General features: G+C 38.3%; 1 protein-coding gene and 1 pseudogene across 1 annotated transcript; one reads left to right on the plus strand and one right to left on the minus strand.

Annotated features, from left to right (window-relative positions):
• The first annotated feature begins 10,256 nt into the window (after positions 1-10,256).
• Positions 10,257-41,440, plus strand: LOC105872455 (cytochrome P450 2C18-like). The gene is made up of 9 exons (XM_012766449.3): positions 10,257-10,537; positions 13,735-13,897; positions 14,058-14,207; positions 21,750-21,910; positions 22,887-23,063; positions 31,430-31,571; positions 33,194-33,381; positions 39,079-39,220; positions 40,899-41,440. The coding sequence occupies exons 1-9, from the start codon at positions 10,370-10,372 to the stop codon at positions 41,078-41,080; spliced, it is 1,473 nt and encodes a 490-aa protein (XP_012621903.1). The 5' UTR covers positions 10,257-10,369; the 3' UTR covers positions 41,081-41,440.
• LOC105872465 (5-formyltetrahydrofolate cyclo-ligase pseudogene) lies at positions 26,387-26,986 on the minus strand (annotated as a pseudogene).
• Positions 41,441-72,089: the final 30,649 nt, after the last annotated feature.

Here is a 72,089-nt window from a genome sequence, read left to right on the forward strand (position 1 = left end):
CTCCCATTTTGTTTTTGTTGCCTAGAATTGCCTTTGAAATTTGGGGTCTTCTTTGGTTCCATACGAAGCGTAAAATTATTTTTTCTATATCTGTGAAGAATGCTGATGGGATTTTAATAGGTGTTGCATTGAATCTGTAGATCAGTTTGGGTAGTATAGACATTTTGATGATGTTGAGTCTGCCGATCCACGAGCATGGTATGGATTTCCATCTGTTTACATTCTCTGCTATTTCCTTCCTTAGTGTTTCATAGTTCTCCCTTTAGAGATATTTTACCTCCTTGGTTAAGTATATTCCTAGGTACTTTAATTTTTTTGTTGCTATGGTGAAGGGAATTGAGTCTTTGATTTGGTTCTCAATTTGATTGTTGTTGGCGTATATGAATGCCTCTGATTTCTGTGTATTGATTTTGTATCCTGAGATTTTACTAAATTCATTTATCAGTTCCAGCACTATGTTGAACAGAAGTGGAGATAGTGGGCAGCCTTGTCTGGTTCCAGTTCTAAGTGGGAATGATTTCAATTTTTCCCCATTCAGTATGATGTTGGCTATGGGTCTGTCATATATTGCTTGTATCATTTTTAGGTATATTCCTTCTATGCCTATTTTAGTAAGTGTTGGTATCACGAAAGGCTGTTGAATTTTGTCAAAACCTTTTTTTGCATCTATTGAAGGCATCATGTGGTCTTTGTTTTTGCTTCTGTTTATGTGATGAATTGCATTTATAGATTTACGTATGTTGAACCATCCCTGCATCCCTGGGATGAAGCCCACTTGGTCGTGGTGGATTATTTTTTTGATAAGTGTCTGGATTCGGTTAGTTAAGATTTTGTTGAAAATTTTTGCATCTATATTCATTAGGGATATTAATCTGTAGTGTTCTTTTCTTGTTGCATCCTTTCCTGGTATATTCCTTTCCAGAGTAATATTTGCTTCATAAAAGGTGTCGGGGAGGTTTCCGTTCTTCTCGATGTTGTGGAATAGTTTCTGCAAGATAGGTACTAGTTCTTCTTTGTAAGTGTGTCAAAATTTGGGTGTGAAACCATCTGGACCGGGACTTTTCTTTTTAGGGAGATTTTTAATTGCTGTTTCTATTTCAGCTCTTGAGATTGGTCAGTTCAGGAGATCTATTTCTTCCTGTTGAGCCTAGGGCGGCTGTGTGTTTCCAGAAATTTGTCCATTTCCTCCACGTTTTTCAGTTTGTGTGCATAAAGATTTTTGTAGTTTTCATAAATTGTATCTTGTATCTCTTTGGGATCAGTTGTGATATCTCCTTTTTTGTTCCTGATGGAGCTTATTAGAGATTTCTCTTTTCTGCTTTTCGTTAGCTTAGCCAATGGCATGTCAATTTTGTTTATTTTTTCAAAGAACCAACTTTTTGTTTTATTAATATCCTGAATAGCTTCCCTGTTTTCAATTTTGTATAGTTCTGATTTGATCTTGTTGATTTCACTTTTTCTGCTGGGTTTCAGGTTGGTCTGTTCTTCTTTTTCCAGCTCTTTGAGTCATTTCATTAGATTGTCTATTTGTGATCTTTTTGTCTTTTGGTTATAGGCATTTATGGAGATAAACTTTCCTCTCAGAACTGCTTTAGCTGTGTCCTAGAGGATTTGATAACTTGTCTCTCCATTATCATTTTGTTCATAGAATTTTTTTTATCCATCTTGATTTCTTCATTACTTCTTATGAAGTAATAATTTAGTAGGATGTTGTTTAATTTCCACGTTTTTGTGTAGAAGTGTCAGTTTCTGTTAGGGTTGATTTCTACTTTTATTCCGCTGTGATCTGAGAAGATACATGGTATGATTTCTCTTTTTTAAAATTTCTTGAGATTTACTTTGTGTCCTAGGATATGGTCAATCTTAGAGAATGTCCCTTGAGCTGATGAGAAGAACTTATATTCCGTGGATTTTGGGTGGAATGTCCTGTAAATGTCAGTCAGACCCAATTGTTCTAGAGTTTTGTTTAAGTCCATTACTTCTTTATTGATTTTCTGTTTAGAAGATCTGTCTTGTGCCATCAGTGGGGTGTTGAAATCTCGGGTGATTATGGAGTTGCTATTGATCAATTTGCTTATATCCAGTAAGGTTTTCTTTATGAATCTGGGTGAAGCTAAGTTGGGTGCATATAAATTTAAAATTGTTACCTCTTCTTGTTGATCTGTGTCCTTCACCATTATATAATGACCCTCTTTGTCTTTCACTACCTTTGTTGGTTTCAAAACTAAATCTTCTGAAATTAGAACTGCCACGCCAGCCTTCTTTTGGCTTCCACTTGTTTGGAATACTGATCTTCACCCTTTTAGTTTTAGTCTGTATGCATCCTTGCAGGTTAGATGTGTTTCCTGAAGACAGCATATACTTGGCCTGTATTTTCTTATCCATTCAGCCAGCCTACGTCTCTTGAGTGGAGAGTTTAAGCCATTCACATTTATTGAGAGAACTGATAGGTAAGGTAGATTACTGTTCATTGTGTTGGGTTGGATGTTGTTGCTTTGATTTCTGTCTTGAGTCATTGTACTATCCGGCCTTTAATCTTTGGGGTTTGGTAGTTTTTATATTCATGAGTTTTTATTATGTCGTTCCATGCGTAACACTGTTTTGAGTACTTCTTGTAGGGCTGGTCTTGTCTTGGTGAATTCTCTGAGACTTTGCTTGTCTGAGAATGTCTTTATTTCTCCTTCATATATGAAGCTTAGTTTTGCAGGGAATAAGATTCTAGGCTAGGCATTGTTTTCTTTCAGAAGAGTGAGAACGGGGCCCTATCTCTTTGCTTGTAAAGTCTCATTAGAGAAGTCTGGTCTTATTCGATTTGACTTTCCCTTGTATGTTACTTGCTTCTTTCATCTTATAGCTCTTAGCAGGGACTCTTTAGTTGATATTTTGGTCAGTCTGAGGACTGGATGTTGTGACGTCTTCCTGTTTGAATTGAATCTCCCAGGGGTCGTCTGAGCTTCTTGAACTTGTATATTGAGATTTTGAGCAAGGCCTGGGCAATTTTCCTCTATTATATCTTCAAATAGCTTGTCCAACCCTTGAGTGTTGTCTTCCTCCTCTTCTGGTAACCCTATGACCCTCACGTTAGGTTTCTTCACATAATCCCACATCTCTTGTAGGCTTTGCTCTTTTCTCTTGTTTCTCTGCTCTATCTCTGGGACTGTTTTATTTAATTGGAGGGTGTTACCTTCAATATCTGAGATTCTTTTGTCTGTTTGATCTACCCTGTTCTTGAGACTTTCCACTGTATTTTGTAGTTTCCTGAATTGATTCTTCATTTCCAGGAGTTCGGTTAAACTTTTCTTCATTGTGTCTATTTCTTTAGTGAACTTTTCTTCTAGGTCCTGGAGGCTCTTTGTGGTTTCTCTGTGTTGGTTAATGAGTTGTTCTTGCAGGTCGGTGAGTGTTCTTATGATCCTCATACGAAATTCCTCTTCTGTCATTTTGGTTGCCTGATTTTGATTGGTGTCCATTTCTAGGGGGCTGGTGCTCCTCTTTGGGGGTGTGTTTTCTGTTTGGTTCTTCATATTTCCTGAGTTCCTTCACTGGTTTCTTCCTATGTCGATCACTTGTTGTTTCTGTCCTTTAGGTTTTTGTTTTGGTATTCACATGCCTTGTTTAGTTTCTGAGCCGGTAGGTGGTGTCTGTGGGTGAGATTCGACCACTCCCTGTATAATGAATCAGTAGGTTCCGTGAAAAGGCTGTTCAGGAAGTCCTCCCTGTAAGTAGATGGCACTTGCTTGGAGGAACAGGCTACGCTTTTGTTTTTTGTGTCCTGTTATCAGCTCTTGTTTCTGAAGGAGGCAGTCTAGTGTCTCACTTGGTCGATGGGGCCCTGGGACTTTCAGGTGTGTCCTTTTTTCCCCCTCAGTGAGGGCTGGCCTAGGACAGAGTCTGGGAAGAGCTAGGTTGGGGAAGCCTGCTCTCAGACACCACCAATGTTATTAGCAGGGTTCATAGTTCTGTTCTCTGCTTTCAGGAAAACCTGTTAAGGAGGGGCTAGAATGGCCCTGCTCAGTCAGAAAGTCTATATGTGGGGTGGGGCTGTCTGAGACCCACACTCTGGAGCCAGCCTGTATCTTTCCACCCTCCCCTACTCCGCGGCTACTCCTGGGCCTCTGCCAGCAGGCCAGATCACAGTCCATCAGGCCTCCCCTGACTGTGATGCCAGCGGGGAGATTCCCTGTGCAGGAACGCCACCTGGGCTGGGCTCACGGCCTCCCTTTGGGAGGAGTGTGGCCCTCTAGCATGCTGATCTGCCCCTGAAGGCACACACACCTCAGTGGGCTGTTCACGTATATCCCTTCTGTGTCCCGGGCAATGCGAGACCTCTGTGCATAGGATCTGGTCTGCAGGTCTGACATCTGGGCCCCAGAGTTCAAACTCTATTGTTACCAGGTAGAGGAGTGCCAGTCTCAATTCACCCACGGTGAGCCCAAGCTGGGTCTATGTCTCTCAGTCTCAGGGTTTGCCCCGTTTTCCTGGGATCACCATGCCAGCAGCACCTGGGAGGGCTGGCCTGTAGGGAGCTCATGGTCTGAGTTCCCCTCAGTCAGCTCTAGGGCCCCAAATGGGAAGGTCCTGTTCCCTGTAGGTGCCTCCGACTGGTGGCTATATTGTCTCTCTGGGCAGCCGCAGGTAGGGTCGGCGGAGGGGAGAAGTAGGCATTATGGTGCCTTCCACGCGGCTTGCGTCTGTGCAAATGGTGGTTCCCCAAGGGATTTGGGAGCCTGGTGCCACGTCCGCTACTGGCTTACCACTCACTGGCGGCGGCTGTCTCTGGGCTGGTGGCCGCAGGTGTCTCCACCCGCTGGGGAGCCCACCAGCAGTCCCAGATGCAGGGAAGGGGAAAGTTTACTGAGTTACCTACGCTTCCCACTGTTCTCTGTCCTGCTCTTGCGGTCTCAGCTTCCAGTTCTCCTCCACAACCTCCTCCCGTGGATCTCCCGTGGTCTCAGGTACCCCTCCTTCCGACCCTGGTCTGCTGTATGCTCATCTTCTTGCTTCTTTCTTCTAATTTCTGCTAGAATCTTTCTTTTCTGCAGAGACACTCTGTCTGGTGGTGTTTCTTGGCCGCCATCTTGATTCCAACCCCCTACATGATCACTTTTATAATGCTTGAGTCATAGCCACAGGTGTACTCATTGCCCAAATAGTGTTAATTTTACCCATTAGGGAGGTTTTTGATCCTTCCTTTCCCCCCTCTTTTTCCCTGATTGATATCCATTGAGTTTTATTTCCCTCAGTGCAAATCTGTGCTTGTTACTTTATTTCAGTTTAATAATGAGTACATGTGGTGTTTGTTTTTCCTATCTTGCGATACTTCACCAAGGACAATTATCTCTGGTTCCATTCTACTTGACTTTAAGTACTACTGTAAGATATAGTAACCAAAACAACATGGTACTGGTATAAAAGTAGAGACACACAACAATGGAAAAGAATAGAGAACTCCAATATAAAACCATCTACCTACAACCACTTGTTCTTGGAAAAAGAAGACAACAACAAACATGGGGGAAGGGAAGTCCTATTCAATAAATGCTTATAGGAAAACTAGACAGCCACACACAGAAGAATGAAATAGGAGGCTTATCTTTTGACTTATACAATAATTAATTAGAGATGGATAAAAGATTTGAATAAAGGCATGGAGCCATAAAAATTCTGGAATAAAATGTGGGGAAAACTCTTCTAGATATTGTCCTAGGTAAGGTATATATGACTAATATCCCAAAAGCAAATATAGCAACAACACAAATGAACAAGTGAAAATTAATTAAATTAAAAATCTTCCATATAACAAAGGAAATAATCAAAGGGTAAGCAGACAACTTATACAATGGTAGAAAATATTCACAAACTATATTTGATAAAGGGCTAGTAACCAGAATCTACAAGTAACTGAAGCAAATTAGCAAGAAGAAAACAAACAACCGCATTTAATAGTGGTAAAAATACATGAACAGAAGTTTTTAAAAAGAAGACAACAAATGGCCAACAAAAATAATGAAGAAATGCTCAATATCACTAAACATCAGGAAAATACAAATAAAACCACAATGAGTTGTCACCTTTTCTCTGTCAGAATGGCCATTACTGAGAAGTCAAAAAACAGTAGATGCTGGCATGGACACAGAGAGAAAGGAATGCTTATACATTGCTGTTGGGACTGCAAAGAAGTCAGACCTCTGTATAAAATAATATTGACATTCCTAAAGAAATAAATGTAGCTTTATCATTCAATCCAGCAATCCCACTATTGGGTATCTATCCAAAGGAAAAGAGGTCATTTTATCAAGAAGAACCAGCATTTGATTGTTTATTGCAGTACAATTTACAATCACAAAGACTGTGCCTAACTTAAGTGCCCATCAATTCATGAGTTCATTTACAATATGTGTTTTATATATACCATGGAGTACCACACAGCCATGAAAAGAAATGAAATAATGTTTTTTGTGGCAACTTGGATGAAACTAGAGACCATTATCCTATGTGAAGTATCTCAGGAAAGGAAAAACAATAATTGGAAACTAATCGGTGGGTATGCATTGGCACAGAAAGATGTAAAGGTAATTGGAAATCAAAAAGGAAGGAAGGGGGAAGAGGGAAGGGGTAAAAACCTACCTATCGGGTATAATGAATAGTACTTGGGTGTTGGGCATGCTAAAAGCCCTGACTTAAACGTTATACAAGGTATCCATGTAACAAAAACATTTGTACCCACTTAATATTTTCATATTAAGAAATAGAACTTTTCAAAATTTGTGGAATACAGTGAAAATAGTTCTTACAGGGAAACTTATTGCACTGATTACAAATATTAGAAAAGAAGTAAGACATAGAATCAGCATTGCAACAATCCACCTTAGGAAACTAGAAAAGGAATAACCAATTAGATACAAATAAACCGAATAAAGACACAATAAAAATCAGAGTAGAAATGGCTGAAATTGAAAATAGGAAATGAATAAAGAATATCAATGAAATCAAAAGCTGGTTCTTTGAAAATAAATTCATTATGCACAACTCTATATCGTCAAATATAATAACTTAGACGAAGTCAATTAGTCTTTAAAGACAAAATCTGCTAAATTTCACACAAGAAGAATTGGTAATTTAAATAGACCTTTATCTATCAAATTAATTCAATCATTAATTAATAACCTCCAAAGTAGAATGCACCAGGCCCATATAGGTTCACTGGTGAATTACAAACACTAAACATTTAAGAAAGAAATTACAACAGTTGTCTACAATCTCTTCCAGAAGGTAGTAGAAGGAATTCTTTCTAACACATCCTATGAGGCCAGCATTATCCTAATACCAAAACCAGAGAAGGACATTATAAAAAAGAACTAGTAGAAACCAATATATCTAAGGAATATAGATACAAGTCTCCTCAACAAAGTATTATCAAATTGTATTTAGCAGTATATTAAAAGAATAATATATACCAGTACCAAGTGGGATTCATTGTAGGTGTGCAAGACTGGTTCAATATTTGAAAATCCCCTAATGTATTCCATTACTTCAACTTGCTAAAGAAGAGAATATCGCTTGATGATCTTAACGATGTGGAAATGTATTTCACAAAATTCAACACAACTTCATGATAAAAACTCTCAGCAAACTAGAATTGAAGAGGAACTCTCTCAATTTGATACATAGCATCTATAATGAAGGGTACATGTCATTATACTTTAGTAAAAACCCATGGAATGTACAACACAAAGAGCAAAGCTTATGTAAACTATAAACTTTGACAATTATGTGTAACTGTTGGATAATTGATTGTAACTAATAAACCACACTGATTAGGATAGTTTATTGTGGGAGAGCATATGGGTGGGTGCTGGGAGAGGGTATATGGTCACCTGTGTACTTCTTATGTAGTTTTTCTGGGAACCTGAAACTCCTCTAAAAAATAAATTCTATAATTAAAAAAAAATCCTCTCTAACCCACAACTCCAGTGAAGCTAAAGCTCACTTTACCCTTCAGCTGTGGTGGGCTTAATGCTGATCTTCTCCTGATGAAGGGGGCCAAGATGAGAATTCTGCGAGATGGGATATGAGATGTCCCTGAACTGGGAGTTGGACTAGCAATGAACACTGCCATGTTGGAGTTGAACTAGCGAAGTATGATATCTTGTGCTGATGCCTTGGTGACACTTTATCTCACTGAGTCGCCAATTTTGCTCATTCCTAAAAAGCAAAACAAAGCTTAGAACTGTTGATTTCAGAGATCCCTCTAAATTGTCTATGAGTCTTTCATTCTGTAAAAAGAAAGGTCCATGCAGGAGCCTCAGCTCAGCAGAAGGGAGGAAGAGCAGAGCAGGGACACCTACGTCTCAAGGAAGGAAATGATTGGTCCCCAGGGAGCAACTGAGCTTATTTTATCCAAAGAAGCCAGTGTGGTTCTTTTAGACCAATGTGAGTCAGGTAGAAAATTTCTCCCCTTTGCTCTGGTTAAAGTGTTTAACATGCCTGTGCCGACTCAAGTTTTAAAGGTTGTAAAACCGAAGTCTTTTGACCCCCAGTTTAGTCAACCGGTGCTGTAATATCTAACTAAATTAATGTTCAAGTTGAAAGTCACTGACTAGGTTGAATAATGAAATACTGAATCTTAGTACACAATATGTAAATTTGGAGGAACCCGGTTGAACTGAATGTTTTTCTTGCAGTAGGGTCCAAATGCCGGGTTATTGATTCCAGACTCAGCATTTCCACCCTCAGTCTGTGTGTCCTTGGCCAAAGTACCGATCTCCAAGGCCCAGCATTCCCTTCCCCAAAATGAGAATAATTTTACCTCAGGCAAAGGTACCTGAGAGAATCAAAAGGTATATGGTGTGTGTGGAAACTCTCTGTAAATTGTCAGAATCTCTCTAAACATGACCTCTAAACCATTGTGACCTAAACTAGGTCTTAATACAACTAAAATTTTCTTAATAAAAGAACTGGAAATAACTGAACTAGTTAATTTAGAACAAATATGACATCTTTACAGAGCACACCTTTGCACAGGCAGTGTCATCAGTGATCTGTAGCATATGTCATTCTGGTTGTCATCAGTGATCTGTAACATATGTCATTCTGGTCATGACCACTGACCGTCAGTCAGGTCCTGTTCATGTCTGCACATTGTGGTGCTTCTGTGTGTGGGTCTGGTTAATGATTTCCCTATCTCCCATCCTCTACTTCACCCTCGACTTTTCTTCTATAATTTCCCTCCCTTGTTGTATATTGTTACATTCTGTCATTTCTGAACCATGGCAGACGAAATCCAACAGAAGCAGCTGTGTCTGGAGGTGACTGGGAGGTGGAGAAGCCATAGTTTCTCAAACTCTCCCCACTAAATCTCTGAGTTTGGCTCGTGCCTCAGTTGTGCTGAGCAACGCCCACCTCTGCAGTGACGGAAAGTGGAGAACTCTGTCTTTTACTTCTTCTCTTGGGCACCTCTGGTGCTATTATCCTTGGAGTCAAATAAGGGGCTTTTCTTTAATGAGAAGCCTGTTACTCCAAGCAGTGCCAATGTGTGGTACATGCAGAGTAACTAATGTTTAGGGGTTTGTTTGTTTTGCCCAATGTGTTGTCAAGGCAGCCCTGGTGTAAGTGATAACGCACCACGGTGGGCATCAGAAGGTTTCAGCTCAAATCCCAGTTCAGCCTCCCATGAGCTGTGAGGCACTGACAGGACTCCTGTTCTCCCAGCCTCCACTTCCCCATTTGAAAAATAAGAAATGATAATTTCTGCCTTCTGAGGTTGTTTTTCATCTAACTGAAATTCATATCAATTCATTGTTTAATAACTTGATTTACCTTTTCTCGTTGTAGATGTATGTATTGTGTCTGCTATTTCATGTTTAGGCACCGATATTAAGTATTTGAAAGGATTCTGTTATCAAGGACAACCTCTGCTAATGTTAGATATAGCATCCAAACGTACACATTTTATATGCAAACCATAGAATACACTGATCTTCCTCAAAGTAATAAATTCTGAGCTGGCCGTTCTGGATTCTGAGAATCCAGAATTTTTGGTGATTTTCTTTCATCAATTATTTGCTTCAGTTCTTCCATCATGAGAGCTCACTGAAACCACAAGGGCCTTAGGAAAATTACCAACACATGGGCTGCGATCCCGTATAATTAAACCAGAATGTGCAGGGCGGGTACTGGAAAGAAGGCTAGAGTACATTTTATTTTTCTCTCTCTCAGTGGGCCAAAGTCCACTCAGCAGAGAATATCAAGTGGGCCTATGTGCTCAGCCACTATGCAGGTCACAGAGCAGACACTACTTTAGCAGGGAGTGTTATAAAAGCCTTGGAGTGCAAGCTCACAGTTGTCTTAGTAAGAAGAGAAGGCTGCAATGGACCCATCTGTGGTTCTGGTGCTCTGTCTCTCTTGTTTGTTTCTCCTCTTCCTCTGGAGACAGAGCCCTGGGAGAGGGAAGCTCCCTCCTGGCCCCACTCCTCTCCCAATTATTGGAAATATCTTACAGATTGATGTTAAGAACATGAAGAAAACTATCAGCAATGTAAGTATGCTTTGTACTCCTTCAGTGGCTTACAAAGGGGAAGTTATTAGACTTCCCATTTTAGATAGAATGCACTCTTGGAAGCATATTGGTATAACAGATCATCGTAAAGCAAAATGATCCCTATCAACTTGGGTGCTTCTGTTGCATTTTAGAGTCTGCCATCGACAGAAATAGTGGAATCAGGTAAAGAATTTTGTAAGTAGGGAAACATTTAGGTTGCTGTATTGTAGAATCAAAATAATATAGTGGCAGTGGTTCAGAGTATTGTGTTCTTTCTTTGTATTATAGCCATTTGCTGTGATTTTTAACTCAGAGTAAATGGTACGAAAAGTGTGTGTGATTAGATATTTTATTCATTAAGTCATAATAGCCATATGTTTTATTCAGAATAGCCATGAGAACTGAACTTTTCCAAATAGTGAGTTTATGTCTGACACCAAGGAAATGCCGGTAGCTACGGGTTCAGGATGACCATAAGTGAATGAAAGAAACAAGTGATCAGTCAGGACACAATTGGTGGTATCAGAATTCTTTTGGATTCTGCAGAAAGCTATTATCTGTAGCACAAAATGCTGGTGGATGGAAAATGTTCTGCCAGGAGATGTTACAAGTCCTGGCGCTGCCTCTGTGATGCTCACTCTTTCAGCATTGGTAATAACAGCAGATCCCAACAAGTTCTGGGCGTTAGAATCATCTGTTGTGACTTTTAGAAATATCAGTTTTGAGTGTTCATCCAGGGGTACTGAGTCAGTATCCCGATGACAAGACCTTCTCACGTGATCCTGAGGTAGTCAGCCGGGTACTGGTCTCAAGGTGAATATGAGGGACTGATAAATCGCTCAAGCATCAGAGTTTGAATAAGCAGGGATTCAAATTTGGATGTTCTGTATGTCACCTGTGAAACACTGAAAATGAATTGTAATTCTCTGCCCTCAGTTTCTTTATTTGTAAAATAGGGATAATATACATGATAAGTGGCTTGTTTTTCAATGGCAAAGCATTAAAGGATACAGGTGTTTTTGCTACATGGATGAATTGTGTCATGCTGAAGTCAAGGCGTTAGGGTGCCTGTCGCCAGAGTAGCGTTCATTGTACCAGATACGTAAGTTTTTACCCCTCACTGCCCTCCTAGCCTCTCCCTTCCTGGTTTTTAGTATCCTTACATCTCTTTGTGGCAGTGTGTACCCATCCTCTGTGTCCACTTACTAGTGAGAACATATGGTGTTTGTTTTTAAATACCTGAGATATTTCATTTAGGATAGTGGTCTCCAGTTCCATCCAAGTTGCTGCAAAAGACATTCTTTCACTCCTTTATATGGTTGAGTACCACTCCATGGTGTATATACACACCACACTTTCCTTTTTGTTCAATTAGGGATATTATGAGAGTACAAACATTTTGCTTACATATAACATTATCGCCTCGCCCAAGCCAGAGATTGAGCCCATCCTTTGAAGTGAGGAATCGCAAGGTTGGAAAAACATGCGCCACATGTATTCGCCATCAAATTGGTACTAACTGATTAACACTAAGGTATTCACATGGTGGTTATACCACACTTTCTTTATGCACTCATCACTTGATGGGCAGTTAGGTTGGTTCCATATCTTTGAAATTATAAATTGTGTTGTGATGAACATTTTGACACAGGTGTCCTTTTGCAGTTATGACTTCTTTACCGTTGAGTAGATAACCAGTTGTGGGATTGTTGGATTGAATGGTAGATCTACTTTTAGTTCTTTAAGGAGTCTCCATACTGTTTTCCATACAGATTTCACCAGTATACTGTCTCATCAACAGTGTATAATCATTCCTTTTTCAGTGCATCCATGCCAGCATCTATTGATTTTAGACTTTTCAATGATGGCCATTCTGAGAGAGATAATGTGAAATCTCATTGTGGTTTTATTTGCATTTCCCTAATGTTGAGTGATGTGGAGCATCTTTTCATGTGTTTCTTGGCCATTTGTCTGTCTTCTTTTGAGAAAACTCTGTTCATGCTTATTGGCCACTCTTTAAGGGGGTAACTAGTGTTTTCTTGTGGTTTTGTTGAGTTCTTTGTAGATTCTGGATATTAGTCCTTTGTTGGGTGTGTACTTGGCAAATATTTTCTCTCGTTCTGTAGACTGTCGGTTTATGCTCTTGATTATTTTCCTTCCTGTTCAGAAACTTGTTAATTGAATCATCCTATTTATTTATTTGATATCATTTCTGTCTTGGACATTTGGGTCTTATTCATAAATTCTTTGTTTCTCAACTTTTAAAAGTATTTATTAAGCTTTGTCTCTTGGTAAAGCTTTTTTTGTTAAAATTTAGGATAATGGTGGTACAAACATTTTGGCTGCATGTGATGGATTTGCCTTGCCTAAGCCAGGGCTACAGTTGTGTCCTTCCCCCATACAGTGTGCTCTGCTTCCATTAGTTGTGGGCTTACCCCTAAATTCTTTGCCTAAGCCAATGTCTAGAAGAGTTTTTCCTACATTTTTCTTCTAGAACTTTTGTGGTTTTAGGTCTTACATTTTAGTACTTAATCCATCTTGAATTAATTTTGTGTATATCACAAGAGATAGAAGGGATCCTGCTCCATTCTTCTGCATGTGGCTATCTAATTTTCCCAGCACAATTTATTGATTAGGGCATCCTTTCCAGTGTATGTTTTTGACTGCTTTGTGAAAATTCAGTTCATCATAGCTATATGGTTTTATATCTGAAGTCTCTATTGCGTTCCATTGGACTATGTCTCCATGTTTATGTCAGTGCTATGCTCTTCAGGTTATTACAGCCTTACAATATAATTTCAGGTAAGGTGATATCCCCAGATTTGCTCTTTTTGCATAAGCTGGCTTTGGCTATTTGTACTCTTTTTTGGTTCCACATGAAGATTAGTATTAATTTATCTAGATCTGTGAAAAGTGACATTGGTATTTTAATGGGATTGGCAATGTGAGTATTAATTGTAATTTGTGTACCAATTGGCTGGGCCATTTCAGGGCACACAGGAGTTCATTGATAAATGGAAGTTATTACTATTACCATCACATTTATGCATAGAATTCAGACATATTTGAATCTATGTGTGGCAGAATTAAAACATTAAATAATACAGTGATACTATCAGTCTGAATTAGGCACCAAGTAGGGACCAAATAGTGACTTCTTTTGCTGTTATTTGCATCTTGCTTCCATTTCCCAGTTCTCAAAAGTCTATGGCCCTGTGTTCACTGTGTACTTTGGCATGAAGCCCGCTGTGGTGTTACATGGATATGAAGCAGTGAAGGAAGCCCTGATTGATCATGGAGAGGAGTTTTCTGGAAGAGCCCTTTTCCCACTCTCTGAAAGAATTAGTAAAGGACTTGGTAAGTGTACATGTGCCTGAGACAGCAATGGTAAAGGGGGTTGGGAGGATGGAAATAGCTTGGGTGGGCAGAGCTTGGCCCACTCACGTCCCTGTGGAGTGTCAGCTCCCTCCTCCTCGCCTGGGATTTCTTTCCTAGTTTCTGTTTCCCATTCTGATAGGAATCATTTTCAGCAACGGAAATAGGTGGAAGGAGATCCGGCGCTTCACCCTCATGACCCTGCGGAATTTTGGGATGGGGAAGAGGAGCATTGAGGAACGTGTCCAAGAGGAGGCCCGCTACCTTGTGGAGGAATTGAGAAAAACCAAGGGTGGGTGACTCTCTACTCTGCATCACTGACCACTGCAGACTGCTGTCATCGCTAATGACATCCTTGGACACATTCAAGGGTGGCCAGATCTTTCATTTGGGTCTTGGTTGTCAGCCCTGCAGTGGAGGAGGGAGGTTTGAAACAGAGCTCAGGGAGCTTGTGTGCATCTGGGCTGTGTGTACAGGCAAGATTGTGCAGACAGTGTGGACATAACAGGTCATTTAATTTGATTTTCTCCTTAACATTTTTCTTTGTTTTCAAATCAGAAATCGTGAGTATAGGTTTTGAGTTCATTTTGGTAAGAGTGAGTGATGCTTTTTCCATAGCATAAATATAAGTTACCTGTTTCAGAATATTTTATGAGAGAAAACATGAAAAATGGTCATGGTGGGAATGACCCCATCACACACTTACAGAGCACCTACTACGTGACCTATGCTTTCATTTAATTGGACCATGTTTGCATGGTCAGACTCACTGACGTGTGGGTGCTTCTGCCAGGCCCTGCTACAGTTCTGGCTAGTGATGATGGTTTTACTTGCTTAGTTATATCTCAGTGCAATTTTTTTTGAAGTGTGCTGGGTTTTAAATTTTTTTATTTCAAGAAAATCTGAGAGTACAAACATTTTGGTTGCATTTAATACCTTTGCCTCTCCCTAGCAAGGGTTAGAGATATGCCCTTCCCCTCCACAATGCTCACCAAATCCCTCAGATGTGGGTCTACCCCCTAAAGGCCTGAATCCCTGGTGAACAGCACCACCCTTTGAGCACCATAGTGTTAATCAGCCAGTACCAATTTGATGGTGAGTACATGGGGAGCCCATTTTTCTGATCTCGTGTTACCTCATTTTGGATAATGGGCTTAATCTCAATCGGGATAATATAAGCAGTGTTAGCTCCCTGTTATTTCTTATAATTGAGTAATATTCCTTTATAAACATATGCCAAATTTTAATAATCCAGTCATGAATTGATGGACACTTGGGTTGTTTCCATGTCCTTGCAATAGTGAATTGTGCAGCCATAAACTTTCAGGTGTAGATGTCTTTATAATAGAATGTCTTATGCTCTTTGGGGTAGATGCCTAACAATGCTATTGCTGGATCAAATGGTATTTGTATTTTTAGCTCTTTGAGGTATCTCCAAATTCTTTTCCACAAAGGTTGCACTAATTTTCAGTCCCACCAGCAGTGTAAGAGTGTTCCTGTCTCTCCACATCCTCATCAGCATTTGTTTTGGGATTTTTTGATTCAGGCCAATCTCACTGGGGTTAGGTGATACCTTATTGTGGTTTTAATTTGCGTTTCTCTAATGATTAGAGATGTTGAGCAGTTTTTAATATGTTTGCTGTCCATTATTCTGTCTTCTTTGGAGAAGTTTCTGTTCATCTCTTTTGCCCATTTCTTGATGGGGTTGTTTGATTTTTTCTTGTTAATTCTTTTGAGTTCTACATAAATTCTTGTTATCAGACCTTTATCGGAAGTGCAGAGAGCAAATATTTTCTGTCATTGTGTAGGTTGTCTATTTGCTCTAATGACAATTTCCTTGGCTGTGCAGAAGCTTTTTGATTTGATCAGATCCCATTTATTTATTTTTGTTGCTGCGATGATTGCTTTCAAGGTCTTCTTCAAGAATCCTTTGCCTAGGCCGATGTCTGAAAGGGAGTTCTCAACATCTTCTTCTAGGATTCTTAAGGTTTTAGGTCTTAGGTTTAAGTCTATCCATCTTGAGTGGATTTTTGTGAGAGGTGAAGGCAGAGATCCGTATTTATTGTTCTGCATGTCGCTATCTAGTTTTCCCAGCACCATTTATTGAAAAGAGATTCTTTTCCCCAATGTATATTTTTGTCTGCTTTATCAAAGATTAAGTTACCATATGCAGATGGTTTCATCTCTGGAATCTCAGTCCTGTTCCAAAGATCGATGCCTCTACTCTTGTGCCAGTGCATGCTGATTTAATTATTATTGCTTTGTAGTACATCTTGAACCTGGAATTATGATGCCTCCCAGTTTGTTATTTTTACTTAAGATTGCTTTGGCTATATGAGGTCTATTCTGGTTCCATGCAAAGTGAAGAATTATTTTTTCTATATCTGTAAAGAATGATGATGGTACTTTGATGGGGATGGCATTTATTCTGTAGATAACTTTAGGTAATATTGACATTTTAATGATATTGATTCTACCAATCCATGAACAATGTACATTTTCCTTCCATTTGCATCTTCTATAATATCTCAGTGCAATGCTTATCAATTATTATTTCTCTATAAACACAGTAGTATTCAAAAAAATCAGCATTAATTATTTATTTACTATTTCTTACTGTGTTGATTTCTCTTTTTTGAGCAAATATATTTTGTAGTACAATCTGAAGAACACACAAATACCAATTCATAAATTATTTGTTTAACTACATTTTAACTATTATCAATAACATTTACCTTTTCTTTCCTAAGAGAACTTTGGCTCTATTTTCAGTTTTTCTTATCTAGCTTCCCTATGTTGAATTTAGCTTAGATATTTATGATAATTATTTTCCTCCTCCTGCCAATTCTACCAACCCATATAGTACCTGTTACAGTGAATCTGATTATCAGCTTGGATTCTAAATTATCTGTATAAAAATTCTCTGTTTCAAATGAATTGAAAGATTGGAAATCAGTTTTTATTTGTGCAGATGTACAGACACACAGACAGGCACACACACACACACACACACACACACACACACACAGATACAATTCCAAGTCTTTGCAAATTACCTTCCTTCTCCTAGGCTAAAATAAAACTTTTTCTGAAAGCTTAGAGACCTGTAATGTTGAAAGGAGCCTGGTATAGAAGCAGCTGTCTCAACAGGTTTCAAGTTGTTCAATGCCCTACCATTTATTCAGAACACTTTCGATTCAGGTCATTCTTATTTAGGATCTTCAGATGTGTGTTTGGGAGATGTTTACATATAAAAGTTACTGATCACTTAATTACAACATTTTCATTTTAGAGATTCCCTACCAAAAAAACTGACAACCTTTCATATAATTTAATTTCTTTTTTTGTAGTTTTCTTTTTATTTCAGCATATTACAGGGGGTACAAATGTTTAGGATACATATATTGCCTTTGGCCCACCCAAGTCAGTGTTTCAAGTGTGTCCATCCCCCAGACAGTGTGCACCACACCCTAGGTATGTATACACCCATCCCTTCCTCCCCACTCCCATCTTCCCAACACTCAATGAATGTTAAGTGTTGATTGGTTAATACTGATTTGATGGTGATTACGTGTGATGCTTGTTTTTCCATTCTTGTGATACTTCACTTAGTAGAATGGGGTTCCAGCTCTATCCAGGATAATACAGGATCTGCTAGATCACCATTTTTTTGTGTGTGTATGGCTGAGTAGAACTCCATGGTATACATATAGCACATTTTATTAATCCACTCATGTATTGATGGGCACTTGGTTTGTTTCCACATCTTTGCAATTGTGAATTGTGCTGCTACATTCTAATGCAGATGTCTTTTTCATAGAATGTCTTTAATTATAAAATGACAGTGTTGGCTTAACTTATGGTCAAATGTTAAAATTTATTAAAACATACTGGTGTTGATGTCTATGGAGAACATTGTCCCAGAATCCACAAAGAGTGGCTTTTCCCAAATGAATTAAATTTTGAGAATGAAAGTAAATTACAAAGGTTTATTTCCTAGGGAAGGAAGTTTTAAAAAAATCAATGAAATGAGAAATGAAAAGACTTCATTTATCAATACTTTGTTGGCTTTCCTAACTTGCATTTATACTTGAAATAAAAATTACTCATTTTATTTTATGAGATACACAAATCCATCTTACATTTAGTGTTCATTTGTATTACTTTTTCATCTCCGTAACATGGCTATATTGTACTTTTCACATTTGTTCTTTACGGTGCATGAATTCACTCACAATCTCTGTCTCTCTTTAGTTCCTTTCTACTGTTTCAACACAGGATTCTTTCAGCTATTCGTTATATATCACGTCCAAAATATTCACTCCTTTTCTATCTCTGTGCTTTAATAGTCACAGGATTTGAAGACAGATGTGATTCTGCTCTACAAACTTGGATCATTAGCTTTTTTTTTTTTTTTTTTTTTTTTTTTTTTTGAGACAGAGTCTCGCTTTCTTGCCTAGGCTAGAGTGAGTGCCATGGCGTCAGCCTAGCTCACAGCAACCTCAAACTCCTGGGCTCAAGTAATCCTACTGCCTCAGCCTCCCAAGTTGCTGGGACTACAGGCACGAGCCACCATGCCCGGCTAATTTTATATATATATATATTAGTTGGCCAATTAATTTCTTTCTATTTTTATAGTAGAGACGGGGTCTCGCTCAGGCTGGTTTTGAACTCCTGACCTTGAGCAATCTGCCCGCCTCGGCCTCCCAGAGTGCTAGGATTACAAGCGTGAGCCACCGCGCCCGGCCGGATCATTAGCTTTTAAAAAATGTTTTCTCTTTCATTCCAAAATAATATACGCTTTGGCTTAAAAGGGTGTAATATGCGGCAACCTAATATTTGATAAAGAAGACAAAAATATCCAATGGGGAAAAGAATTCCTCTTCAATAAATGGTGCTGGAAAAACTGGTTAGCTACATGCAGAAGATTGAAACAAGATCCATATCTCTCACCTCTTACAAAAATTCACTCAAGATGGATAACAGACTTAAACCTAAGACATGAAACCTTAAGAATCCTAGAAGAAGACATTGGGAAAACCCTATCAGACATTGGTCTAGGCAAAGAATTTTTATTTTTCGGCATATTATGGGGGTACAGATTTTAAGGTTTCAATAAATGCCCTTTCCCCCCTCCCCCCACAAGTCTGAGTTTCCAGCATGACCATCCCCCAGATGGTGCACATCTCACTCATTATGTATGTATATACCCGACCCCGACCCCCTCCCCCCTACCCCCTCCCCAATACCCTATTACTGTAGTACCTATGTGTCCACTTAGTGCTACTCAGTTAATACAAGTTTGCTGGTGAGTATATGTGGTGCTTGTTTTTCCATTCTTGGGATACTTCACTTAGTAGTATGGGTTCCAGCTCTAACCAGGAAAATATAAGATGTGCTATATCACCATTGTTTCTTAGAGCTGAATAGTACTCCATGGTATACATATACCACATTTTATTAATCCATTCTTGGATTGATGGGCACTTGGGCTGTTTCCACAGCCTTGCAATTATGAATTGTGCTGCTATAAACATTCGAGTGCAGGTGTCTTTTTTGTAGAGTGTCATTGGATCATTTGGGTACATGCCCAGCAATGGGATTGCTGGATCAAATGGTAGATTCACTTGTATCGCTTTAAGGTATCTCCATATTGCTTTCCACAGAGGTTGAACTAGTTTGCAGTCCCACCAGCAGTGTAGGAGTGTTCCTCTCTCTCCATATCCACACCAGCATTTGTTATTTGGAGACTTTTTGATAAAGGCCTTTCTCACTGGAGTTAAGTGATATCTCATTGTGGTTTTGATTTGCATTTCCCTGATGATTAGAGATGATGAGCATTTTTTCATATGTTTGTTGGCCATTCTTCTGTCTTCTTTAGAAAAGTTTCTGTTCAAGTCCTTTGCCCACTTTTTAATAGGGTTATTTGATTTTTTCTTGTTGATTTTCATGAATTCTAAGTATATTCTAGTTATCAGCCCTTTATCAGATATGTAGGATGCAAAAATTTTCTCCCATTATGTAGGTTGTCTGTTTACTTTCATGACTGTTTCTTTGGCTGTGCAAAAGCTTTTTAGTTTCATCATGTCCCATTTATTTATTTTTGTTGCTGCTTTGATTTAGGCAAAGAATTTTTAAGAAGAGCCCCAAGGCAATCACCGCTACATGAAAAATAAACAAATGGGATCTCATCAAATTAAAAAGTTTCTGCACTGCCAAGGAAACGATCATTAGAGCAAATAGACAACCCACAGAGTGGGAGAAAATATTTGCTCTCTACACCTCTGATAAAGGCCTAATAACAAGGATCTATCTAGAACTTAAAAGAATAAACAAGAAAAAAACAAACAACCCCATCAAGAAATCGGCAATGGAAATGAACAGAAATTTCTCCAAAGAAGACAGAATAATGGCCTGCAAACATATAAAAAAATGCTCAACTTCTCTAATCACTAGAGACATGCAAATCAAAGCCACAATGAGAAACTATCTAACACCAGTGAGAATGGCTTGTATTAAGAAATCCCAAAACAACAAATGCTGGCGAGGATGTGGAGAGACAGGAACACTCCTACACTGCTGGTGGGACTGCAAATTAGTGCAACCTCTGTGGAAAAGAATATGGAGATACCTCAAACAGTTAGATAAAGAAATACCATTTGACACTGCAATAGCATTGTTGAGCATATACCCGAAAGAGCATAAAACATTCTACTATAAAGACATCTGCACCCGAATGTTTATGGCAGCACAATTCACTATTGCAAGATCATGGAAACAACCCAAGTGTCCATCAATTCATGAGTGGATAACTAAAATTTGGTATATGCACACAATGGAATACTATTCAATTCTAAGAAATGACAGTGAATTAGCACCGTTTATGCTATCCTGCATTAAGCTTAAACCTGTTATCCAAAGTGAGGTGACACAAGATCAAGAAAACGGGCTCCACATCTACTTGCCATCAAATTGGTACTGACTGATTAAAACTATGATGCTCAAATGGGGATAGTGCCCACTAGGGTTTGGGGGAGGGGGAGATACACATCTTAGGGTTGTGGTGAGCATAGTGTGGGGGGGAGAGGGAATACATCTAAACCTTCCAAGGGAAAGGCTAAGGTATACAATGTAACCCAAAGGTCAAAAAAAGGGAACAAACAAACAAACAAACTTTTATCAGGTGGTGGGCAAATGGGAGGGGGGAGGAGGGGAAGAATTTACACTTACAAAATAGGTGCAATGCGCACCACCTGAGAGTAGGACATGCTTGATGTTTTGGTAAGGCGGGGGTGGGGGGCATGGGGAGGAATGGCAGGGGCAATATATGTAACCCTAACAATACTTGTACCCCCATAATATGAAAAAATAAAAAATTAAAAAAAATAAAAGGGTGTAAATAAAGGCATTGGATGTGAATTGCCACACATGAAATTCCATTATTTAACCAGTGAGGTTGTAATGTTCAACACAGATTTAAAGTAAAAGTGAAGTGTTTTGATTTTATGCATCCTGAATTTATTTTTCCAGTTTTTATTTTTTTATTTGAGTATATTACGGGGGTACAAATGTTTAGGTTACATATATTATATTGCCTTTGCCCCACCCAAAACAGAGCTTCAAGTGTGTCCATTCCCCAGATGGTGCGCACTGCACGTGATAGGTGTGAGTATACCCATCCCCTCCTTCTCCCTCACACCTGTGAATTATTTTTTGATGTTAGGGAAATTTATTGGTCAGATATTTCTTAAAAGTTCAAAATTACCTTTACCTGTTACAAAGGCAAAGTTTTTAAAATTTTAATGGCATTTAAAAATTGTTTTGAATTCATTAGCTTCATCCTGTGATCCCACATTTATCCTGGATTGTGCTCCCTGCAATGTGATCTGCTCCATCGTTTTCCAGAATCGTTTTGATTACAAAGATCAGAATTTTCTTACCTTGATGGAGAAGTTCAATGAAAACTTCAAAATTCTAAGCTCCCCATGGATCCAGGTGAGTTTAGGATTTCTTCTTCCTGAGAAAGCACTTATGCTCTTTTCTCTGACAAATTCAAAATTCTATATGGACCAAGCTGTCGGGTGCATGTTTGAATACTGCTGTCTTTCCCAGAGCTTTATGAAGTGATCATCTGGGATATATGGCTGAGTCCTTGATTTTATACACGGGATGTGAATGCATAAATGTAGGGCTGGATTTTGAGCTTGTTAGCTCTCTGGCTGGATTTTTTTTTTCCAGTCACCTGCAAAGCCCTACTTCTATAAGGTATGTGGGTGGCAGCCCCAAATATGCCTATATTATTTGATGCACATCCAGGCTCTTTTTGAAGATTTCCGTTACCCACATGACTTGTCCTCAACACTTAGAGACCTCTTCATCATACTTGGCAAAAGTATCCTAATTTAAGAAGAGAATATCTCCTGCAAGGACTGCAACTATTTGGGATCATAGAAGCTGTCAGGAAACACTGCCTAGTGCAGGGGTGTTTGATGCCTGAGATGGGAGCCTAGCTGACAACTGGGTTGCTGAAATGAATGGTTTTGTGGTGTATGAACTAGAAACAAGCATCACAATGTTACCCTGTGGTGAATTGGCATGATGTACACCGTGCTTAAGAATAATTGTTAGGTCTTAGAGAAATTATTGAACTACTCTGATGTGCTGTTGGCTTTCAAGAGAAGAATTGGTGTGAAAATTGAGAGAATTGATGGAAAAGTGTTTTATGCAATAAAAATGATGTATGAGTCTAGGAAATAATTAACATTTTTGATTCTCAGGTCAGAATTTTCTCCTTCAAATCTTTTTATAAGCATAGAGAATTACTATACACGCACAATAAAAATATCTTTGTCAATATGGACACCATATTTTACTCGTAGTTATACCTATAATTTCTTATCACAGCTTGGTGTATGATATATATATATAGTTACATGTTTTTTCTTAAAGAAATTATTGTGTTTTGTTTTAGCTCTGCAATAATTTTCCTGTTCTCATTGATTATTTCCCTGGAATCCATAACAAATTACTTGAGAATGTTGCTTTTATAAAAAGTTACATTTTGGAGAAAGCAAAAGAACACCAAGACTCATTGGATGTTAACAACCCTAGAGACTTTATTGATTGTTTCCTGATCAAAATGGAGCAGGTAAAACATTAGCAACAGTACAGTCATTTGATTGTTTGTGCATTGTGTGGTTCACTGAGTAGTTCTTTAATGTACTAGGAATGTTTAAATGGTCACGCCTCACTGCTTGACAAGCCCTTAACATATATATTGTATTTATGAATCTGCACTAAGCATCATAGAAAATGTACTATTAAAGTTTCTCATAGCTAGAATGCATTGAGTTTATTTAAATAAAAATAATCTGGTAACCAAAATGCCAAAAAAAAAAAAAAATTATCGGGTGGTGGGCAGGGGAAGGGGGAAGGGAAGGGTGTATACTTACATAATGTGTGTGGTGTGTACCACCTGGGGTTGGACACACTTGAAGCTCTGGCATGGTGGGGGGAGGGATGGCAGGGGCAATATATGTAACCCTAACAATATCTGTACCCCCATAATATAATGAAATAAAAGAAAAAAAATAAGAAAAAAAAAGAACAAAGAAAGAAAGCTGGCACTTTTCTGTATAAGTTATCTATAGATTTTGTTCTCAATATTTATTTTTCCATAAATATAGAACATATATTTTCATAATGAATATGCAACTTAATAGAGTGTTAGATACTTTTAATACTAAAAAGAAGAATGTAGGACTTTAATACATATGGAATTAAAGGACTTAGAACACTCCAAAAAAAAATCTACCTGAGGAGAATAGAATGCACTTCTCATATGAAATGGAAATAATTGCAAAGTAGTTATAAAATATAAAATATTATTCCATTAGATGAACATGGGCATGCTGTTTATTTGCACAAATGATATTCTACTCCTTAGCTCACATTTTAATTGTTTTGTGTCTTGTTGTTGAGCTGTAAGAATTGTTTACATATTCTTGACATTAAACCCATTAAGGTGTTTAACCAACCCATATTAAATAAATGATATGAAAATACTTTCTCCCATTCTGTAGGTTGTCATCTTATATTTTCATTATGTCCTTTGATGTTCAAATATTTTAATTTTGATGAAGTCCAGTATGTCTATTTTTTCTTTCATCATTAGTGTGAAATCTATGAATACATCGGCAAATCTAAGGGCATTAAATTTACCCCTGTATTTTTGTATTTTTAGTTCCTATCCTTTAATTTTCATCCACTTTCAGAATTATTTTTAGTAAGGAGAATAGAATGCACTTCTCATACAAAATGGGAACAATTACAGAAGTTAGAAAATATAAAATATGACACCATTAGATGAAGATGGGCATGCTGTTTCTTTGCACACATGATATTCAAGTCCTTTGCTCATTTTTTAATTCAGTTTTATGTTTTCTTTTTGTTGAGCTGTGGAATTGTTTATGTTTCTTGACAGTAAACCCATTACAGTGTTTAATCAACTCATATTAAATAAGTAATATGAAAATACTTTCTTCCATTCTGTGGGTTGTCATCTTATGTTTTCATTATGTCCTTTGATGTGCAAATATTTTAATTTTGAAGTCCAGTGTATCTATTTTTTCCTTTTATCATTTAGTACAAAATCTATGAATCCACTGGTAAATCTGAAGGCATTAAGATTTATTCCTACATTTTTATAGTTTTAGTTCCTATCCATAAATTTTCATCCACTTTCAGAATTGTTTTCAATTGGAGTGAGGTATGGGACCAGCTTCATTCAATTACATGTGATTATCAGATGTCCCACTATCATTTGTTGAATAAACGCTTCTTTTGGATTGAATAGTCTTGTCATACATGTTGAAAATGGATTGATGATACATATTAAGGTTTATTTCCACATTTCAATTCTACTTTATTGTTTTCAATGTCTCACTTTTTAAATTTCAGCATATTACAGAGGTACAAATGTTTAGGTTACATATATTGCCTTTGCCCCAACTCAATCAGAGCTTCAAGTATGTTCATCCCCCAGATGGTGCACACTGCACCCATTAGGTGGTGAATATACCCATTTCCTCCTCCCTATCCTACCACCCAACACCTGATTAATGTTACTACTATTTGTGCACGTAAGTGTTGATCAGTTAATACCAATTTGATGGTGAGCACATGTGGTGCTTGTTTTTCCATTTTTGTAACACTTCAATGGGGATACCTCAAAGAGCTACAAAGAGTACTATTTGATCCAGCAATGCCATTACTGGGCATCTACCTACAGAAAAAAAAACATTCTGTGTAAAAGACATCTGCTCTATTTTTCCCCATTCAGTATGTTGGCTGTAGGTTTCTTGTATATGGTTTTTATCATCTTGAGGCAAGTCCCATCAATGCTTATTTTGTTAAGCATTGTTATCATAAAATGGTGCTCAATTTTGTGCAATGCTTTTTCTGCATCTATTGAGAGGATCTTATGATCTTGTTTTTACTTCTGCTTATGTGGTGAATTACATTTATACATTTTCATATGTTGACCTATCCCTGCATCTCTGGGAAGAAACCCAGTTGGTCATGGTAAATTATTATTATTATTATTATTATTTTTGAGGAGCAGCTGATTTTAGTTTGCTAGAATTTTGTTGAGAATTTTTGAATCTATATTCATAAGGGAGATTGGTCTGTAGTTTTTTTCTTGTTGAGTCCCTCTGTGGCTTTGGTTTCAAGGTGATGTTGGCTTCATAAAATGTGTTGGGGAGCATTCCTTCTTTCTTGATGTTCTGGAATAATTTCTTTTTAGGATAGTTACCAGTTCTTCTTGTAGGTCTGGAAAAATTTGGGTGGGAAGACATTTTTTGGGGGGTGGGTACTTTTTTTGCTGCTTCAATTTGGCACTTGACATTAGTCTGTTCTGGAACTCTGTCTCTTCCATACTGAGCCTAGAGAGACTGTGTGTTTCTAAGAATTGGTCCATTTCCTCTACATTTTTGAGTTTATGTGCATGAAGATGTTTATGGTTTTCAGAGATCGCATTTTGTATTTCTGTGGAATCAGTTATGATTTCTCCTTTTTCATTCCTGATTGAGTTATTAGAGCCCTTTGTTTTCCTCATTCTAGTTAATCTAGATAGAGATCTATCAATATTGTTTGTATTTTTTAAAAATGCTTCCATAATGTGTGTGATGCACACCACCGGGGGATTGGACACATTGGGGGGAGGGAGAGGGGCAGGGGCAATATTTGTAACCCTAACAATATTTGTACCTCCATAATATGATGAAATAAAAGAAAAACACAAAAACAAACAAAAAATTTTTAAATAGCTTCATTACTATGTTAGGTATTTTATGACCAAATTTTTAATATACAGTCCATTTAATGTGCAATTTAAAGTAATTTTTGACAAAGGGAAAGTACATACGTTCTGTTTACTCTTATATAAAATAATAATTATTTGATGTGAATTTAACATATTGAGGAGTCTTCATAAAGGACTTCACCTACCTTCATGTCATTTTAATCCACTGGGAACCAGTGGCAAAATTGTTCTTTGAAAGCCAGGGCAAGGCTGTAGAGCTTCATTTCTTGATGCTGCACACCGTGCCTCAAGTAGGCTTTATAGTAGACCCTCCCCAGTTGGCTGTCATGTTGTCAAACAGAAGACCTGGCACGAAGATAAGATCAAGGCCTGTAGACAAGGCCTACTCCCAAACATCACCCTCACTAGGTTGATGAATATTCCAGGACATTTGGGGAAGTGAAGAAATTTGCTCTGGTGATGCTAATTTCACATATCCTTATGATTGCTCTGGAATTGGTAGTGAGGGATAAAGCAGGTTTTGCCTTGTTGAAAATCATCCCTGGTTATCACTTCTGTCTCAGTTTCATCTTGCATACTCAGAAAGATGAAAATTCTTTTGAACTTTTGATACTCACTGTGGGCAATCACCTCTGGGTCAGTGCATGGGACTGATGTAGCTGCTCCTCAAGGCTCATCACCTGCAAACGCTGTTTCAGGTTGTCCCTCAGGCTCCAATTCATGCTGTTCAGAGCTGCTGCCGCCATCTCATAATAAAGCCAAGTACAATTCTGCCTCGGTTTTGGCCCTCACCCCTGGCTGTTGCCTGCTGAATTTATTGTCCTGGTGAAGGAATTTCATTTATTTTTTCAAAGAACCAATTTTTTTCTATCATTAATCTGTATAGTTCTTTTGTTATCAATTTCATTTAGTTCTGCTCTGATCTTGACTATTTCTTTTCTCCCTCTTACTTTGGGATTGGTTTGCTCATCATTTTCCAGTATATTGAGAACTTTCATTAGTTTGTTGATTTGTGATATTTTTGTCTTTTGGATACAGACATTTATGGCTATGAATTTTACTCTCAGAATTGCTTCAGCTGTATTTCACAGATTTTGATAACTTGTTTCTCTTTTATTATTTAGTTCAAAAACTTTTTTGATTTCCATCTTAATTTCCTCCTTTACCTGAGTATCATTCATCAGTAGGTTGTTTTTTAATCATGATTTTGTGTAGAGATGAGTGTTTCTGTTAAAGTTGAGTTCTAGTTTTATTCCACTGTGGTCTGAGCGGATGCATGGCATAATTCATATTTTTAAAATTTGTCAGGAAATGTTTTGTGGCCTAGGACATGATCAATCTTAGAGAATGTCCCATGAGCTGAGAAGAAGAATGTATATTCAATGATTTGTGAGTACAATGTTCTATAAATGTCTTATAGGACCATTAGTTCTAGAGTTCTGTTTAAGTCTATGGGTTTTTGTTTATTGTTTATGTGGAGGATATGTCCTGTTCTGTCAGAGGGGTGTTGACAACCCCAGTTATTACTGTGTTGCTGTTTATCATTTTGTTCAGATGAACTTGGATTGGGTTTATGAATTTGGATGCACCCTTTTTAGGTGTGTAAGTATTTAGAATTGTTAAGACTTCTTGTTGAATTGCTCCATTACCATTATGTGATGCACCATTATATGATGCACATCTTTGTGTTTCATGACTTTTGTTAATTTGAAGACTATGTTATCTGATATGAGAACTGCTACACCAGCTTTCTTTTGGTTGCCATTTGCATGGAATATTGTTTTTCACCCCTTCAGTTTGAGTCTGAATGAGCCCTTATGGGTAGATGTGTTTCCTGAAGACAGGATATAATTAGGTTGTATTTCCTTATCTCTTCAGCCAGCCTATGTCTCTTGAGTCGGGAGTTCAAACCATTCACATTTATCAAAAGAATTTAGAAGTGGGGTGAATTTCTGTTCATCTTGTTAGGTAGAACTCTATTGCTTTGTTTTATCTCCTGAGCCATTATGGTATCTTGGCTTTGACCTTTACCTTTTGGGTGATTTTACACTGATGAGTGTCTATTCTGTTGAACTATATAGTGTTATACTAAATATTTCTTGCAGGCTGGTCTCCTGTTAGAAGGTCTTTATTTCTCCCTCCTGTAAGAAACTTTGTTTTGCAGGATACAAACCTACTCTGGCCATTATTCTGTTTGAGAAGACTGAGAATGGAGCCCCAATCCCTTCTGGCTTGTAAGGCCTCAGTTGAGAAGTCTGCAGTTAGTCTGATGGGTTTTCCTTCATAAGTTACCTGATGCTTTCATCTTGCAGCTCACAGGAATGCCCCTTTTGTGTTTATTTTGGCCAGTCTAATGACCATGTGTTGTGGTGTTTGGCCCTTTGCAATGAATCTCCCAGGAGTCCTTTGAGTTTCTTGTACCTAGATATCTCAATTTGTAGCAAGGCCAGGAAAACTTTTCTCATTATTTCCTCAAATAGGTTTTTCAACCGTTGTGTATTTTCTTCTTCCCCCTCAAGGATGCCTGATTTTTATATTACACCTCTTTACATAATCTCATATTTGTTGTAGGCTTTGCCCATTCCCCTTATTTCTCTGCTTTGCTTCTTCAACTGATGTATTTAATTCAAGTCGTTGTCTTCAAGCTCTGAAATTTTTTCTTTTGCCCATTCTATTCTATTTTTGAAGTTTCCACAGCATTTTATAATTACTTGAAATAATCTTTCATTTCTAGAAGTTCTGTTTGACTTTCCTTTAATAATTAAATTTCTCTAATGAATTTTTCATTCATTTTCTGCATTATTTTTGTGGTTTCTTTGTGTTGGGTTTCTACTTTCTCTTGTGTTTCATTGCACTTCCTTACAATTCATGTTGGTATGCTTCATCTGTCATTTCAATATTCTGCTTTTGGTTGTATGCATTGCTAGAGGACTGGTGTCTCCTTTTTGGAGTGTCCCTTTCACTCTGATTCTTCATATTTTCAGAGTTCTTTCACTGATTCTTTCTCATCTAGAGCAGCTGTTGCTTCTTACTTTTGCATTTTCTTCTGTTTATATAATGTCATGGCAGGTTAATCTCTGAGGCAGTAGGTGGTTCACCCACACCCTGTATCATTGAGTCAGTTAATGGTCTAAGAAGATTGCAAATTGGCCTTCCTGTCAGTAGGTGCCACTTGCCAGAACGAACAAGCTATAATGTTGTTTTGGGGTTCTGTGACTAGTTCTACTTCCTCAGCATATACACTTGAATACCCCAGGTGGTGATTGGGGCCTTGGACCTTCCAGGTGAGTCTTTTATTCTTCACCACAGCAGAGGTGGGTTGGGGAGTGAGGCTGGGAGGTGCTGGGTTGGTTGAGTCTACCCTGAATCTCCACAAATGCTGTTAGCAGAAGTCAAAGTTCTATTCTCCACCTCTGGGCAAAGCTGTCAAGAGCTGAGGGGCAAAGCTGTCAAGAGCTGAGGTGACCCCATACAACCAGAAAGTCTGCATGTGGAGGTAGACCTTTAATCCATCAGTCTGTAACAGGCCTTACTCCTTTTATCCCTCCCCTATTCTGTAGGTTTTCCTGAGCCTCTTCTGACAGGCAGTACCTCAGACAAGCTGAGCTCTCCTACAACTGTGATGCAGGCCAGGAGTTTCCCATCCCTGGATCCCTGCCTGAGCTGGATGTGCAGCCCTCTCATGAGAGGAGTGGTGCCCCACAAACACTCCACAGCTAGGACTCACATTGCATCCTCCTACCTGATCTGCCCTTCAGGCTTACACACCTACCAAAACTAATTCACAAATATGCCCTCCATGCTGCTGGGTAATACCATTGAGACCTGGGAATATGGGATCTGGTCTGTGGGCCCCAAAGATCAATATCTGACCATGCCAGAGAGATGCATTCTGCTCCTCAGTCACACACAGGGTACCCAAGATGGTTCAATGTCCCACTGCTTTTAGCCATGTTTTACTCAGATTGGGCCACCAGGCAAACAGTACAAGGGAGGGCCAGCAAGCAGGGAGCTCTCAGTCTAAGCACACTTCAGTTTGCTGCAAGACCCCAAAAGGAATGGTCTCAGCCCCACTGCCAGTGGAAGCCTCTGTGTGGTGGTTCAATTGTGTCTCTCAGCAGACTCCATTGCGGTAGAGGAAGTGGTGAGAAAGAATCTGACTGGAATAAAGTCTGCACTCTAGATGTGTCTGGCCCTTTCTCCTGGAGGCAGTACACCTAGAATAGCCAGGCCCTAGAGTCAAGCAGATCACTTGGAACACACTGGACCCCTGTGGCTCCTGCAGTCTGGGTCAGAGATGAGAAATGTCTAGGTGGAGATGAGCAAGACAAAACTTGGGGAGTGGAAGCCCCGTGGGGAGGACAAAGGCACATGGCAGGTCATGAAGTAATATGGAGCTTGCCATCCAGTGGGTGTGTGTGGTGGGAGGCCTTGTCTGTAAGACTCATAAGACTGAGAGCTTAGGGCTCTGTCTGTAAGAAGCTCCCCACTCACTGGCAGCAGCAGTCTCTGGGCTTGTGTGGGCAGACGGTCTCTCCAGCACCTTGGAAGCCCACCAACTGACTGAGATGTGAGGGAGGGAGAAACTATCTATGTTACCTATCCTTCTCACTGGTCTCCAAGCTTCTCAAGGGTTAATATCTGCCAATACCTTTCTCCTTCCAGTTTCTGCTCTGCAGCCTCTTCCTGCGGAACCTCTTATAGTTTCTTGCACCCTTCTTTCAGACTCTCATCTGATCTATGTTTGTCCATTTGTTTTTACTCTTTCATCTAAAATTTCCCCTTCTTACTGAGATGCCCTGGCTGCTGGTGTCTCTGGTTCACCATCTTGGACCAACAACTGCTTGTTGTATTCCTTTAGACAGCACAGAATGGACTAAAAAAGGGCACCAATGCTCTTTGGATTAGATTTCTTGGGGAAAGAAATACACTGCATAGCTCACCTAGATGCAAATAGTCTCAATAAAATTTATAAGCAAGCCAAGGTGAGGGAGTAGGAAATGAAATTTAGGTCAACTGATCTACAGTTTATGCCCTACCATATACTAGTTTTGTCTATTAATGAATATTAATGAATGCTTCAGGTTATGTGTTGAATAAAATTATAATGATGTGAGTTATTTTAAATTTACTGTAAATAAATATTCTGGCAAATTATTGGTCAGATAATTGTAACAAATGTTTTCTAGGAAAGGCACAACTCACAGTCTGAGTTCACTATGGAAAACTTGGTAAGCACCATATCTAATATATTTGTTGCTGGGACAGAGACAACAAGCACCACACTGAGATATGGACTTCTGCTCCTGCTGAAGCACCCAGAGGTCACAGGTATGAGCACAGGTGGTGAGTATAGTGAAGTGCAGAAAGGGTGCTCAGTAGATGTTGCTAGGGTTCTCCATCTTTTGTATGTTCCAGAAAGATGAAAGGTCTAGAAAAAGACCTCTGTATTTGCCATCTTTGTAGAATATTCTCTCCAAGTATTCAGTGGAGTGTATGAAATCAAAATTGCATCCCAAGTTACAGGGAAGTGGAATTTTAGAACACCAGGATTAAAAAGAAAAGCATAAAATCTTTCAGAGGGTTCTATTAGGTCATGTATAAAGGATTAGGTGTCAGAAATTATCAGAATTTTCAAGACTAAATATTATTTTGTATATTAATAGAAAAAGGATATGTTCAAACATGGATGATTGCCATGAATTTTACACTCTTTCTCCAATACTAGAAGCTGAGCTGCATCTAAATGTTTTTATTTGCAACTAAGTCAGAGGACGTCATGAGCTACACCTGTCAGGACACCTCATGTAGGAGAAGGAGAGTGTCAGGGAGGCTGCAGCACTTCAGAATGGGCTTGGTGGATAAGGCATGTTGAGGGAGACTCCAAGAACAAGGGAGAAGTGATTGATAATCTGTGGTTTCCCAACAATTGGGAAATTAAGTTGGAGTTTGAAACATCCACCTGAGCATTTGAAAGTAAATCTAACTTGAGCAATAGAAAATTATGAATTCAAGTAAACAGACATTTTTTATGCCCAAGAAAGTACTAAAAATGTAATGTAATTATAGTTGTATTGGCAGGGAAGAATATTAATGTAGTTAGAATGACGTAAACAATGAATAGTGATATCACTGGCCACCTTTGGAAGTGGGAGGTTGAAGAGTGTACTATTCTAGATTTCATACATACGCACACCCTCAGAAAAAACACGTATACATGTATAGATCCATTGCAATGTAGTTTTTTTTGTTTTTTTATTTTTAATTATTTTTTTTATTTTGGCATATTATGGGGGTACAGATTTTAAGGTTTCAATAAATGCCCATTTCCCCCCCTCCTCCCAAAAGTCTGAGTCTCCATCATGACCATCCCCCAGATGGTGCACATCTCACTCACTATGTATGTATATACCCGCCCCCCTCCCCCTCCCACCTGCCCAATACCCTATTACTGTAGCACCTATGTGTCCACTTAGGTGCTACTCAGTTAATACCAGTTTGCTGGAGAATATATCTGGTGCTTGTTTTTCCAATCTGCAATGTAGTTTTAAACCGTATGTATTATTTTGTCAGTAATGTAATATTTGTTTTATGTTTTTCATTTTGCTAGGATTATAATTTCTTGACTTAATTATGTTGTGTTTACTTTTTAAAATATTTGATGTTTATTATGTTATATAAAAAAACTTGGAACAACATAGGTTCTATGTTTATTATGAGTATAAGTTAACTTGTATGCTAATTTATAGGTATTTACTAATGCATTGTGATGCCTAGTTTGTAGAAGGGTCATATGTGTATATTTTACAAGAAACTTCAGTATAAGTCTAGGTATACAAATGTGCACATATTACTATTTAGACACTTTCCTTGTGCTTCATGTAGCCCTAAGTTGCTATAACAAATGTGTCATTTTTCTGTTTTTCTGTCACTTCTTACTTGTGTCTTATCAGCTAAAGTCCAAGAAGAGATTGACCATGTGATTGGCAGACAGCGGATCCCCTGCATGCAGGACAGGAGCCACATGCCCTACACGGATGCTGTGGTGCATGAGGTCCAGAGATACATTGACCTGATTCCCAATAATATGCCCCATGCTGTGACCCGTGACGTTAAATTCAGAAACTACCTGATCCCCAAGGTAAAGTGTTGGTCCTACACTGTACCTAAGTACTCTTGAAATCCCCAAATTCACAGTCTGGTTCCAATCCTCTACCAACACAAGTTGAGAAGTGCAAAACTCATATATGTGGCAGCTTGATAGACTTTGTGCTCTTTTGTTTGGGGTTATACAGCTTTATAGAAGGTCTTGGTTCCTGGCAGTGTGTGTCTTCCAAGTAGGTTCTGCCTCTTTAATATTGTTTTGGCTACTCTTAAGTGTTTACACTTTCAAATAAATGTTAAAAGTATCACTTTGTCAATTTCCCAAAACACTCTTCTGGGATTTTGAATAGGGTAATATCAAATCTATAGTTCAATTTTGAAAGAATTAACATCTTGATGCCTAGCATCTTTCAAATTATGCAAATGGTTATGGTCCCATTCTATTTGGAATTTCTTCTGTTGTCTCAGTAATGTGGTTTCAATGCTGTCATTTGCAAATCCCATAATTTTCCTAACTAATTAGTACTTTGTTGCTGCTATAAATTTTTAAAATGTCCCTTTCCTTTCTTTATACCTGCTCTCTGGAAATATAATTGGTTTCTATCATTCTGATGCCCTCATATGTGGTAGCCTTGTTAAGTTGATTAATCATTGCTAATAATTTGTTGGTAGAGTAATCTGGAATTTCTATGTACATTATCCTTCTGTTTGGGTTATTATTTGTTTTATTTATCCAATTCTGTGTCCTTAATTTCTCTTTATTGTATTATTGAACTGCTCAGGATTGCAGGATAGCGTTGAATAGAATTGGTGATAGTAGGCATCCCTGTTTCATTTCTGATCTGTGGGAAGGGTTGGATATGTAATATCTTATTATGGAGAATGCTCCATTAAGTAGATTTAGTTATACAATCTTTATGAGATTAGAAAATTTTGCTCCCTTCTCTTATTTTCATATAACTTTTTCTCATGAATGTGTGGATAATTTTATCAAATAGTTCTTGGCATCTCTTGGTATGATTATACATTGGCCCCACTTTCCTCACTAAATATGCATAAATCTATACACATAGCTAGATTTGATCTCCTCCACATTATACAAAGACTTTGTATTTTTATTCATAAGGGCTTTTGGTCTCTAATCTTTTCATCACAATTTTTTTTGTCAGAGTTTCGGTATCAAGATTATGGTGGTGTATAAAAGTAGGTGAGAAATATTCCCTAATGTGGGTTTGTTTTTATGAGCTTCTCCTCCCCCTACCCTTCATCTCCTGCTCACTTCAATGTATCATTGAAATGTCTAACAACTTCTGACTAAATACTAGATGTTATATATGAATTTGGGATGATGTTTATCGTCTTCCAGAAAGGGAGCATTCTCCTCCCACGGCAGTCACAAAGCTGCAACCCCTCCTGCCCTCACTCCCAGGTGGACATGTTGTGAACAGAGTCCATAGTTATCCATAGCCATGAACAGAGTGCATAGTTACCTACAGCCATGAGTGTATCTCTCTGATGCTTTCCCAACTCTGGATCTTGAGACCAATTTTTTTTCTCAGTAGCTATACAATGCCTTTTTCACATGGTTTCCGTATTCACCCACTTGTTCTAGTTGCTATGCTGCAGGCTACTCTAATCCACTTGACCCACAAGATATAATTGTTAAAATTTAAAATTAGATAACTGAATATAGTGTTTTCATAGGGCAAAAATAATTGAGATTGCTGCAAATACTAATCTCATTTCCTGGAGGAGACAGAACCGATAACTTTAGCAAGAGGTTATGAGGCTTTCCTTGAGGTCAGTGATTGGGTACAAGGATTAGCATTTCAGCTCATTATGTTTTCCCCAAGGACACAGCTAAGAAATAGTTTGCTTCTCACTATTCAGATTTGAGGGTAATAGTAATGAAATTTGCTCTCCTGTAGCTGTCTACATGGGAAATAGACTGAGAAATCAGACAGGGATTGCCACCTCCCCACCCCCATCCAGTGCATCAGATTGGGGACCCGCCTCTGGGGAGCGATGCATCTGCTGAGATCACCCATTCACCAGGCTGTCAGGTGGCTCATGCTGTGCCTGGTGAGTTTTGAATTTAGAAAGGCCAGAGCCCGAGGAATGACCCATTCATTCCCTTCTGTGCGGAACAGTTTAGTATAGAAATATGCAGCTCTGTGTGGCTAATTCCATCCCCTACAAGTGAGATAAATGGGCTCTTTTGCCACAGGTTGGAGACACTATTGTAGGTGGAGATAATGGTCTAAGATAAGAGTTGGCCAGCTTTTTCTGTGATGGCCACATAGTAAATACTCTAGACATTTTAGGCCATAGGTTTTCTGCTGCACTACTGAGCTCTGCCAGTGTGGCATGGAAGCAGTCACAGACAACGTGTGATAGAATGAGGACGGATATGTGCCAAGTTTTATGGAGAATGAAAATTAAATTTCATACATTTTCCATATGTCAAAAATGTTATTCTTTGGCATTTGTGAAAACATTCTTACTGATGGGCTATGCCAAAACAGGGGGTAGTTGAATTCATGCATGGTCTGCTGTTTGTTTGTGCCCAGTGGAAAACTCTTGTGTTCAGTAGGCATCTATGCAATTGTGTTAGGCTGACTGTGCTTTTGTGCTCTACATTTGAAGAATATTTGCCACCAAATGGCTCAGAGATTTACACTTATCCTTTTATAGATGTCTTATTGTCTTAGCACTTCTATTTAGATATAGACACTTTTCAAGTTAATTTTTATTTACGATGTAGAGTAGTAATGGTTATGTTTCAATATTTTCCTTATGAATTTCCAGGTGTTTGAGTATCATTTGTTGAAACTACATCTGCTTTATAAACATATTTTTTTTTACCACTGATTTTTTAATTTAATTTTTTTATTTCAGCATATTATGGGGGTACACATGCTAAGGTTACCTACATTGCCCTTGCATCTCCTCCCCCCTGGAGTCAGAGCTTCAAGCGTGTCCATCCCCCAGACGGTGTGCATCGCACTCACTATGTATGTAAATACCCATCCCCTCGTGCCCCTGCCACCTGCCTGACACCTGATAAGTGTTTTTCTTTTAACATTTTGGTTACATTTTATATATTTGCCTCTTCCTAGCAAGGGTTAGAGGTATGCCCTTCCCCATTCACAATCTTCACCACATCCCTCAGATGTGGGACTACCCCCTAACCCCTGAATCCATGGAGAACACCACCACGCTTTGAGCACCATAGTGTTAATCAGTCAGTATCAATTTGATGCCGAATATATGTGGAGTCCATTATTCTGATCTTGTGTCAGCTCACTTTTGCTTTTATATTTTTATGAAACATTTTCTTATATTGTTTAAACATTCAGGAAAAGTTTTAAAAATGAAATTATAGGCATTGAATAGTACAAAATTAGGAGATGGGTTTCACCCACATTTGTATTTTTTAAATATTTAAATCTAAATAAAATTAAAACACATATATAGACATATATGAGTATATTTATGAAAATATGCATATATCTACTTTTATATCTTTCTATCCATTTCTCTGCCTATCAACATTTTTATATGTATTCCCCAAGAGCAAATATTTTCACCTACATAATGAAAATATCGTTCACACTCAGGAGTTACTGATACGATAATATGATCTAATATATAGCCTATGTGTAAGTTTTCCCAATTTTACTAGAAGTAATTTACCTTTTTATTCTTTTGCCATTTACCATACAGCCAAGGAACAACCATATAAATTGCTTATCGTGCTTTTTGGTCTCCTCTGATCAAGCACACTGTTGCTTTCCTTCATTTGTTTCCTTCCAGTATGTTGACCTTTCTGTGGAGTCCAGGCTACTAGCCATTCAAAATGTTCCTCAGGTTGTTTTTGTGTGATTGTTTTCTAAAGATTAGATTCCATGGTCATGCTGGAAACTCAGACTTGTGGGGGGAGAGGGGGGATGGTCATTTATTGAAACCTTAAAATCTGTACCCCCATAATATGCCGAAATAATAAAAGAAAAGATTAGATTCCAGTTATGATTTTGGAAGAATAAGGCATGGGTGCTTTGAGTGCCCCACAGAATCACATTGGTGAGGTGGGAGCACGCATGTCACGTGTGCCATTATCGGCTATGCTCATTTCCTCAGTAATAAGGTGGTATCTGCCAGATCTCTGCATTGCAGAGGTTTTGCAATGTAGGTTTATGTATAATTAATACATATCCATGGCATGGTGCTTTAAGGTTTTGTGTAAATCTTGCTTCCCAAATCACACATCCAAAAATTTGAGCTTTAATTGATCATCTTGACCTGAATAGTAACAAAGTGAGGATTTTTCTAATTTCATCATCCCTTCTGTGGTTTTAAATTAGGATCAACCTCTAATGAATATCTCCCCCATGAGTTTATATCAAGACAAAAAACCTGCTTGGCAATGATAAACACTCAATCGTTTTATTCTTGTTACTGTACTTCTTGTTTTCCTATTAGAAGATGTCATTTTATTTTTTTTTTCTTTTAAGGGCTTTATTTGCATTGATTTATTTAGTACTCATTGACCTTATAAGTTAGGTAGTATTAATATCCCCAGCTGGTAGAGGAGGGAACTAAACTAAGAGAAACTGAGAAACTCATTCAAGGTCCTGTAAGTAGTGAGCGTTAGAGTCAAGATTCAAATCCAGAGCACATGACCACAGAGCTCATGATCTTCATGAGTACATATTTCCTCTCAAACATAAGTCCATTTTTGGCAACTGATAAAATAAGACTGACAAAGAACTAAGCTAACTATATCAATGTTTGTAACATTTAAATATATTTTCAAAAGTCCATATCACTCAGAAATAAATGGTCTGTGGAGGAAAGGATGAAACAGCATGTTGGAAACTGTCTACTCCCTGCTAGGGAAGCCAGGAGGAAAGAATGACCCAGAGAACTTTCAAGTAAACATTCCAGCAATTTGAAGCAGATCTGCTAGTAAACATGCTAATGGCTTTTTTTCTTTTTCTTTTTTTCATTTCACGATATTACGGGTGGGGGTACAAACATTTTGGTTACACGTTATGACTTTGCCTCACCCAAGCCAGGATTGCAGTCATGCCCTTCCCCCATACAAAAATCACCATGTTCATTAGTTGTGAGTTTACCGCCCCCCAGCCCCACAACCTCCAGTGAATATTACTACTCTTTGAGCACCTTAGTGTTTATCGGTTAGTGATAATTCAATGGCGAGTACATGTGGTGCCTATTCTTCCATTCTTTTGACATTTCACTTTGGAGGATGTCATTTTCAACGTTACTAGATCATATGACCTAGTTTCAAAAAGTCCTATGTACAGGTACTCTGGATTTTTTAAGAGCCCACAGAGATTTCGATTTTACACCATAGTCTATATATATGATGTGTGAAAACTGAAGTGATGAAATAGAGCAACCTGTGGGGACAGACCCTAGGTTCCAACCTCAATGATAAGGACAACAGATTCAGAAGGTTTATCACCCCAGTGACCAAGTGCTCAAGATTTCGACCTTGGTTGGAGAGCACTTCAGCAAGATCATTGCCACTGGTCTTAAACTCATCCTTGTTGATTACTGGGTCTGTGTGTCTGGAAGTGTTCCTGTTCTTCTTTGGACCTGTGTTTCTTCATCTATAGATCAAAAGCTTTATCTAGGTAATTACTTTTGTTTCTTACAGCTCGATGACTCTTTCATAACTTGGTTTGCCTATGTCTGTTGCTTCCAGGGCACAGCCATATTACCATCCCTGACATCTGTGCTGCACGACGACAAAGAATTCCCCAACCCAGAGAAGTTCGACCCTGGACATTTTCTGGATGAAAGTGGCAACTTCAAAAAAAGCAACTTCTTCATGCCTTTCTCAACAGGTAATAGAAATGTATTTCCCTTTTTATTTCAGGGGACAAGATAACATTTAGGATTAGTCAGAACTTACATGGTTTCTCCTCTGGGGCTGGTATAAATGCTCCTAGCGCATGATCGAGAGCACCACTGCCAACGCCTGTGTATTTCCTTCATCATTATACATCCTCATTTTTGGTTTAGAGTCATAGTGCTTTGAGGAGTTGAACTGGTTCTTCATAATCAGGAAGGCTGAAGTATAGGTAGATTGAATTCTGTCTTGGATACATCACTGACATACTCAAGAACTCCTCCTAGATGCAAAATTCATTTAGACATTTCTCATCTGCCAATGTAAAGGTTCTCACTCTACAGTTTCAGTAAGTGTCTTCCACTTGGTGTCCTCATCACCTATCTGAGCTTTGGGGATTCACATGTCAACAAGCACAGAATGAGCTCTAATGGTCTGCACCTGCAGTTAAGAAAGCAGATGAATAAACAGCCCATTGTAATTCACTAGGGCTGGGCTGTGAGAGTGGAAAGCAAAGCACAGGCTGCTGGGTATAGGGGGCAGAGGGAGAAGCTGCCTGCTTCTTGCTCTCTCATACCCTGCACTGAGCCATAATAAGCTGGAGTAAGCAACATTCTAATAGTAGCTACCTCAACAGAGGTAGAGAAAATGGAAAAGAGAGAAGGCAGGGCATTGTCAAGGAGATAATGAACCACAGGAGCAGGGCATTTGCTCTAATCAAGATGTTGGAACCTTTGCCAACTAACCATGGAGCCAGGGAAACATTGTGACTGAGGCCAGATCCTCTGCAATGATTCCAGAGCACGCCGCTGTTCCTCCAATCATGACCATGCATCTTGGGTATTGGATCTTGACTCTTGCAATGTGTGTGCTGAGTTTCTGGCCATGGAAGCCCCTCTATTCTGTGACCTTTTATGCCCGCTTTATATCTGGCAGTGTAGATACCAAGATGACAAAGATGGAAATCTCCCTTCAAGAAGTCACATTTTAGCATGATAGGAAAATAAATCAATAAAGTAAAGAAACAAATAGTCAATTATGATTCCAGGTGATCCATGCTGCATTGAAAGTGATCATGTGATGTTGAATAAACACAGAGAGGGCAAGATTTTATTAATTGAGTACATAGCAAAGAGTGCAAAGAAGAAATAGAATTTGACCTGTGTCCTGAATTTGAACTCTGAAAAGTGTATCTTGGCCAAAAGGAACAGCATAGTATAAAACTTCAAACTTCTTGTTGTATTGGAGGCTGATGAAGAGCATGTATGGCTTGAGCTGAGTATTGAGGATATGAAGAGTGGAAGGGAAGATCATGGATTTTCAAACTAGGAATAGGAGACATGAGAATATGGATGTGGTTGTGTAGATATATAGATTTAAAGTCAAAATGTCAAGGGAGCTGTTATAATGTGGAAATACTTAATGAATTGCTTGGTATGGAGCTGTTATTCAGTGAACATTTGTTGAATGAAGGGTCTTTGTTAAGATCAGATGTGAAGTGGATGGCAAGTGCGACTATTCTGTGTTCAGTTGTCTATCCAGTCGCCTTTCCATCCATCCACCAACTCATTCTTCCATCCAAACATTCATCAAAGGGTGAGAGTCACACACACAGTACTTGTTTCAGTCACAGTTGAACATAAGTAGTAACTCCTGGTATTTATTACTTTCAGGAAAACGGATTTGTGTGGGAGAGGGACTGGCCCGCATGGAGCTGTTTTTATTCCTGACCAGCATTTTACAGAACTTTAACATGAAATCTTTGATTGATTCAAAGAAACTGAATGCTACTTCGACTTCTGCTGCATCTATTTCTTTGCCACCTTTGTACAAGATTAGCTTCATTCCTGTGTGAAGAAGTTCAGATATCTGCCTGCTGTGGCTGTTCTCTGCCTCTCTCCTATCAATGGTGTCTTCAGCCTCCTTGCTATTATTAGGGATGTCTTCTCTGACCTGTTCTCTCACATCTCCCCATTCCCTTAACATGCAGTGAACGTCCAATGTCCACTAAGGAGAGTTTCCGTAATTTTACACACAACTATATCTATGTCTGCTCTTCCTTACACTCTGTAACACAGTATTTACTACCACATGTGACAATACTTACCTAGTCTAGAGTTATCACTTGAAAACACAGTAAAATGATTAATGTATGATAATTCACAGCCATTTCTCCAGTGCATGTTTTAAATAAAAAGTGTTATTAATTGCTGAATCAGATCACAGACTTTCCTTGTTTTGTACATAATGCAAGTAGGAAATTAAAGAAAACAGATTCCTGGAGCTCATGCTGGTCCTCATAGTGATAAGCACAGAGAGGGACAAAGGGGAAGAAGGCAGGGAAGCTCTCTTGGAGGTGTGTCACCAAGAGCTACTGGAGGTTTACATTTGAAAGAGAGAGCCTGTGTCCAGGGACAGCTTTAACCTTTATATTGACAGGATCAGTGACAGTTATCAATGAACATTAAATGTTGAAATTCCTGTTCTGCTTGAGTGTTACTGTAAATAGCAAGTAAAGATCTAGAATGCTCTTTTCACTCTCTATCCTTAGACTCGACTGTGAACATATGGTTTCATATTGCTACTCATGTATTCTGAGTGTAATGATTCTCTCCCCAGAAAAGAATGACATCTCTGGAAAGCCTCACAGAATTGTATTATTCTTCTAGTTTCTATCTCTATGTTTTACACATAATATATATGTGATAGTAATTTGATGTTTGGGGGCTAAAATTATAAGTCTCATAGCATGTGTACAGCATCAGTAGGTAAACATGTATCTGTGACAAATTCTAGTCTTCTCTCCCCCTTTTTTCTGTTTTGAAGTAAGATGAGAAATGACATGATCCATTAACCTTTTCCAAGCTCATCTAGAGAAAGCCATTTATACTTGGCCTGCATTTGTAATTTAATACACACATATAGTTGTGTCTATATCTCTATGCATGTATGTGTGCATAGGTGTAAATTAAAATACAGCATATATTATATACAAACATATACATGTGGATTTGAAAGTCATTATTTAAAATATTCATGTTACACATACTGTTAAAGAACTTACTGGTGTTTACTAAACAATAAGCCAGGTTACAGGGTAAATGTCTAAGATACTAGAAACATGGGTAAATAATTTGATAGGACTTGTTATGTATTAGTTAATGGAAATAGCTATTAAACTTTGAAAATAGCTTAAAAATAAAAAGTGCAAATTTAGCCTATATTATCTTCCATTAGCCTTTTTGGCTGGCAAATGAAAAAATTTTAATTTTTTAGCCAATGTGTGAGAAACAGGCTTTTTTTAAATGTCTGATTTTCAATTGCATTGATTTCTGCTCTAATTTTTATGATTTCCTTTCCTCTGCTTACTTAGGAATGAATTAGCTCTTCATTTTCCAGTTTCCTAATGTATATGTTTAGATTACTGATTTTATATCATTTACCTTTTTATGAAAGGAAGTTTATTCATAGACATTCAATGCCATAAATTATCTTATAAGTACTGACTTTAATCCACAACCTGTCTCTCACTCAAGACCCAGCATTAATGTATTCTTTAAATTAACTGACACTTAACAAGTTCCAAAATTAATTTTTCTGGATTCTCTTACCTTGTTGGTTTAGAAAACCTTAGAAGGTGGAAGAGGATTTTCATATTTCAAATGATTCTGGTGTTTAATGGCTCATAGAAAATATTGTATCTAGGAATATCAGACTGACCTGCTGAATTATAATATACTACTTACAGAAAGTCTTCACGACATTTGATTTGGCAATGATTTCTTCAATGTGACACCCAAAGCATAGGCAATGAAAGCAAAGATAGATATATTGGTCTTCATCAAAGTTAACTTTCTACATCTAAAGTGTATAAAAACTTTCTACTATCAAGAGTGTATAAAAACGCAAAGAATAGCAGAAAATATTTGGAATCATATATCTTTGAGAGATAATGTCCAAAATACATAATGTATTTCTACAACTCAATAACATCAACTAAAAGGACAAAAACTGGTTCAAAATACGCAAAGTGCAAGAATGAACATTTCACCAGAGAAGATAAAGAATGGCTTAAGTGCTTGAAAACATGCACATTATCACTGATCATTAGGGTAATGCAAATCAAAACATCAGTGAGACACCACCTTCTACCCATTGGGATGGTTGTTCTTAACATTCAGCAAATACTAAGTGTTGATGAAAATGTGGAGAAATCAGGAAACTTGTGCACTTCTTGGGGGAATGTATAATGATGCAGCCATGATCAGAAATGGTATAGTGCTTCCAAGGAAACTTAGTGAGAGAATTACTGTATGACCCATCAATTCAAACACTGGGTATATACCCCAAAGAAATGAAAGCTGGGTATCATAGAGATATTTATACCTCAATGTTAATAGCAGCAGCATTCACAAAATCCAAAGGTAGAAGCATCCCAAGTGCTCATTGACTAAACAATGGGATAAACAACATGTGTTATATACATACATTGGAATATTATTCAGGCTTTAAGGGAAAGTAAATTCTGACACTGCTACAACATGAATAAAACTGGAAGATATTATGTGAAGAGAAAATAGCCAGTCATAATTATACAAAATATTGTGATATATGATTCCACTTCCATGAGATTCCTAGAATAAGCAAATTCTTAGTAACAGAAAGTCTCCATGGGTTATTATATGGGTGGTTGTCAGGGACAGGAGGTATTTGAGAATATGGAGTTATTGTTTAATGACACAAAGTTCAGTTTTGTCAGATGAAAAGAGTTCTGGAGATTGTATTCTTGGTTGCATAATAATGTGAATGTACTTAATTCTACTAAACTGTACACTAAAAATTGTTAAACTGGATAATTTCATGTTAAATATGTCTTGCTACAATTAAACACTCCAAAAATCTACTACTTATATTATCTGGATAGTACAGTAGAATGACAATGACTTAAATAACATTTCCTCAATAAAGCTACCATGAAAACTCTAATAAAATCAAGATGAAAAGGAGCACTGCTGAAATTACTCATGGTGCACGTGTTGCTGAAAACCTGTGAATTCAGAGACCTCAATCCATGCAGTTCCTTTTCACAGGTGTCCCCTCCAGAATGTGCCTGTCTTGGGTCACTCTCCAGAGACTTCCATGAACTGAGTTCTTGTCAGTATTTTCTCCAGATTGAAGCAGTGTTACCCATGAGGAGGTGGGACTGATGAAGCTACTCCACCATGACTGGAAGGATGAGCTTCCTCACTGCATCACTGAACTTAGGAAAGGAACCACTTCCTGCCTAGCCCTGACTCCTTTCCCAGAGTAGTCACTGCAGCAGGGCTGGACAGGTAGTTTACCCTGATCCCAATGCCCTGACCTCAGTTTGTGTGCAAATCCTTCAGGTGGTGAAGGTGAGGATCCCAGTGGGATCACACCTGGGGGTGAGGCTCCTCACTGGGATCTTTCTTCCCCTGGACCTTCCCACTAGGCCTAGACACTAGCATTGACATGACTGGTTCTAAGAAGAGGAGGCACTGAAATTTTTGTTGTGGGGAAAGGAGGAACCTCCCTTTTTAATTTTAAGAATAGCTCTTTTGGATCCAAGGGAAACTTGAGATTGGGAAGTAAATGTGGAGGAGAGGCTGGAAGCCAAGGGGATTGTCTGAGGAGAGAGGCAAGCAATCCTCCTCTGTCAGGGGAAACAGTACCTTGTGCATGGAGAGTAAGGAGCAAATGCTCCCTACCAAATGCTTCATCAGGACCATCAATTGACTGTGGATTTATATCTGTAAACAAGAGTTTAATCATAGTTGGGAGATTCTCAGTGTCATGTCTGCAAGCTCTTGTCTGCTGATGATGAGATTTCTTTTAGCCTTTAAGGTTATCATCCAATTATCATAGGCTTTTGTTTCCAGCAACAAAATCTGCCTCTGAGAAGAAGAATTGGCTCTTTCCAGCATTTCTTCTAGGTCTTTGATTCCTTTATTGTAGGACTCCAGTTCTTCATTTTTAAAGATTATCATGTCCTTTGCTATGGAAATTCTCACCTTTTGCTGCAAGTCATGATTTGCCTTGGTAGATATTAACTCAATACAATCCATTTCTTTGTGGGGTTAAAGTCAAGTCATTTCATTTTCTTTCTCATCAAGATGCATGTTTTAGTCACAATAAATATGTTCTTTATTTCTGTTTTCTGACATGCCTTGGGCCCGCTGATACCCAATTAAAATGGGCACAACTAGTACAGAGATATTAATTGTAAACTACATTTTTAGATGAAAAGTCCCAGGGGTCCTCAAAGAAATGGCTTATTGGAGAGCTGAGGTAGGGCAAATACAAGATGACCCAAGAATATACTGCTGTGTCAAAAAATAAAAAATCTCAAGTATTGCATGGGCCATGGGAAAGGTAAAAGAATCCAACCATTTAGGAGACACGTGAGCATAAAATAAAGGATCATTGTAGTGGATTATAACCCTTAGAAAACAAACAATTAATGATTACTTACTCATATTAATAAAAAATAAATAACCAAAAATTTGATGAGAAATGGATAATTACAGAATATTTTTTTATTTCAGCATATTATGGGGGTACAGATTTTAAGGTTTCAATAAATGCCCATTTCCCCCCCTCCCGCCCAAGTCTGAGTCTCCATATGACCATCCCCCAGATGGTGCACATCTCACTCATTATATATGTATATACCCGCCCCCCTCCCCCCTCCAACCTGCCCAATACCCTATTACTGTAATACCTATGTGACCACTTAGGTGCTGCTCAGTTAATACCAATTTGCTGGTGAGTATATGTGGTGCTTGTTTTTCAATTCTTGGGAAACTTCACTTAATACTATGGGTTCCAGCTCTAACCAGGAAAATATAAGATGTGCTATGTCACCATTGTTTCTTAGAGCTGAATAGTACTCCATGGTATACATATACCACATTTTATTAATCCATTCTTAGATTGATGGGCACTTGGGCTGTTTCCACAGCCTTGCAATTATGAATTGTGCTGCTATAAACATTCGAGTGCAGGTGTCTTTTTTGTAGAGTGTCATTGGATCTTTTGGGTAGATGCCCAGCAATGGGATTGCTGGATCAAATGGTAGATTCACTTGTATCGCTTTAAGGTATCTCCATATTGCTTTCCACAGAGGTTGAACTAGTTTGCAGTCCGACCAGCAGTGTAGGAGTGTTCCTCTCTCTCCACAACCACGCCAGCAGTTATTGTTTGGAGACTTTTTGATAAAGGCCATTCTCACTGGAGTTAAGTGATATCTCATTGTGGTTTTGATTTGCATTTCCCTGATGATTAGAGATGGTGAGCATTTTTTCATATGTTTGTAGGCCATTCTTCTGTCTTCTTTAGAAAAGCTTCTGTTCAAGTACTTTGCCCACTTTTTAATGGGGTTATTTGATTTTTTCTTCCTGATTTTCGTGAGTTCTAAGTATATTCTAGTTATCAGTCCCTTATCGGATGCATAGGATGCAAAAATTTTCTCCCATTCTGTAGGTTGTCTGTTTACTTTCATGACTATTTCTTTGGCTGTACAGAGGCTTTGTAGTTTGATCATGTCCCATTTATTTATTTTTGTTGCTGCTGTGATTGCCTTTGGGTACTTCTTCATAAACTCTTTGCCCAGGCTGATGTCTAGGAGAGTGTTTCCAACGTTTTCCTCTAGAATTCTAATAGTTTCATACCTTAGGTTTAAGTCTGTTACCCAGCGTGAGTTGATTTTTGTGAGAGGTGAAAGGTATGGGTCCTGTTTTAGCCTTCTACAGGTGGCTATCCAGTTTTCCCAGCACCATTTATTGAAAAGGGATTCTTTTCCTCAGCGTATGTTTTTGTCTGCTTTGTCAAAGATTAGATGGCTATATGAGGATGGTTTTATATCAGGATTCTCACATCTGTTCCACTGGTCAATATTCCTGTTTTTGTGCCAATACCATATTGTTTTAATTACTACAGCTTTGTAGTATAGTTTGATATCTGGCATATTAATGCCTCCCATTTTGTTTTGGTTGCCTAGAATTGCTCTTGATATTCGGGGTCTTCTTTGGTTCCATACAAAGCGTAAAATTATTTTTTCTATATCTGTGAAGAATGCTGATGGGATTTTAATAGGTATTGCATTGAATCTGTAATTCAGTTTGGGTAGTATAGACATTTTGATGATATTGAGTCTGCCGATCCACGAGCATGGTATGGATTTCCATCTGTTTACATCCTCTGCTATTTCCGTCCTCAGTGTTTCATAGTTCTCCCTGTAGAGGTCTTTTACCTCTTTGGTTAAGTATATTCCTAGGTACTTTAATTTCTTTGTTGCTATTGTGAAGGGAATTGAGTCTTTGATTTGGTTCTCATTTGATTGTTGTTGGCGTATATGAATGCTTCTGATTTCTGTGTATTGATTTTGTATCCTGAGACTTTACTAAATTCTTTGATCAGTTCCAGGAGTTTCTTGGTTGAATCCTTGGGGTTTTCTAGATATAATATCATATCATCAGCAAAGAGTGAAAGTTTGATCTCTTCTGCCCCTATTTGGATACCTTTAATTCCATTTTCTTGTCTGATTGATATAGCCAAGACTCCCAGCACTATGTTGAATAGAAGTGGAGACAGTGGGCAGCCTTGTCTGGTTCCAGTTCTAAGTGGGAATGATTTCAATTTTCCCCCATTCAGTATGATGTTGGCTATGGGTCTGTCATATATGGCTTGTATCATTTTTAGGTATGTCCTTTCTATGCCTATTTTCTTAAGTGTTCGTATCATGAAAGGGTGTTGAATTTTGTCAAAAGCTTTTTCCACATCTATTGAAAGAATCATGTGGTCTTTGTTTTTGCTTCTGTTTATGTGGTGAATTGCATTTATAGATTTACATATGTTGAACCATCCCTGTATCCCTGGGATGAAGCCCACTTGGTCGTGATGGATTATTTTTTTGATAAGCGTCTGGATTCTGTTAGCTAAGATTTTGTTGAAAATTTTTGCATCTATATTCATTAGGGATATTGGTCTGTAGTTTTCTTTTTTTATTGCATCCTTTCCTGGTTTTGGTATGAGAGTAATATTCACTTCATGAAAGGTGTCAGGGAGGTTTCCGTTTTTCTCGATGTGGAATAGTTTCTGCAAGATAGGTACTAGTTCTTCTTTGTAAGTGTGGTAAAATTCGGGTGTGAAGCCATCTGGACCGGGACTTTTCTTTTTAGGGAGATTTTTAATTGCTGTTTCTATTTCAGCTATTGATTTTGGTCTGCTCAGGGAATCTATTTCTTCCTGGTTGAGCCTAGGGAGGCTGCGTGTTTCTAGAAATTTGTCCATTTCCTCCACATTTTCCAGTTTGTGTGCATAAAGATTTTTGTAGTATTCATAAATTATATCTTGTATCTCTTTGGGATCAGTTGTGATATCCCCTTTTTTATTCCTGATGGAGCTTATTAGAGATTTCTCTTTTCTGCTTTTCGTTAGCTTAGTCAATGGTGTGTCAATTTTGTTTATTTTTTCAAAGAACCAACTTTTTGTTTTATTAATCTCCTGAATAGCTTTCCTGTTTTCAATTTCATTTAGTTCTGATTTGATCTTGTTGATTTCACTTCTTCTGCTGGGTTTGGGGTTGGTCTGTTCTTCTTTTTCCAGCTCTTTGAGTCGTTTCATTAGAATGTCTATTTGTAATCTTTTTGTCTTTTGGTTATAGACATTTATGGAGATAAACTTTCCTGTCAAAACTGCTTTAGCTGTGTCCCAGAGGAGTTGAAAAACTTGACTCTCCATTGTCGTTTTCTTCATAGAATTTTTTTATTTCTATCTTGATTTCTTCATTTATGAAGTAATCATTTAGTAGGAGGTTGTTTAATTTCCACGTTTTTGTGTAGAAATGTGAGTTTCTGTTAGGGTTGATTTCTAATTTTATTCCACTGTGATCTGAGAAGGTACTTGGTATGATTTCTATTTTTTTAAATTTCTTTAGGTTTACTTTGTGTCCTAGGATATGGTCAATCTTAGAGAATGTCCCATGAGCTGATGAGAAGAACGCATATTCAGTGGATTTTGGGTAGAATGTCCTGTAGATGTCAGTCAGACCCAATTGTTCCAGGGTTTTGTTTAAGTTCATTATTTCTTTATTAATTTTCTGTTTGGAGGATCTGTCTGGTGCCGTCAGTGGGGTGTTGAAATCTCCGGTGATTATGGAATTGCTATTAATCCACTTGCTTAGATCCAGTAAGGTTTGCTTTATGAAACTGGGTGCACCTAAGTTGAGTGCATATATATTTAAGATTGTTATCTCTTCTTGCTGAAGTGTGCCCTTCACCATTATATAGTGTCCCTCTTTGTCTTTCACTAGTTTTGTTTGTTTAAAAACTAAACCATCGGAAATTAGAACTGCCACGCCAGCCTTCTTTTGGCTTCCAGTTCCCTGGAATACTGATTTCCACCCTTTTACTTTTAGTCTATATGCATCCTTGCAGGTTAGATGTGTTTCCTGAAGACAGCATATACTTGGCCTGTATTTTCTTATCCATTCAGCCAGCCTATGTCTCTTGAGTGGAGAGTTTAAGCCATTCACATTTATTGAGAGAACTGATAGGTAAGGTAGATTACTGTTCATTGTGTTGGGTTGGATGTTGTTGCTATGATTTCTGTCTTGAGCCATTGTATTATCTGGCCTTTAATCTTTGGGTTTTGGTTGTTTTTATATTCGTGAGTTTTTATAATGGTGTTCCGTGCGTAACACTGTTTTGAGTATTTCTTGTAGGGCTGGTCTTGTCATGGTGAATTCTCTGAGACTTTGCTTGTCTGAGAATGTCTTTATTTCTCCTTCATATATGAAGCTTAGTTTTTCAGGGAATAAGATTCTAGGCTGGACATTGTTTTATTTCAGAAGAGTGAGAATGGGGCCCCAGTTTCTCCTTGCTTATAAAGTCTCATTAGAGAAGTGTGGTGTTATTCGTATTAGCTTTCCCTTGTAGGTTACTTGCTTCTTTCTTCTTATAGCTCTTAGAAGAGCCTCTTTAGTTGATATTTTGGTCAGTCTGATGACTGCATGTCGTGACGTCTTCCTGTTTGCATTGAATCTCCCAGTGGTCCTCTGAGCTTCTTGAGCTTGTATATCGAGATTTTGAGCAAGGCCTGGGAAATTTTCCTCTATTATATCTTCAAAAAGCTTGTCTATCCCTTGAGTGTTGTCTTCTTCCACTTCTGCTAACACCAAGACCCCCACGTTAGGTTTTTTCACATAATCCCACAGCTCTTGTAGGCTTTGCTCTTTTCTCTTGTTTCTCTGCTCTATCTCTGTGACTGATTTATTTAATTGGAAGGTGTTATCTTCAATCTCTGAGATTCTTTCTTCTGTTTGATCTATCCTGTTCTTGAGACTTTCCACAGTATTTTCTAATTCCCTGAGTTGATTCTTCCTCTCTAGGACTTTGGTTAAAATTTTCTTCACTGTGTTGATCTTTTTAGTGAACCTTTGTTCCATATCATGGAGTTATTTTTGTGGTTTCTTTATGTTGGTTATTGAGTTGTTGTTGCAGGTCGGTGAGTGTTCTTATGATCCACATACGAAATTCCTCTTCTGTCATATTGGTTGCCTGATTTGGGTTGGTGTCTGTTTCTAGGGGGCTGGTGCTCCTCTTTGGGGGTGTGTTTTCCGTTTGGTTCTTCATATTTCCTGAGTTCTTTCACTGATTTCTTCCCATGTCGATCCGTTGTTGTTTCTTTCCTTTAGGTTTTTGTTTGGGTAATCACACGCCTTTTTCAGTTTCTGAGCCATTAGGTGGTGTCTGTGTGTGAGATTCGACCACTCCCTGTATATTGAATCAGTGGGTGCCGTGAAAAGGCTGTGAAGGATGCACAGTCCCTGTGAGTAGGTGGCGCTTGCTTGGAGGAACAGGCTATGCTGTTGTTTTTGTGTCTTGTTATCAGCTCTTGTTCTGGGCGGAGCTGGGTTGGGTAAGCCTGCCCTCAGGCACCACCAATGTCGTTAGCAGGGGTCAAAGTTCTGGTCTCTGCTTCCAGGAAAAGCTGTCAGGGCGGGGCTTGAATGGTCCCGCTCAGCCAGAAAGTCTGCTTGTGGGGGTGGGGCTGTCTGAGACCTGCAGTCTGGAGTGGGCCTCGCTTCTTTCCACCCTCCCCAACTCTGCAGCTACTCCTGCGTCTCTGCCAGCAGGCCAGACCACACTCCAACAGTCCTCCCCAGATTGTGATGCCGGCGGGGAGGTTCCCTGCACAGGAACGCCACCTGGGCTAAGCGTATGGCCTCTTTTTGGGAGGAGGCTTTGGCCTCTAGTACGCTGATCTGCCCCTGAAGGCACACACACCTCAGTAGGCTGTTTACGTATAACCCTTATGTGTCCCGGGCAATGGTAGACCTCGGTGCACGGGATCTGGTCTGCAGGTCCGACTTCTGGGTCCCAGAGTTCAAACTGTATCCCCACTAGGGAGAGGATTTCTGGTCTCAGTTCACCCACAGGGAGCCCTAGCTGTGTCTATGTCTCTCAGCCTCTGATTCGGCACCGTTCTCCTTGGAACACTATGCCAGCAGCACCTGGGAGGGCTGGCAGGTAGGGAGCTCACAGTCTGAGTTCCCCTTAGTCAGCTGTAGGGTCCCCACAGGAAAAGTCCTGTTCTCTGGAGGTGCCTCCAGCTGATGGCTGTATTGTCTCTCTGGGCAGCCGCGGGTAGGACGGCGGAGGGGGGGAGGAGGCAATATGGTGCCTGCCCCGCGGCTTGGGTCTGTGCACACGGAGGTGCCGGGAGGGATTTGGGAGCTTGGTGCCATGTCCACTACAGGCTCACTGCTAGCTGGCGGCGGCCGTCTCTGGGCTGGTGTCCTCAGGTCTCTCCACCCACTGGGAAGCCCACCAGCAGTCCCAAATGCAGGGGAGCGGAACAGCAAATCCACGTACCCTTCCCGCTGGTCTCTGGGCTGCTCCCGTGGTAGCCTCCAGTTCTCCTCTGCAGCCTCCTCCCGTGGAGTCTCCCGGGGTCTCAGGTACCCCTCCTTCCGGCCCTCGTCCTCTGTATGCTCGTCTTCTTGCTTCTTTTTTCTAATTTCTGCTAGAATCTGTCTTTTCTGCAGAGACACTCTGTCTTTCGGTGTTTCTCATCTGCCATCTTGATCCTGTGCTCGATAATTACAGAATTTTGAAGAATGTACCTACAAGATACTTCCAAGTTACACAGCTGAAAAGAATCACTTACAGTGGAGTAGACAGGAAGACAGTATGCAAACGTAGCAATCAAATGGACATCATTCATACTGGAACAGATTGAAATTATTTGTCACCCATAAATGAGTGGGAAAAGTGTCATTCAATGATGTTGCTGCCAAAGATGTGTATACTCAATTTAATCATTAGGGAATATCAGACAAGCTTCAACTGAGGAACATTTTATAAATATTCAGAGTGTACTTTGAAAGGATGTCAATGTGATGGAGCTCAAATATCAACTGAAGAAATGCTCCAGACTGAAGCCGACTAAAGAGACATGAAAACTAGTTGCACCATGTGATGCTGGATTCTGATCTGGATTTTGAATTTGGCATGCCTCATATTTTTGGTACTGATTTTTGAAACATCAATGAGTGTGAAGATTAGAAAGTCCCAATTCATTAATTTTCTGATTTTCCTAGGTTTTCCCTATCTATATAAGAGAATCACTTTACTTTTTGGAAACACTACAATGTGTCACGTCTTTGGACTCAGGTCATCAATTTACTTTGAAATAAGTCAAAGTAAAACAATTCTTTGTTCATAGTAGCAACTTTTCTATATATTTGTGATTCTTAAAGAAGAATGAATGCAATGTGGGTTTTTATATGTGAAATTAACCTTTTACAAATGAAGAATCAGTATTGTCACTGGACATCTGAAGTCCTCAGCATCATTAAACCTTATAGAAATTCTAATTAAAACTTCAATAAGGTATTATATGATACACCAGAATGGTTATAATAATAAAAGGATGCCACTATGTGTTGATAAGAACTTGAAGCAACTGTCACTCTCATAGTTAAATTGGAAATTAGTTCAATTGTTTGGACAATTCTTTGTCAGAATTTACTTAAAGTGATCACATGCATATCTAGCAAATCCACTTGTAGGTATGTACAGAGCAGAAATGCAAAACATTGGGATGCCAAAAAAATGTATATGAATGTGCATAATAGTATTATTAAAAATGGGACCATACTGAAAGCAATGCCATATCTATAGCAATACAATGGAAAAAATAAATTGCAAAATAGTATAAAATGAAACACAATAAGGAAAGGATAGCTTAACTACTGCTAGTTACAAAAGCATGAATGAATATCAGAAACATAAAACAACTAGCTTCCATGAAAACAACTAGACAGTGCATAAATATTAATGGATAATTTCCTTTATGTGAAGTTCACAAACAAACCAACCTCTCCTGTGGCATGACACTGGGTCCTTTTGGAGATGGGTTAATAATAGTGGAAGGAGGAGCCATAAGCAGGCCCTTAAGGTGCTAGCAAAATTCTATTTCATGACCTCCTTCTAGGTTACACAAATATATGTTTATTCTTTGTTAATGCACTGAGCACTTAGAGCATGTGTATTTTTCACTATGTTTATTTTTAATGAAAAAGCTTACTTAAAAACAAACATTCTACAAGAGCAATATTTGAAGCAATAATGATGGAGACTTTTCCCAAAGGAATGTCAAACATCAAAACACATATTCAGGAACATAAAAGAACAACCAGCACATTCAGTGTCCAAAAGTGAACACCTAAGAATACCACCTTTAAAAGAATAAAATGAAGAGAAAGGAAAAACTGAAAGAAGCTAAGGGAAAAAAACCACTTTACCTATAAAGAAAAAGAATAAGAATTACATCAGAAGTCTCTTCAGAATTCATGCGAACAAGAAGAGACTGGAACAAAATATTAAAAGTATTGAAAACAAACCCACCCATCTTGATTCTGTTTCCAGAAATTATTTGTCTTAAGTGAAGGAGAAATAAACACTCACATAACCAAAATTGAGACAATTTTCTTCAGCTCCTCCTTGCAAGTAATTTAAATGAAGTTTTTCTGAGAGAAGGAAAGGATATAAGTGAAACTCTGATGCACATTAGGGCAGGAGGGGAGTTAGAGCAGAAATCATTGAAGGTAGGATAAAACTTTTATTTTCTTATTCTTACTCAATGTAACACATAAAAGTTTCTTCAGAATAACAGCAACAATATATTTGGTGATTAAAGCTTTGGATTAGTGAAATGAATGATATTGAATGTCAAAAGAGAGAAATATTCTTTTTCCTTAGGGCCATGGTGTTTTTTTTTCTTTCTTTTTTTTTTTTCATTTCGGCATATTATGGGGGTACAGATTTTAAAGTTTCAATAAATGCCCTTCCCCCCTCCCCCCGCAAGTCTGAGTCTCCAGCGTGACCATCCCTCAGATGGTGCGCCTATCACTCGTTCTGTATGTATATACCCGCCCCCCCACCCTCCCTCCCCAATACCCTATTACTGTAGTACCTATGTGTCCACTTAGGTGCTACTCAGTTAATACCAGTTTGCTGGAGAATATATCTGGTGCTTGTTTTTCCATTCTTGGGATACTTCACTTAGTAATATGGGTTCCAGCTCTAACCAGGAAAATATAAGATGTGCTATATCACCATTGTTTCTTAGAGCTGAGTAGTACTCCATGGTATACATATACCACATTTTATTAATCCATTCTTGAATTGATGGGCACTTGGGCTGTTTCCACAGCCTTGCGATTATGAATTGTGCTGCTATGAACATTCGAGTGCAGGTGTCTTTTTTGTAGAGTGTCAGGCCATGGTGTTTTATTAGGAAAATTGAATAAAGACTTCAAAAACAAAACAAGGCTTTTTAACTTAATGAAAATTTATTTTTTATTTTTTCTGTGTGTGAGTTATAAGTAACTTGAATAATAGTTCCTACAACTCCCAAGGTGAAGTGACATTTGAGTTACCTGTGCTTCATCAGGCCCCAGGCTGAAAACTAGTGTGAATGAAATACAACTCACATGGCATTTATGTGCTAATGATATTAGGAATTGGAGGGAGGAACTAGAAATACTTTATTACAGGTAGCTGTGATTATCCATGAGGTATTACAGTACTTTGAAAGTAAACGTAGACTAATGGAAAATATATATTGTAAACTTTAGGGAAACTACTTAAGAAAGAAATAATGAAACCTACTGTATAAAGAAAGAAAAGAAAATGGCATCATGTAACATGCTCAATTAAAACCGTAAAGGACAGAAAAAGAGGTGTAGACAAATGTTAAAACAAAGGACAAGAGGAATAAGTAGAAACAACAACAAATATGTGATAGATATTAATCCAATTATATCAAAATCACTGTAAACATCGTTACATACAAAAATTAATAGGCAGAAATTGTCAGAGTAAATCAGAAGACAAGATTCAACCATATCTATGCTGTCTAAAACAAATCCACTTGAAATATAAAGACATGTAATTTAAAAGTAAAGGAATAAAAATATATCATGCTATTACTAACACTAATCAAAATAAGGATGGAATAACTATATTAGTTTCAGACAAAGCTATCTTCAGACAAGGAAAATTGGTTAGAAATTGAGGACTGTTACATAATAATGATAAGTTGAATTTTCCAAGAAGACATAACAAATCCTTAAACAAGTGTATGCACTTGGGGGGGGGGCAGGGCACGATGGCGTATGAGAAACACCTCCAGACAGAGTGTCTCTGCAAAAAAGACAGATTCTAGAAGAAATTAGAAGAAAAAAGCAAGCAGACGAGCATACATTGGAGAAGGGTCAGAAGGAGGGGTACCAGAGACTACGGGAGACTCCACAGGAGGAGGTTGCAGAAGAGAACTGGAAGAAGAGACCTCCCAAGAAGCTTGGAAACTAGTGGCAAGGATAGGTGGAGCGGTTATCTTTCCCCTCCCTTGCATCTCGGACTGCTGGTGGGCTTCCCAGAGGTTGGAGAGACCTGCAGACACCAGCCCAGAGATGGCCACTGCCAGTGAGTGGTAAGCCTGCAGTGGACACGGCACCAGGCTCCCAACTCCCTTGGGGCACCTCCATGTGCACAGACCTGAGCCACATGGGTCCTGAGAGGAAACTTTATTTCCATAAATGCCAAATCCAAAAGTTGAAAAGATCACAAATAGACAACCTGATTACTGCTCTCAAAGAGCTGGAAAAAGAAGAACAGACCGACCCCAAACCCAAGAGAAGAAGCAAAATCATTAAGACCAAATCAGAACTAAACGAAATTTACAATAGGGCAACTATACAGAAGATTAATAAAACAAAAAGTTGGTTCTTTGAAAAAATAAACAAAATTGACACACCTTTGGCTAGACTAACAAAAAGCAAAAAAAATCTCTAATAAGCTCCATCAGGAACAATAAGGGAGAAATTACAATGGATACCACAGAGATAAAAGATATAATTTATGAATACTACAAAAACCTCTATGCACACAAACTGGAAAATGTGCAGAAAATGGACAATTTCTTAGAAACACATAGCCTCCCTAGGCTCAACCTGGAAGAAATAGAATTTCTGAACAGACCATTATCAAGTACTGAAATTGAAAGAGCAATAAAAAAACCTTCCTAAAAAGAAAAGTCCTGGACCAGATGGTTTCACACTCGAATTTTATCACACCTACAAAGAAGAATTGGTGCCTATCCTGCAGAAATTATTCCACAACATCAAGAAGGCTGGAATCCTCCCCAAAACATTTTATGAAGTGAACATAACCCTGATACCCAAACCAGGAAAGGACACAACAAAAGAGAGAACTACAGACCAATATTCCTTATGAATATAGATGCAAAAATTCTCAAAAAAAAAAAAAAAATCCTAGCCAATTGACTCCAGGTGCTTGTCAAGAAAATAATCCATCACAACCAAGTGGGTTTTATCCTGGGGATGCAGGGATGGTTCAACATAAGCAAATCTATAAATGTAATTCACCATGGAAACAGAAGCAAAAGCAAAGACCATATGATCCTCTCAATACACGCAGAAAAAGCATTTGACAAAATTCAACACCCTTTTATGATAAGAAGTCTCAACAAAATAGGCATAGATGGTGCTTACCTAAATATGTTGCAAGCCATATATGACAAACCCACACCCAACATCATACTGAATGGGGAAAAATTGAAAGCATTCCTACTTAGAACTGGGACAAGACAAGGTTGCCCACTATCTCCTCTTCCATTCAACATAGTGCTGGAAGTCCTCGCTACAGCAATCAGACAAGAGAGTGGAATTCAGGGCGTCCAAATGGTGGCAGAAGTGATGAAACTCTCACTCTTTGCTGATGACATGATATACCTAGAAAGCCCCAAGTATTCAACCAAGAGACTCCTTGAATTGATAAATGAATTTGGTAACGTCTCAGGATACAAAATCAATACACAGAAATCAGAGGCATTCATATACGCTAACAACAGTAAAAGTGAGAACCAAATTGAAGACTCAATTCCCTTCAAAATAGCAACAAAGAAAATAAAGTACCTTGGAATATATTTAACTAAGGAGGTAAAAGACCTCTACAGGGAGAACTCTGAAACACTGAGGAAGGAAATAGCAGAGGATGTAAACAGGTGGAAGAATATACCATGTTCATGGGTCAGCAGAATCAACATTGTTAAAATGTCTATACTACTCAAATTGACCTACAGAGTCAATGCAATCCCTATTAAAATGCCATCATCATTTTTCACAGATATATAAAAAATAATTTTATGCTTTGTATGGAACCAGAAGACTCTGCATAGCAAAATCAATCCTAGGCAATATAAACAAAAGAGGAGGCATCGATTTACCAGACTTCAAACTATATTACAAGGCTATAGTAATTAAAACAGCTTGAGATTAGCACAAGAACAGAGACATTGACTAGTGGAATAGAATCGAGAACCCAGATATAAAACTATCCTCATATACCCAACTAATCTTCAACAAAGCAGACAAAAACATACACTGGGGAAAAGAATCCTTATTCAATAAATGGTGCTGGGAAAACTGGATAGCCACATGTAGAAGACTGAAAAAAGACTGACACTGTTCACCTCTCCCAAAAATCAAGTCATGCTGGGTAACAGACTTGAGCCTTAGGTGTAAAACTAGTAGAATTCTAGCAGAAAACATTGGAAATACTCTTCTAGACATTGGCCTAGGCAAAGAATATATGAAGAAGATCCCAAAGGCAATCACAGCAGCAACAAAAATAAATAAATGGGACCTGATCAAATTAAAAAGCTTCTGCACAGCCAAAGAAACTGTCAAGAGAGCAAACAGACAACCCACAGAATGGGAGAAAATTTTTGCTAGCTACACATCTGATAAAGAGCTGATAACTAGAAGCTATTTAGAACTCAGGAAAATCAGCAAGAAAAAAATCAAACAACCCTATTAAAAAATGGGCAAAGGAGATAAACAGAAACTTCTCAAAAGAAGACAGGATAATGGCCAACAACATGAAAAAATGTTCAACATCTCTAGTCATCAGGGAAATGCAAATCGAAACCACGATGAGATATCACTTAACTCCAGTAACAATGGCCTTTATCCAAAAGTCCCCAAACAATAAACATTGGCATGAATACAGAGAGATAGGAACACTCCTACACTGCTGGTGGGACTGCAAACTAGTTCAATCTCTGTGGAAAGCAATACGGAGATACCTTAAAGTGATACAAGGGGATCTACCATTTGATCCAGCAATTCCACTACTGGGCATCTACCCAAAAGATCAAAAGTCACTTTTTGAAAAAGACACCTGCACTCGAATGTTTATAAGCAGCACAATTCACAATTGCAAAGCTGTGGAAACAACCCAAGTGCCCATCAATTCATGAGTGGATTAATAAAATGTGGTATATGTATACCATGGAGTACTAATCAGGCTTAAAAATCAATGGTGATATAGCACCTCTTGTATTTTCCTGGATAGAGCTGGAACCCATTCTACTAAGTGAAGTATCTCAAGAATGGAAAAACAAGCACCACATGTACTCACCAGCAAATTGGTATTAACGAATCAACACCTCAGTGGACATATAGAAATAACATTCATCGGGTGTCAGGCAGGTGGCAGAGGGAAGGAGGGGATGGGTGTATACAAACACAATGAGTGAGATGTGCAACATTTGGAGAATGGTCATGCTTGAGGCTCTGACTCAAGTGGGGAGGGGGACATGGGCAATATATGTAATTTTAACTTGTACTCCCACAATATGCTAAAATTTAAAAAATGTCTATACTACCCAAAGTGACCTACAGAGTCAATGCAATCCCTATTAAAATGCCATCATCATTTTTACAGATATATAAAAAATAATTTTACACTTCATAAGACCCGTATAGCAAAATCAATCCTAGGCAATATAAACAAAAGAGAAGGCATCAATTTACCAGACTTCAAAGTATAATACAAGGCTATAGTCATTAAAACAGCTTCAGACTGGCACAAGAACAGGGACAATGACCAGTAGAACAGAACAGAGAACCCAGATATAAAACCATCCTCATATAGCAAACTAATCTTCAACAAAGCAGACAAAAACATACACTGGGGAAAAGAATCCTTGTTCCATAAATGGTACTGGGAAAACTGGATAGCCACATGTAGAAGACTGAAACAGGATCCACACCTTTCACCTCTCCCCAAAATCAACTCACGCTGGGTTACAGACTTGAACCTTAGGTGTGAAACTATTAGAATTCTAGAGGAAAATGTTGGAAATACTCTTCTAGACATTGGTCTAGGCAAAGAATATATGAAGAAGATCCCAAAGGCAATCACAGCAGCAACAAAAATAAATAAATGGGACCTGATCAAATTAAAAAGCTTCTGCACAGCCAAAGAAACTGTCAAGAGAGCAAGCAGACAACCCACAGAATGGGAGAAAATTTTTGCTAGCTACACATCTGATAAAGGGCTGATAACTAGAATCTATTTAGAACTCAGGAAAATCAGCAAGAAAAAATCAAACTACCCTATCAAAACATGCCCAAAGGACATAAACAGAAATTTTTCAAAAGAAGATAGAATAATGGCCAACAAACCTATGAAAAAATGCTCCACATCTCTAATCATCGGGGAAATGCAAATCAAAATCGCATTGGGTTATCATTTATCTCCAGTAAGAATGGCCTTTATCCAAAAGTCCCCAAACAATAAATGTTGGCGTGGATGCAGAGAGATAGGAACACTCTTACACTGCTGGTGGGACTGCAAACTAGTTCAACCTCTGTGGAAAGCAATATGGAAATATCTTAAAGCAATACAAGGAGATCTACCATTTGATCCAGCAATTCTACTCCTCAGCATCTACCCAAAAGATCAAGTGACAATCTACCAAGAACCACCTGCACTTGAATGTTTATAGCAGCACAATTCACAAATGTGAAGTTATGGAAACAACCCAAGTGCACATCAATACATGAGTGGATTAGTAAAATGTGGTATATGTATACCATGGGGTACTATTCAGGTTTAAGAAACAATGGTGATGTAGCACCTCTCGTATTTTCCTGGATAGAGCTGGAACCCATTCTACTAAGTGAAGTATCTCAAGAATGGAAACGAATCAACACCTCAGTGGACATATAGGAATAACATTTATCTGATGTCGGGCAGGTGGGAGGGGGGAGGAGGGGATGGGTATTTATAAACATAATGAGTGAGATTTGAAACGTTTGGGAAATGGTCACGCTTGAAACTCTGACTTGAGGGGAAGGAGCGCATGGGCAATATACGTAACCTTAACATTTGTACCCCCATAATATGCTGATGTTTAAAAAAAGTGTATGCACCTGATAGTAGAATGTCAGATACATGAAGCAAAATAAGATACAACTATAAGGAGAAATAGATGACTCCACTATTACAGCTTTAAAATCCCACACTAGTCTCTCAGAAGTGGATAGGTCCATCAGGCAAAAAGTCAGCAATGACATAGTTGAACTGAATAGTATCATCAATTGACTGGATGTGATTCATGTTTGTGGAGTACTTGACCAATAAAAGGAGAATACACATTCTTTAGAAGGTCATGTGGAACATTCATAGAGATAGAGTATGTTCTGGGCCATAAAACACGCCTTAATAAATGTAAAAAGCATATGATTCATATGACGTCTGATGCTAGAACACAATGAGATTAAACTAGAAATCAATAACAAATAGCCGGACTATTCCAAAATACTTAGAAGGTAAGGAATACATTTTTAAATAACACGTGGGTCAAAGAAGGAATCTTAAGAGAAGTTATAAAACACTTTGAACTAAATTAAATGAAAATAGAACTTTTCAACTTCAACACCCACTGACAGAGCTGTACAGGTCATCAAAGCAGAAAAACAATAAAAAATATGCTGGACTTAAAGGGGACTCTAGAACAAATGGACACAATAGACACTTACATAACATTCTACCCCCAAACTACTCAATGCATTCTTCTCATCAGCCCATGGGACATTCTCCAAGACTGATCAAATTGTAGGCCATAACATATGTCTCAGTAAAATAGAAAACATTGAAATCATACTATATGTCTTCTCAGACCACAGTGGAATAAAAGTATAAATCAATTACAGGGAAAGCATTGAAATCTACACAAAGTGAAGGAAATTATAAAACCTCCTGCAGAATTATTTTTGGGTCAATGCTAAAATTAAGATAAAAATCAAAAGATTCCTCAAACTGAACAATAAAAAGGACACAAGCTATCAAAATTTATGGAGCAACAGTAGTCTTAAGCAGAAAATTCATAGTCTTAAATACCTACATCAAAAAGAAAGTTCAGAAATTAACAACCTAAAGTCACATCTGAAGAAACTAGAAAAGAAAGAGCAAAGCAAACCCAAAGCCATCAGAAGAAAAGAAATAACAAAGCTCAGAGCAGATCTAAATGAAATGGAAACCAAACAAATAATGCAAAACAAAAACTTGATTCTTTGAAGAGATAAATGAAATCGATAGACCTCCAGCTAGATTAACTATGAATAGAAAGGACCCAACTGATACCACAGACATACAAAGTATCATATGTGAATACTGTGAAAATCTCTATGCCCATAAACTAGAAAATGTAGAAGAAATGGATAAATTCCTAGAAACAAGCAACCTCCCAAGACTTAAATCAGGAAGAAATAAAAATCCTGAACAGACAAAATATGAACTGTGAGTTTGAAGCAGTAATAAAAAAAAAAAAATTTTCCAACAACAAAAAATCAGAGCAGATGGAATCACAGCCAAATTCTATCAGACATACAAAGAACTGGTACCTAATCTCTAGAAATTGTTCCATAACATCAAGAAGGAGGGAATTCTCTATAACTCATTCTATCAATATGAAACCAGTATCACCTTCATACAAAAACCACTAAAGAATACCAAGAAAAAATAAACTACTGACCAATATGCCTTATAAACATATATGCAAAATTCCTCAGTAAACTACAAGGAAACCAAATTCAACATCACATCAAAAAGATAATTTACCATGATCAAATGGGTTTCATTCCAGGGATGCAAGGATGGTTCAACACATGCATATCAATAAATGTGATTCATCATATAAACAGAAACAAAAACAAAGAGCACATTATTATCTCAATAGATGGAGAAAAAGCATACAATGAAATCCAGCACCCTGCATCACAAATTCCTCAACAAACTAGGCATAGAGGAACATAACTAAAAATTTTAAAGCCACATATGAAAATCCCACAGCCAACATCATACTAAATTGGGAAAAGTTGAAAGCATTCCCCTATGAACTGGAATAACACTGCCACCACTTTATTCAACACAGTACCGGACATCCTAACTGGAGTAATCAGGTAAGAGGAAGAATGGAAGAATATCAAAATCATGAAAGAGAAAGTCAAATTATTGCTTTTCTCTGATGATATGCTTGTGCTTGAAAATCCCAAAGACTCTACCAAAAGAGTCCTAGCATACATAAATAAATTCAGCAAAGTCACAGGTTACAGATCAATGTACACAAATCAGTAGCATTTCTATATAATAAAAATAGTGAGTTGAGAGTCAAATCAAAGATGAATACTACTCACAATAGCTACAAAGAAAATAAAATACTTATGAATGTACTTAACTAAGGAGGTGATAGATGTCTACAAGGAAAAGTATGAAACCCTAACCCTAACCTTGTGTCATCGATGACATAAACAAATGGAAAAACATCTCATGATCATGGATGGGTAGAATCAACATGTTCATACTGCCTAAAGTGTTTTAAAGACTCAAGACAAGGGAGGATCAAGATGGCGGACGAGAAACACCACCAGAAAGAGTGTCTCTGCAGAAAAGACAGATTCTAGCAGAAATTAGAAAAAAGAAGCAAGAAGGCGAGCATACAGCAGACGAGGGCTGGAAGGAGGGGAACCTGAGACCCCGGGAGACTCCACGGGAGGAGGCTACGGAGGAGAACTGGAAGCTGAGACCACCGGAGAAGACCGGAGACCAGCGGGAAGGGTAGGTGGATAAATCACCTTTCCCCTCCCCTGCATTTGGGACTGCTGGTGGGCTCCCCAGCAGGTGGAGAGACCTGAGGACACCAGCCCAGAGATGGCCGCCACCAGCTAGCGGTGAGCCTGTAGTGGACATGGCACCACTCTCCCAAATCCCTCGGGGTGCCTCCGTGTGCACAGACCCGAGCCGCGCGACAGGCACCATATTGCCTCCTCCCCCCCTCCGCCGTCCTACCCGCGGCTGCCCAGAGAGACAATACAGCCACCAGCCAGAGACACCTCCAGGGAACGGGACCTTCCCTTCTGGGACCCTACAGCTGACTAAGGGGAACTCAGACTGTGAGCTCCCTACCCGCCAGCCCTCCCAGGTGCTGCTGGCATGGTGTTCCTAGGAGAACGGTGCAGACTCAGAGGCTGAGAACACAGACACAGCTTGGGCTCCCTGTGGGTGAATTGGGACCAGAACTCCTCTCCATGGTGGGGATACAGTTTGAACTCTGGGACCCAGAGGTCGGACCTGCAGATGAGATCCCATGCACTGAGGTCTAGCATTGCCCGGGGCATAGAAGGGATATTTGTGAACAGCCTGCTGAGGTGTGTGTGCCTTCAGGGGCAGATCAGCATCCTAGAGGGCACCATCCCCCCAAAGGGAGGCTGTGCACCCAGCCCAGGTGGCGTTCCTGTGCAGGGAACCTCCCCACCGGCATCACAATCCGGGGAGGCCTGGTGGCGTGTGGTCTGGCCTGCTGGCAAAGGCCCAGGAGTAGCTACGGAGTTGGGGAGGGTGGAAAGAAGTGAGGCCCGCTCCAGACTGCGGGTCTCAGACAGCCCCACCCCCACAAGCAGACTTTCTGGCTGAGCGGGATCATTCCAGCCCCGCGCTGACAGCTTTTCCTGGAAGCAGAGAACAGAACTTTGACCCCAGCCAACCGCATTGGTGGTGCCTGAGGGCAGACTTACCCAACCCAGCTCTGCCCAGAACAAGAGCTGATAACAGGACACAAAAACAACAGCATAGCCTGTTCCTCCAAGCAAGCACCACCTACTGACAGGGACGGCATCCTGCACAGCCTTTTCACGGCACCCACTGACTCATTATACAGGGAGTGGTCAAATCTCACTCACAGACACCACCTAACGGCTCAGAAAATAAACAAGGCGTGGGAATACCCAAACAAAAACCTAAAGGAAAGAAACAACAACGGATCGACATGGGAAGAAATCAACGAAAGAACTCAGGAAATATGAAGAACCAAACGGAAAACACACCCCCAAAGAGGAGCACCAGCCCCCTAGAAACAGACACCAACCCAAATCAGGCAACCAATATGACAGAAGAGGAATTTTGTATGTGGATCATAAGAACACTCACCAACCTGCAACAACAACTCAATAACCAACACAAAGAACCCACAAAAAGCCTCCAGGACCTAGAAGAAAAGTTCACTAAAGAAATAGACACAATGAAGAAAAGTTTAACTGAACTCCTGGAAATAAAGACTCAATTCAGGGAACTACAAAATACAGTGCAAAGTCTCAAGAACAGGGTAGATCAAACAGAAGAAACAATCTCAAAGATTGAAGATAACACCCTCCAACTAAAAAAAACCATCACAGAGATAGAGCAGAGTAACAAGAGAAAAGAGCAAAGCCTACAAAAGATGTGGGATTATGTGAAGAAACCTAACGTGAGGGTCATAGGGTTACCAGGAGGGGAAGAGGACAACACCCAAGGGTTGGACAAGCTATTTGAAGATATAATAGAGGAAAATTTCCCAGGCCTTGCTCAAAATCTCGATATACAAGTTCAAGAAGCTCAGAGGAACCCTGGGAGATTCAATGCAAACAGGAAGACGTCATGACATGCAGTCATCAGACTGACCAAAATATCAACTAAAGAGGCCCTTCTAAGAGCTGTAAGACAAAAAAAGCAAGTGACATACAAGGGAAAGCCAATTCGAATAACACCAGACTTCTCTAATGAGACTTTACAAGCAAGGAGAGACTGGGGCCCCATTCTCACTCTTCTGAAACAAAACAATGCCCAGCCTAGAATCTTATTCCCTGCAAAGCTAAGCTTCATATATGAGCGAGAAATAAAGACATTGTCAGATAAGCAACGTCTCAGAGAATTCACCAAGATAAGACCAGCCCTACAAGAAGTACTCAAAACAGTGTTATGCACGGAACACCATAATAAAAACTCACGAATATAAAAACAACCAAAACCCAAAGATTAAGGCCAGATAATACAATGGCTCAAGACAGAAATCAAAGCAACAACATCCAACCCAACACAATGAACAGTAATCTACCTTACCTATCAGTTCTCTCAATAAATGTGAATGGCTTAAACTCTCCACTCAAGAGACATAGGCTGCCTGAATGGATAAGAAAATACAGGCCAAGTATATGCTGTCTTCAGGAAACACATCTAACCTGCAAGGATGCATATAGACTAAAATAAAAGGGTGGAGATCAGTATTCCAGGGAACTGGAAGCCAAAAGAAGGCTGGCGTGGCAGTTCTAATTTCCGATGATTTAGTTTTTAAACCAACAAAAGTAGTGAAAGACAAAGAGGGTCATTATATAATGGTGAAGGGCACACTTCAACAAGAAGAGATAACAATCTTAAATATATATGCACTCAACTTAGGTGCACCCAGTTTCATAAAGCAAACCTTACTGGATCTAAGCAAGTGGATTAATAGCAACTCCATAATCACCAGAGATTTCAACACCCCACTGATGGCACAAGACAGATCCTCCAAACAGAAAATCAATAAAGAAATACTGGACTTAAACAAAACCTTGGAACAACTGGGTCTCACTGATATCTACAGGACATTCTACCCAAAATCCACTGAATATACATTCTTCTCATCAGCTCACGGGACATTCTCTAAGACTGACCATATCCTAGGACACAAAGTAAATCTCAAGAAATTAAAAAAAATAGAAATCATACTATGTAACTTCTCAGATCACAGTGGAATAAAAGTAGAAATCAACCCTAACAGAAACACACATTTCTACACAAAAACGTGGAAATTAAACAACCTCCTACTAAATGATTATTTCATAAATGAAGAAATCAAGATGGAAATAAAAAAATTCTATACTCCTAAACTGGTGGTGGGACTGCAAACTAGTTCAACCTCTGTGGAAAGCAATATGGACATACCTTAAAGTGATACAAGTGAATCTACCATTTGATCCAGCAATCCCATTGCTGGGCATCTACCCAAAAGATCCAATGACACTCTACAAGAAAGACACCTGCACTCGAATGTCTATAGCAGCACAATTCATAATTGCAAGGCTGTGGAAACAGCCCAAGTGCCCAGCAATCCAAGAATGGATTAATAAAATGTGGTATATGTATACCCTGGAGTACTATTCAGCTCTAAGAAACAATGGTGATATAGCACATCTTATATTTTCCTGGTTAGAGCTAGAACCTATACTATTAAGTGAAGTATCCCAAGAATGGAAAAACAAGCACCACATATACTCACCAGCAAATTGGTAATAACTGAACAGCACCTAAGTGGTCACATAGGTACTGCAGTAATAGGGTATTGGGCAGGGGGGAGGGGGGCGGGTATATACATATATAATGAGTGAGATGTCCACCATCTGGCGGATGGTCATGCTGGAGACTCAGACTTTTGGGGGGGGTGGGAAATGGGCATATTGAAACCTTAAAATCTGTACCCCCATAATATGCTGAAATAAAAATAAAATAAAATAAAGTAAAAAAACAAAAAAACCCCAAAAAACAACAACAAAAAAGAAAATGTTACTGAGCACAGATTAACAGATAAAATGTGAACATTAAGGGTGAAATTTCCATCTCTGCTCCAAGTGAACAACACCAATATTTTCACTTTAATTTGCATGAATTCAGTATTTGCAAATGGCTATGTAATTTCCTACCATTAGCAGGAAAGCTGTGGTGCATGCTTTCTTTTAAATTAAACATTTATTGACCATGCTCCATTGTTGAATATAATATCAAAATTAAAATCTCAATTTTTATCTTAAAAAAAAAAGACTCAAGACAATTCCCATGAAAATACAAACATATCCATAATATTTCATGAATCTAGACAAAATAATTTTGTTTTTCATTTGGAGCCAAAAAAGAGCTCAAATAGCCAAAGCAATCTTAAGCAAAAAGAACAAATTTGGAGACATCACATTACCTGACTATATTTTTTAAATTTCAAAATATTAAGAGGGTACAAATATTTATGTTTACATGGATCACTTTTATAATGCTTGAGTCATAACCAGAGGTGTGCTCATTGCCCTAATAGTGTTCATTGTACTCATTAGGCAGGTTTTTGCCCCCTTTTTTCCCCCCTTTATCCCTGCTTGATATCCATTGAGTTTATATCCCTCAGTGCAAATCTGTGCTCGTCGCTTAGTTTCAGTTTAATAATGAGTACATATGGTGTTTGTTTTTCCCATCTTGAGATACTTCACCAAGGACAATTGTCTCCTGTTCCATCCTACCTGACTTTAAGTAGCACTATAATGCTATAGTAACCAAAACAGCATGACACTGGTATAAAAATAGAGACACACAATGACGGAAAAGAATAGAGAACCCCAATATAAAACCATCTACCTACAACCACTTGTTCTTGGAAAAAGTAGAGAACAACAAGGGGCAGGGGAAGGGAAGCCCTATTCAATAAATGCTTCTAGGAAAACTGGATAACCACACACAGAAGAATGAAACAGGACCCCTATATTTTGCCTTATACAAAAATTAACTAGAGATGGATAAAGGATTTAAATGAAGGCATGGAACCATAAAAATTCTGGAATAAAATGTGAGAAAAACTCTTCTAGATATTTTACTAGGCAAATTATACATGACTAAGATCCCAAAAGTAAATATAGCAACAAAAACAATGAACAAATGAGACTTACTTAAATTAAAAATCTTCTGTATAACAAAGGAAATAATCAACAGGGTAAGCAGACAACCTATATAATGGTAGAAAATATTCAAAAACTATATATCTAATAAAGGGCTAAAAACCAGAATCTACAAGGAACTAAAGCAAATCAGCAAGAAAAAAACAAACAACCCCATTAAAAAGTGGGAAAAATACATGAACCGAAGTTTTTTAAAAGAAGATAGACAAATGGCTAACAAACAAATGAAGAAATACTCAATATGACTAATATCAGGGAAATACAAATTAAAACCACAATGAGATATCACCTTTCCCCTGAAAGGCCATTAATGAATGGCCATTACTGAAAAGTCAAAAACAATAGATGCTGGCATGGACACAGAGAGAAAGGAATGCTTATACACTGCTGTTGGGACTACAAATAAGTCAAACCCATGTGTAAAATAATATTGACATTCCTAAAGAAATAAATATAGGGTTATCATTCAATCCAGCACTCCCCTACTTGGTATCTATCCAAAGGAAAAGAAGTCATTTTATCAAAAGATCCAGCATTTGATTGTTTATTGCAATACAATTTACAATCACAAAGACTGTGCCCAACCTAAGTGCCAATCAATTCATGAGTTCATTAACAATATGTGTTTTATATATACCATGGAGTACTACATAGCCATTAAAATTAATGAAATAATGTCTTTTGTAGCAACTTGGATGAAACTGGAGACCATTATCCTACGTAAAGTATCTCAGGAAAGGAAAAACAATAATTGGGAACTAATTGATGGGTACACATGGGCACAGAGAGATGTTAAGGTAATTGGAAATCAAGAAGGAAGGAGGGGGGAAGAAGGAAGGGGTAAAAACCTACCTATCTGGTATAATGAATAGTTATCAGGTGATGGGCATGCTAAAAGCCCTGACTTAAGCATTATACAAGGTATCCATGTAACAAAAACATTTGTACCCACTTAATATTTTCATATTAAAAATTAGAACTTTTCAAAATTTGTGGAATACAGTGAAAGCAATTCTTACAGGGAAATTTATTGCACTGATTGCAAATATTAGAAAAGAAGTAAGACATAGAATCAGTATTACAACAATCCACCTTAGGAAACTAGAAAAAGAAGAACCAATTATATACAAATAAACCAAATAAAGACATAGTAAAAATCAGAATAGAAATGGCGGAAATTGAAAATAGGAAATGAATAAAGAACATCAATGAAATCAAAAGCAGGTTCTTTGAAAATAAATTCAAGAAACCTCTATTCAGTTTAAGAACAAAAAGAGAGAAGACACATTTTAATGTCAGAATTAAGTGAGGAGCCATCACTACTGATGCCATGAACATTAAAAGCATAATAAAGTAATATTATGCACAACTCTATGCTCTTAAATATAATAACTTAGATGAAGTCAATTAGTCTTTAAAGACAAAATCTGGTAAATTTCATAGAAGAAGAAATAGGTAATTTGAATAGGCCTTTGTGTATCAAATTAATTCAATCATTAATAAATAACCTCCAAAGTAGAATGCACCAGGCCCATATAAGTTCACTCGTGAATTACACTAAACATTTAAGGAAGATATTACACCAGTTCTTAACCACTTCTTCCAGAATGTAGTAGTAGAAGGAATTCTTCCTATGAGGCCAGCATTATCCTAATAGCAAAACCAGAGAAGGACATTATAGAAAAGAACCACCACAGACCAATATAGCTAAGGAAAATAGAAACAAATCTCCTTGACAAAGTATTAACAAACTATATTCAGCAGTATATAAAAAGAATTATAGTATATACCAATACCAAGTGGGATTTATTTTAGTTATGCAAGACTGGTTCAATATTTGAAAATTCCCTAATGTATTCCATTACTTTAACTTGCTGAAGTAGACAATATTGCTTGATGATCTTAAGTGATGTGGAAATGAATTTCACAAAATTCAACACAACTTCCTGATAACAACTCTCAGCAAACTAGGATTGAAGAGCAATTATCTCAACTTGATACAGAGCATCTACAACAACCTTATAGCTAACATCATCATTAAATGGCAAGAAATTGAAACTTTCTGGCTAATCACAGAAACAAGGCAAGATGCTTCCTCTCACCACTCCTATTTGACAACATACTGGAAATCCTAACTAATGCAACAACAAGAAAAGGAAACAAAGCTATACTGATTGAGAAGGAAGAAATAAAACTGCCATTTGCAGATCACATAATTGTCTATGTAGAAAATCCCAAAGAATCGAAGAACTCCCAGAAACACAAAAAAGAAAATATAAAACAAAAAAAGTTAAGGAAAAACTCCTGGAATTTATAAGCAATTGTATTAATAGTAATGTTGCAGGATATGAGGCTAACATAAAGCAGCAAATTACTTTCCTATATACTAGCAATAAATAATTGAAATTAAAAACATAATATCACTTATATTAGTACAAAAATTCTGAAATGCTTAGAAATACTTAGAAAAGTGTGAGAAAATATGTATGAGGTAATCTGAAGAAAACTACAAACATCTGATGAAAGAAACCAAAGAAGATCTAAATAGATGAACAGATATTCTATGTTCATACACGAGGTCTCACTATTGTCATCAGTCTTCTTACTTTGCTCTGTAGATAAAATTCAATCCCAACTACAATCCAAATAAGTTACTTTTCTTTTTTAGTTAACAACAATCTGATTGTAAAGTTTATATAGAGAGGCCAAAAACTGAGAATAACCAATATTGAAGGAAAAGAACAAAGTTGGGAGGCTAACCCTGCCTTACCTGACTTCAAGACTTACTATAATGCTACAGTAATCAAGACAGTGTTGTAGTGACAAAATATTAGACAAATAGATTACTAGAATGGAATTTAAAGCCTGAAATAAATACTACACATATTAGAAATATAGTTTAATAGAATGAAGTTCCACACAATATAGACAACAGATTTTTTACTAAGAAGCAAAGACAATTCCATGGGGAAATGATAGTCTTCTCAACAAATATTGCTGGAACTATTGGACATTCATGCAAAATAATGAATCGACATGTATACCTTACACCATTCACAGAAGTTAACTCAAAATAGTTCAAAGACCTAAGTGTAAAATGCAAAACTGTAAATGGATAAACAAAATTTGATACATTGCACATCTATAAAATGGAATATTATTTAATGTTAAAAAGAAATGAGCTTTCAAGACATGGAGGAAACTTATGCATATAAGTTGATAAATGGCACCAATTTGAAAAGACCACATACTGTTTGATTCCAACTATTAATATATGACATTCTGGAAAATGGCATATATTGCACCATGGCAACACCAAATGATCATTCATTTGCCAAGGGCTTTGGGGGAAGGGAGGGCTGTATAGGCAGAGCACAGAGGATTTTTAGGGCAATGA

This window comes from Microcebus murinus, chromosome 14 (genome assembly GCF_040939455.1).
Source record: "Microcebus murinus isolate Inina chromosome 14, M.murinus_Inina_mat1.0, whole genome shotgun sequence".
In the NCBI taxonomy this organism is placed as follows: domain Eukaryota; kingdom Metazoa; phylum Chordata; class Mammalia; order Primates; family Cheirogaleidae; genus Microcebus; species Microcebus murinus.

Bases quoted from the DNA above. Each gene is read 5' to 3' on its own strand.
- LOC105872455 (XM_012766449.3), top strand. From the start codon at position 10,370: ATGGACCCATCTGTGGTTCTGGTGCTCTGTCTCTCTTGTTTGTTTCTC. The intron at 10,538-13,734 runs GTAAGTATGCTT...TCCATTTCCCAG, and splicing joins TGAAGAAAACTATCAGCAAT to TTCTCAAAAGTCTATGGCCC. The intron at 31,572-33,193 runs GTATGAGCACAG...GTGTCTTATCAG, and splicing joins GAAGCACCCAGAGGTCACAG to CTAAAGTCCAAGAAGAGATT.